This window comes from Palaemon carinicauda, unplaced genomic scaffold, assembly GCF_036898095.1.
Source record: "Palaemon carinicauda isolate YSFRI2023 unplaced genomic scaffold, ASM3689809v2 scaffold30, whole genome shotgun sequence".
Classification (NCBI taxonomy): domain Eukaryota; kingdom Metazoa; phylum Arthropoda; class Malacostraca; order Decapoda; family Palaemonidae; genus Palaemon; species Palaemon carinicauda.
The window spans coordinates 430,976-503,064 of record NW_027170666.1 but is presented as its reverse complement, the minus strand read 5'-3'; the positions used below and the strand labels follow the sequence as shown (position 1 = coordinate 503,064).

The 72,089-nt window shown below is 41.5% G+C and overlaps 1 protein-coding gene across 1 annotated transcript; it reads left to right on the top strand.

Moving 5' to 3' along the window:
* Positions 1 to 20,655: 20,655 nt before the first annotated feature.
* LOC137636448 (uncharacterized) lies at positions 20,656 to 70,365 on the top strand. Its single transcript, XM_068368873.1, has 4 exons — positions 20,656 to 21,659; positions 21,765 to 23,190; positions 63,123 to 63,251; positions 70,261 to 70,365. Exons 1-4 carry the CDS (start codon positions 20,656 to 20,658, stop codon positions 70,363 to 70,365), a joined length of 2,664 nt encoding a protein of 887 aa, XP_068224974.1.
* Positions 70,366 to 72,089: the final 1,724 nt, after the last annotated feature.

Below are 72,089 nucleotides of genomic sequence, written 5' to 3'. Positions count from 1 at the left end.
TATATATATATATATATATATATATATACATATATATATATATATATATATATATATATATATATATATATATATATATATATATATATATATATATATATATATATATATATATAAACAGGTCCTGTACCTCCTGTGGCCTCATACTATCCCCAGAAAAAAGCAGAATCTTCTCTGTGCGGAACCTCCGAGACCTGCCAGTGTTCACTATGGGTGGGAATATTATACCTCACTGCACACAGTATACATATCTAGGTGCACCAGTCAGGATCACCCCTGCTATACCCGCATGACAATGAATCCACCCCATGGTGAAAAACCTTCTTGATCGACTGGAGCCTCACTTCACTCCCATCAAGTGGCTTGCGACCAGGGCCACAGGTATATCTATCCCCGTTGCTAAAATCCTCTATATCCTCTTCTTAAGGTCAGTTGTTGACAATTTATCTCCTGCTTTAATTCAATTACCCAGACAGTCATTACAACCTCTAGAACTGTTCCAAAATAGAGTAATGAGGTTTATCCTTGGATGCCCTCCTTCCACTCGGATAGGCAACATGCAGACCGAACTCATTTTACCTCCATTAATAGAGAGAATTTATGCCAATGTAACTTTGTTTTCTGTTAAATGTCTACACACTCCACAATTTACTTCAACTTCTCTGCTGTCCTCAGAGCATCACTTGACGAAGATGCACCAAGACCTCAACTCCAGCCAGGGGGGCATAACCTAGTTAGGGGAGTATGTGAAAATCTTTGACACCTTGATATGGTGTACCTGAGAAAGCAGTCATCCAAGATTTGCCACCATGGCGGGTTCCTATTCCTGCTGTCACTTTCAAACCAACCTCTAAAGATGCCCATACCAGTCTACAGAAACAGCTGTTTTTGGAAACAATATCCAAAGTGTCAATTTCAGTTCCTGCAGGACACCACATCTAGATTGACGGCTCAATACAGGCAGATGGAAGTGCAGCATGTGCTATGTTCTCCCTAACTTTAAAACCTCCTGAGGGTGGGTGGCATGGTCGCAGGTTGCCAAACTCATCCAGTTCCACTTATTGCGAACTTCAAGGTATATGGGATGCAGTAACTGTACTTGTTAGAAGAAATGTGAATGGATTGGTGATCTGTGACTCCAAATCTGCACTCCAGGCACTGACATCTTCTAGGCCCAGCTGTAGCCCTGTTGTGCGAGACATACTGTGTCAACTCGCTGCTGCTTACAATGCCTCGCTTGTCGTGTCCTTCATGTGGATGCCCTCCCATATTGGGCTTGCTGGGAATGACATGGTGGACAGTCTTGCTAAAGCTGTACGCACGCTGGACCTTGATGACAGAAATGATGAGCCCTCACTTCGCTGCCTTAAACATAGAATATATTCAGCAGCTTTTGCCTGTACAGTACAGCGTAGGCATGCAGAGAGGGGCACTAGTGTTTCCATACAACATCATGATAACTTTCTACAAAGCCGTCACAAGTACCGGCGTCGTGGACTCATGGTGCGTAGGCATAATGTCGTAAGTGACAGGATACGGTTGGGATATCGTCCTGTGTGGCAGGTTGCACAGACACTAGATATACCACACTACACCTCATGTAAACAGTGTAACCTTGCTAATGCCAATAACCTTAAACACTGTTGCCTTCATTGTCCTACTTTCAGGAATCTGTTACCTCAAGGACAAAAATTTACTTCAAACCTGTCAATATTCACTCAAAGATGACCACCTAGACGTAATTTTGAGTCGTCATCCACAGTCTTGTGGCTGCTAAATTGCCAATATGTAACTTGGTTTGACGTCTTTGAGCGTAATAAATTTGATAAATAATAATCTCTCTCTCTTAAACGAGTGTCTCGGAATTGTGTAAAAATATTAGAAAATAATTTATAATATTGTCCAAATTTTAGTATTTTGAATTAGACAAAATTAATGATATCTACATAGCTAAACAGGTTGATGGTTCCATAGCCAGGTTTTGTATAGTCAGCTTCATGAAGTAATGACGCCATATTTTGTTGAGAGAATCAGAACTTTCCTTTGATAAATAACAAATGGTGATTCCTCTTGTGTTCAGAGGCATAAATAAGAACTGTTCTGGACGATCTGTAATGACAGAAATGCTTCATTTAACTGAATGGTAATTCCATTTACGATTATTAGACATAATGAACGATATCTTGCTTGAGTCTTGTCCTGAGTGAATTATTCTTACCAACTGATAAGCTGGCCTTATTAATTAGTCCATGAATTATATATATATATATATATATATATATATATATATATATATATATATATATATATATATATATATATATATATATATATATATATATATATATGTATATATATATATATATATATATATATATATATATATATATGTAGAGCTGAAAAGTCCCTATATTTCTTGCTCATTTACCATAGTTTAAATTTCCCTCCATTTAGAGATATGTCCCTATTGGACTGAGGTGAGTGGTGAGCTGGGTTTCCTTTTCTGATGTTGAACTGCCAAATGCGCCAAAAAAAGCCCTAAATTAATTTCTTTTCTAAGATATAACATTAATTGTGGGAAATAATTCCAGGAAAGCCTCCCCGCTCTGATTCCCTTATCCGGGCCTGGAGGAATAGAGTGCCAACACTCTCCCACTCAACAACCCAGTGAACCCCAATGAACAATGGTTTGGTAATGTCAAAGAAATATATATGTTGGGACTTTACTCTAATATAGTGAGTGTAATCAGGAGCAGATCCCATTCTGAACTCCTCAAAAAGAAAATAACTCTATGTAAGGTTGAAGGACCATCGACTTAGAAAAAGAGAGAGAGAAAAGACCCGATTTTTATGATTTATCAAAATACTAGAGAAAGAAACAAAAATGCAATATATTTAGTATTTCTATTTGTATTCAGTTTTTAAATGCATTTTGTAAGTGGTGTTCATATATATATATATATTTATATATATATATATATATATATATATATATATATATATATATATATATATATATATATATATATATATATATATATATATATATATATGACAGAAGGTTATGGAGGCTGGGTGGTAGCGTCCTTGCCTGGTGATTACCAGACTGGGGTTTGAGTCCTGCTCAAACTCGTTAGCTCCTTTGGTCGCTGCAACCTCACTATCATTATGAGCTAAGGATGGGGAGTTTGGGGGAGCCACTAGCTTTATCTGCTGAGTCATAGGCAGCCATTGCCTGGCCCCCCTTGATCCTAGCTAGGATGAAGATGGGGTTTGGGCGATAATCATATGTATAAATGGTCAGTTTCTAGGGCATTGAGCTGCTTGATTGGGTAATGTCAGTGTGCCTTCCTTTGCCATCCATGAGTGACCTTTAAACCACCAACCCTAACCTTGGCCTTCCTCTTGCAACTTCTATCATCAACTCTTGCATTCATCACCTTCTTCAGCAGACAGCTATTTTCCATTCACTCGAAATGGGCAAACTTAAATAGCTTTTGGGAGTAGTAGGCTGGCCAGGGCAATAGCCACCCGTTGAGATACTACCACTTGAGAGTTATGGGGTCTTTTGACTGGCCAGACAGGACTACATTTGATCCTTCTCTCTGGTTATGGTTCATTTTCTTTTGCTTACACATTCACACACCGAATAGTCTGGCCTATTCGTTACATATTCTCCTCTGTCCTCATACCCCTGACAACACTGAGATTACCAAACAATTCTTCTTACTGCACTGTAATTGTTCAGTGGCCCCTTTCCTCTTGTTAAGAGTAAAAGAGACTCTTAAGCTATGGTAAGCAGCTCTTTTAGGAGAAGTACATTCCAAAATCAAACCATTGTTCTTTAATCTTAGGTAGTGCTTTAGCCTCTGTACCATGGGCTTCCACTGTCATTGGGTTAGAGCTCTCTTGCTTGAGGGTACACTCGGGCACACTGTTCTATCCTATATCTTATTTTTCTTCTTCTTGTTTTGTTAAAGTTTTTATAGTTTATAAAGTGATATTTATTTTAATGTTGCTCTTCTTGAAATATTCATTTATCCTTGTTTCCTTTCCTCACTGAGCTATTTTCCCTATTGGAGCCCCTGGGCTTATAGCATCCTGCTTTTCCAACTAGGGTTGAAGCTTAGCAAGTAATGATAATAATGATAATAATAATCTAACTGAATGGTAATTCCCTTGACGATTACTAGACCTAATAAACGAATTGGTTTTCATCACATCAAAATGTTATGTTAGCCACACGTGGTTGAGATGGTGAAGGATCAAGTGTACATACGCAGAGGTGTAGAGAGGCGTAACAAAGGAGTAGTTGTGTCTGTGGTCGAGAGTTTATGATTGAGAGCACAAGGGAAACAAAGACGTATTTGTGTGAGCCTCGGGTGTAGCTGTGCTAGGTAAGCGCAGAGCGCACTCTTCGAGCCGACAGCGACCAGTGTGGTGGGGAAATCGCGTTGCTGCCCCTTATTACTATGTAAAATTAATACTATGGCTGTCAATGTAACAAATAGGAGTAAAGGAGAGATTTTGGCCATAACAATCAGTTATGTTTGGAGGTAAGAGGTATTGCCTTACAAGGTTTGGATTTGGCTTAAATGTTACCCCACTGGTGATGGAAGCGGTGATTAATAAAGTGTTGGAGCAGAACGCAGTAGTGCATGATTGTACTATGTCCGCTTATGTATATGATGTACTAGTTCGTGAGGATACAAACATAGTGAAATATGTCATTAATCATTTGGAGAAATACGGGTTGTTATCTAAGAAACTTGAAAACATGCAGGAATGCAGGCAAGTATTTGGACTGCAGGTGTAAGGAGAGAATAGCAATTTGCAGTGGCATAGGAAGGGTTATGTGCTAGAGGTATACGATCAAGGGACACGTAGCGATGTGTTTCCTATTTGTGGGTAATAGTTAGTCATTACCCTGTGTGTGGATGGCTGCAAGGAAGTGCGCCATTCATCAAGCACAAAGTGAGTAAGGCAATGTGGAAATGAATAATATAGTGACAGACAGCATGATGGTACAGTACCTGCACGATTCAATAGCGGCTGTGAGGACAAGTGATCCTGCGAGAAGTAGATGGGATTTTGGTAAATGGTCAGCAACCCTCTTAGGTGATGTGAGTTCATTGGCCTTGGGCACTGTGGTAGAGATCGGTGGATGTGTGGTAGAGGATGCTTGCTGGCTGAGAAAGGATGAAACGGGGCATATTAATATGGCAGAGATAGGTGCGTTAATAAAAGGAATGAAACTTTTGCTAGCATTGGAATTGAAGGAAGTGGAAAAAAAGACGGACTCTGCAACTGTGCATCAGAGGTTATCAGACTAATTGAAAGGAAAGATCCGATTAAAATCAAAGACAGCTACTGAAATATTAATTCGGCGAAGGGTTGAAATAGTGACAGCTTTAGTGGAGGAAAAAAAGTTATGAGTATGCATATCACTGGTCCATTCCCATAAGAAGAATGCTGACTCGTTGACTCGGGTACCAGTAGGATGATTGAGAAAGCCAGATGCAATGCCATCGCTCTTTGCTGCTGTGGGAGATACAGTGTATAATTTTGTAATGCGGGTGTACCTTGAGATAGGACAAACAGGGGTGCGGTGAACTCTGTATTTTTATTTTGCACAGAGACAAGATGCTACAGTTACGCGTCGGCAAGTTCATGATGTGGTAAAAGGTTGCGAAGTGTGTAAGTCCATTGATCCTGCAATTTATTTTGTTTTAGCTTATTAGATTATCCAGCCTTGTGCTGGAGATGTGGTCTTGCGTTGGCAGCTCATAGTTTATCATGACAGAAACTGATTAAACTTGTAAAAACATAAACATTATTTCAGTTGTTTCCAATCATTTATGCTAATGAAAAAATATAAAAAAAAAAAACTTTTTAGAATTATTAGCATGTATAGCATTTTTTTCTCTATATTTTATCTTTAAAACAATATTTATTTATGATGTTCATAATATTAGATTTTTATTTAAACTTTTTTTTTTTTTGTCATCAAGGAATATTTTGAACACTTCAGAATTGTAAAATGTTTCAGAAAAGAATAAATGCTACGAGGAATGTCCTGAAAGATATTAAACTTACACGGCAATGGGATTTCCAGGATTACATTGCCTACTTGCTTGTAAAGTTGTAACGTGTTTGCCTTGCTTGGCTTGGAGGCATATCAATCCCCGCCCAGGACGGTAAGTTTAAGCTTTTTATTTTGAGGCCACTGCTGTGGTTGGTCACCACAGTGGTGGGATGGGCTCGCCCGGTTGATGTTCTGATGAAATTCTAAAGGAAATTAGACACCTCTGACCTTCAATACCTATCTTACTTTAATTTTACTTTACTTAAATCTTATTTACGAGTTAATTCTTTTTCCTTATCCCTTTGTCCTCCTGATAATAGAAAACTGAGCAATGGTTGGCCAAGACATCCATTTCTATCTTTGGTTACTTTGATAAACGAACATCCAAAAACTTATAGATTTAATTCTCTAAAACTCAAACCTCCTTCTTTTGAATGATAATATGTTTGTAATATAAGAATCTAGTACAGGATAGTTAAACCGAGATATTGAAGAGGCTAACCTTGGTAAGGGATATTAGCAATTGTAAGGTTCGTTCCTGTCTTTCAAAAATGAAGATTCTTCATTTTTTAACCTTCCTACAATACATCACTCTTCCCATCCATTGCCTTCAGCGAAATTGTCTACACTAACGTAAACTCTTGTCGAATATTTTAGATCCGAGATAGAGCCCTAGAGTGAAATGGCTTTTGTATAGAAAACTAAATTAGGCATAAAAATTATTTAGTCAAATGTGGAGTATCTGAGGTGTGTCAACAGATGATAAAGCTTTTTCCTAGAGTGAATGTTTATGAACTTCATCATCAAAGTTATTGCCAGGGTGTTGTGCCCTTCAGTGATTATTTAGTGCTCCTATCCCCCTCAGCCAATTCTTTGCTGCATGTTGTAAGAAGACATTTCAGGAAGAAAAACTGGTTCCTACTCAGATTCAATGAAATATAAATTTCCCTGAGCAAAATGATCCTATTTTATGTATCTGTAAACCACTGTGAAGCAAGAATGGTATATTATAATATTTTTTTTTTCGTAGGCTTATATACATTTTCGTACGAGATGTAATGTTTTAGTGATTACTAGAATAGTTTTATCTATTGTTAATATGTTCCAAGACATTTTCCCCCCATCATTAGACACGGATAAGCTTAATCTTTCCCATTCCTAGTACCTGCCTCTGAGCTATAAATGGGATAGTATCCAGGGGTATTCTTCCTTTCCCCTTATTCCCCACTTCCCTATTCTTATTATTGTTGTTGTTGTTTTTGTTTAAACCTATTCCATTTTTCTCTGACTGAAGAAAAAAACTTCTCTCCTCTCCCAGTCTCTCCTACTTACTAGGACTCGCTGCTATCAGCACTTTTTCTCTGACTAAAACCATTCATTTCGTAGACCTAAAAAGGAGTCTCCTTTTTCAGGTTACTTCACTCCCTTTCATGTCAAATGTCAAATCCCTCCTAAAGTAATCCATCCTCCACCTTTTCATGTTCCGGTTAGCCCTTTCAAAATTCACCCCTTGCTTTCTAATGTTGCAGTTTTGACCTCCTTTGGGAGACCACCTCTTTCCCGATTATATGCTCCTACGGGATGTCCAGTGACAATAGCCCGTGTCCTGCTACAGGTATGGCAATTTGCAACTTACCAACCAAACAACGTGTTTTTAAACTCAAGCAATATCTTTTATGAAAAATTCTAGGCATATAGTAGGATAAGGGCTAGATTAGCATTTACTACTTTACTCAGTATATAAGGTTCAATACAATTGGAACTTATAGTCCATCACTATGTTCGAGGGCTGTGTTCTCACTCACCCCTTGCAAAAAGCTTTATAAACTATGTATGAGAGATAATGAGACTAATAATAACTAATCCGGTGGAAACGGATTCAACTCATAAAAGTATGAAAATTATCTTGATGGTTTCTGATCATTTATGCTAATGATTGGAAAATTGATTTTAATTCTCTAATTTCCTGAAACATTCAAAAATTTCAATTGTATAATTGTATTTAATTTAGAAATTGAATATTGTTTTGGGAAAATGCATATGTTTATTTTTTCTTTCTTTCTTGTGATCAAAATATATTTGGAAAACTACTGAATTGTAGAGCGATTAACAAAGCAATGGGACTTCCAGAATTATCATAATGTTTTTATTCACTAATTTAACTATATACTATACCACTGGTTCAATCTTCCATCTCAATTTATGCTAATCTTTTTCACGAGGAGGTCCATAATCTTAATTACCTTTATTTTCCTCTTCCTTAACTCTTGGTCCTGGTGATAAGATGAAAGCGAAGCTCTGGTTGGTCAAGTCGTCCATTTTTACTTTTTTGTCTTCTTTAGGGGACTTTGATAAACGGAGAAGGTTAAGATTTATATCATAACTTCCTTATACACCTTTTGATTGTGGACCAAATACGAACAAGAGAACATTAAAAAGTATGCTCTGTCATCCCTTCATCCCCCAAAAACGTTATATTTATTTCAATAATGGTAATCTTCTTGGGTATTATTGTACCGTATTACAGGGTTATGTAACCTAAGGAAAAAACTACTTTTCTATAGAAAAAGGTCCGTTCTCTTCGAAAATGACACTCGTTACTGTCGGAAATGAATAGTTTTGGAAATATATATATATATATATATATATATATATATATATATATATATATATATATATATATATATATATATATATATATATATATATATATATATATATATATATATATATATATATATATATATATATATATATATATATATATATATATATATCCACCGATAATGGGGGACCCCCAGTGGGAACTCAGGGTTTCGGGTGGTGAAAACGGTATATAATGGTAAAACAAGCCTTTTCTTCTCTATACATTACCTTCTTGGATATATAATAAACCAATGAATAAATATGCTAATTATTTATATCCTAAACTAACGGTGTGTTTTTCATTTATTTGTTGACATTCTACGGGCCGGTTGTGGTCGGTCTCGTTCATTCGTTTGTACATAGCAGCTTTCGAACTTCTATGCATAAACTCTTCCCACCAGCACATAAAATCCACCTCTCTTATAACCACTCCTCATTTTCCCCCTTTGTCAATTTACCCGCCACATTCAAGTATTCTACTTCACCCGCTTTATTCAAATATTTCGCTTGATCCAGTACAGCTATACCATTCCTTTTATGTAATATCCATACATACATATTACGTTTGACCCCAGAATTACACGTTTTATTATCTGTCCTCTCATAAAATCCCCTCATTTTATATTCCCATTAAATATTATTTATTATACACTCCATTTTATCTTGCTATTATTCCTTTATACATTTTGATTTTCCTTGTCATGCCCAAATTTCTCATAAATACTTACTCTGGACAAGATTCCCACTCTAGTTTATTCAAGTTTACTCCCTCAGGCCTCAACTCCGTTGTTTTTCCGAAAACTATTGTGCAGTTTTAATGCTGTTATTGTGCAATAGAGTCTTGTGAACATTTAGTTATGATTGTGTAATAGCTGATGTGTATCTATGTGGCATGGAATGTGTATGTAGTTGAGGAGTAGGTTAGGACATTGAAGTACTTAGTATTTTCTAGCGAAGGGTTTCATTCCATAGAATGAAGTTAAACCAGAAGTTAACATTACCATTTAAGAAAACTATATGGATAACTTGTTCTTGATAAATTTCAACCTGCCAAATACTAGTAATCATTATATATCAGTCCTTTATAAAATATTTCCAATTTTTGGAATTCATATATTCTTATAAATGAAAAAAAAATATTTTTTATGTTGCTGCTCTTTTTTTCCAGGTGAACTATGGAGAATATCCTTAGCTTTTAAGTCTTGCAAGGTCACGAATGTGCTGCTCTAATGATGATAAACAGCCTCCTGGAAAGCATGGTTTAGCTTAATGAAGAGGGCATGCTCTAACAGATCTTCGGACAAATGGTCTTTACTCACTTGGTCATACTCTTCCTTGGATAAGGTTAGTGAGGGTCCTCTCGTTCCTTCCCTCTGTCCAAATCCTGTTTCCGAAAATTCGGTGCACTAGACCGTTAAGGCAGTGTAAAAGGATCTTATACCTACCTGATGTGGAGTGCATGTGAGATTCGTGGATGATTTGATGGAACAGGCTCCACCAACCTATCCAACAATCCCTACCACCTTTTAAGATAGGCTCCGGGGCAACATACAAGTAAACAGTCTGATTCTGAGCTGGGTTTGAGTGGCCTTATGAAACACAATGCTGGTGAAGGCCGTTTCAATTTATTTAGCGCAAGTAGCCAGCATGCAGTAATTCGCCACAATGACAGAATGCATGTAATGAGACTTCAAAATCTTCCTGTATTCATTAAATCTGATCCTGATCCTTTCAAAGAGATTGCTAAAGTGATCTAATCTGGGGGACATCATGCACAAAAGATCAACTGGACCTAGGCTGTGAAGGGTTACCAACGATGGGAGCTTGGTAAGATATATTGGGTGGAATGACTGGTTGTGTGAAATTTGCCACTCCAAAGTTAAATAAATCTTCCAAATTTCTGGGTACCACTAAGGAATGAAAATACGCTGTGCTTAACAGGTTCACAAAATCTGCGTTCAAGACTTCACCAATTGGATGGGTTACATTCGCAAAAAGAACACGTAATTAGTGCAAAACGGTAAATTAAACTTCATAAGCTGCCAAATTAGATAAAAATAAGTTAATAGAGAACACGATAATCAGACCTTTATCACTAGACAATTATGCAATTGCAAGAGCATGTACAAACACACACACACAGAGAAGGAACGCACAAATTTTCAAAAGATAATTGATAAGAATCGCTAAAACGAACTATATTGAAACTGTGATTTCCTGTAGCATATTGGCGCTGATGTAATATTCATCATAAAAAGTATTTCGAATAAGTTAAGAAATTATATAAAAAATATGCCATTCGTAGATAGGCTATCTCATGATACGGTAGATAGCGGGACCTTCAGATCAGCTGATCATAACCAAAGAAGAACCAAATATTAAGTAATTCTTGATTGATAAAATGCTTCCAAAGTAAAAAAAAATAGCATACAAAAATGCATTAATAGTGCATATCATACCCCATGATACAAGATAATGGAATAATGATATACAGTAAGAAAATATTGATAAAATATGATCGAGATGATTGCTAAATAAATATGCTTCATAATAAATCTTTAGAAACTTTACTTTTTGAGTTCGATATACTTCTCGGTCCCAGTCTCTGTCGTAAGTGGACCACCACCTGTGTGTATGTTATCACATCAAACTAGTTATGTGAAAGTGAGAAGAATATTAATTAGATAAGAAAAGCAATAAAACTTAACAAAAACCTATGATAACAGAGAGAAGGTAAAAGACACATCACTGGTTGGGAGATACAGGTATAGATTAGCGGGACGAGCCAACGCTCGGATAATAGAGCATTGTTAATTGGCTAATTGCCTGTGAGACAGTAAGGCAGGATCCTATTGGCTGTGGGATATAAACTGTAGATATGTCGACTGTGGTCTCCTGTCTTACAGTTACAGAAAGGCATACGGCGTCATTACATTCCACTTATGACATTTTCCACTATATTAGTGATGTCAGTGATGGGTTTGTGGAGTGTTTTTAGAAACTAGAATGGTTTTGGAATACAATGCTATTCATAACTCAATTTAAACAAAGGTAGCGCTTGAACCCCTCTATCACTAATAGGCCCAAATAAGGAAACCATATGGGAATTTAGAGCATGCAATCTTGAGTAAGCTAAACCCTGCTTTCCAGGAGGCTGTTTATCATCATTAGCACAGCACATTCGTGACCTTGCAAGACTTAAATGATGAACTATACAAGCATGCACGCACGAAGGAGCTAGCTAAAGTGTTGATGGAGCCAAGCAAACCATGGCTTCCCATTAAGCGTTCTAGCACTGAATGAACAGCAATTCAGCAATGAAAGATGCTAAGCCCTTCACTGAAACATTCAGCGGTGATCTTAAGTCAAATGCATAATCCACATCAACTCACGTACCGGCAAAACCTACTCAGAAGCAAGCACTAGTGACTACCAGAGCTGCCCCTCTAGCAGATAACGCTGTTCAGAGCAATTGTCTTTTCTGGGACCATGACAGTCACTCATCCACTACATGCCCAATTCTCTGATTCAAATAGTCGATTGGTGTGGCTGAATCAACTAGGCTGTTGCACTATATATCTTCTGATGCAACATTTTGCCAGCAAGTGTACTGCCTCTGAGGCTTGTTGAAACTCCAGAGCAGATCACAAAGTGCCTCTTTGCCCCAACATATTGACTGTGGGTCACCAACCTGGTGGTCTTAGAGCAGACCCACCTTCAGGCAAACTGCTCATTGTTCATACTACCCTTGAAGACTGGAGTGTTACTGATCCAAGCAACCAGGTTAACAAAATAAACCCTGTCATTCTACCTACCTTCACTGGCGATCTTTTTAACGGGAAACTTGAACACTCAACTCGAGTTTTTCTGAATTATGGTTGTTCCCAACACACATTCGTGAATCCTAACGTAGTGAAGTAATTGAACCTTACCCCTGTCTGAAAAGTCACGTTACAGCTCAACTCATTTAACCAGGATTAATTACCTCAATGTTTAGTTTAATTTGGAAACTGGTCGACATTACCATCGTCTATTTGAACGTGGGCCAGAATAAAAGGATGTTGGCATATACCCGCACTCTAATGGCTAATGACTTACTTCTCGTGGACAGACAGCTAGATGACAATGCGACTGGTATATAGATCATCCTCAGAGCCGATTATCTTTTCTGACTCCTCGAGCATACTCAAAACATAAAGGGTGTCAATTTGTTTAGTATGCCCAGTGGATATGTGTTTTGGGGAGATCTGCGAGACTATTCACAAGAAGGGACAGAGCTCCAGAAGATCAATAGCCTGTTCTTCAAACTAAACCACACCAGTTTAGTAAACACCGTAAGAGTGGAGCCCCATGTCAAGAATCTTTGGAAACTTGAGGCTATGGGCATAGGCAATGAACCCTTCAGCTATCTTCAGGCCCAGGTCATTGATCTCTTAAAGCGCACTACGCAGTACGCAATCAGGAGACACATTGTGCAACCGCCCTTCAAGAGCGGTAGCAGACAGGTAATAAATATTCCTAGGGCTTTTGCCCAACTGATGTCCCTTAAAAATCTAAAGACCCTCAGTTATTGACCAAGTACCAGGTCATCCTTGTCTAGTACATAAAAGAGGGCTTCATCAAGTCGGTCCTTCATACTAACATACAAATGCACTATATGCCACATCATCCTGTCCTTTAAAATTCCACCTCGACGTCGATGAGCATAGTGTTCAATGCTTCTGGTAAATCAGGACCGATTTCAAGGACTCTAAAGGAGTCCTTGTACACAGGACTAAACATAGCCTCAAAAATCCCCACCATGATCCTGACGTTTAGTGAGAAGCCATTTTATTTGATAGTAGATATCTTCATATCTTTCTTGTGGTTAGAAAACACCCAAGAACACTATGATTACCATCGCTTTGTTTACTTTAAGGACTCGTGTATGACGGAAGCTGTTGCGTACCACTTTGTAGGTAGTCCTGTTTGGAGCCACTTTGAGCCTGTATTTACTCAACCAGATAATCCAACACCAGCTTGATACTCAAACAAGTAGTCTTGCTTCACAGCTTAAAACGAGCTTCTAGGTTTATGTATTATTAGTTAAACACTAATAATTATTTTTAAGTATTTTAGTAATGTTCAAGTTTTGTGAAGTTTGCGCATGCTCACTGACGACAGTGTAAAATTGTGACGGTGGGCAGTGGTACTGTCGACTGTCGACGTGGCCAGTGACTGACAGGTGGAGGTTGTGCACGTAACCAACTGTTCGTGCATAGTTGCTGAGGAGTGCAGCTGTGCACTCATGCAAGCAAATGGTGTTATGTAGCTTTTGTTCTTTAAGGTATGCTATTGTTTGTGTATGCTATTGTTTGGGTCAGTCATATGAAGAGAATAAGAAGAAGTTTTGGAAAGAAGTGAAGAGAGTAAGAAAGGCCGGCACAAGAATTGAAGAGACAGTGAAAGATGGAAATGGAAGGTTGTTAAAAGGAGAGGAGGCAAGGAAAAGGTGGGCGGAATATTTTGAAAGTTTGCTGAATGTTGAGGATGATAGGGAGGCAGAGATAATTGCTGTTCCAGGTGTTGAGGTGCCAGTGATGGGAGATGAGAATGAGAGAGAGATTACAATAGAGGAAGTGAGGAGAGCACTAGATGAAACGAGAGTAGGAAAAGCATCTGGTATGGATGGTGTGAAAGCTGAGATGTTGAAGGAAGGGGGTGTGACTGTAATTGAATGGTTGGTGAGATTGTTTAATGTGTGTTTTGTGTTGTCAATGGTACCAGTAGATTAGGTCTGTGCATGTATTGTACCACTATATAAGGGTAAGGGAGATGTGCATGAGTGTTGTAATTCAAGAGGTATTAGTTTGTTGAGTGTAGTTGGAAAAGTGTATGGTAGAGTACTGATTAATAGGATTAAGGATAAAACAGAGAATGCAATCTGGGAAGTACAGGGGGGTTTTAGAAGAGGTAGGGGTTGTATGAATCAGATTTTTACAGTTAGGCAGATATGCGAGAAATATTTAGCAAAAGGTAAGGAGGTGTATGTTGCGTTTATGGATCTGGAGAAAGCATATGATAGAGTTGATAGGGAAGCAATGTGGAATGTGATGAGGTTATATGGAGTTGGTGGAAGGTTGTTGCAAGCAGTGAAAAGTTTCTACAAAGGTAGTAAAGCATGTGTTAGAATAGGAAATGAAGTGAGCGATTGGTTTCCGGTGAGAGTGGGGCTGAGACAGGGATGTGTGATGTCGCCGTGGTTGTTTAACTTGTATGTTGATGGAGTGGTGAGAGAGGTGAATGCTCGAGTGCTTGGACGAGGATTAAAACTGGTAGACGAGAATGATCATGAATGGGAGGTAAATCAGTTGTTGTTTGCGGATGATACTGTACTGGTAGCAGACACAGAAGAGAAGCTTGACCGACTAGTAACAGAATTTGGAAGGGTGTGTGAGAGAAGGAAGTTGAGAGTTAATGTGGGTAAGAGTAAGGTTATGAGATGTACGAGAAGGGAAGGTGGTGCAAGGTTGAATGTCATGTTGAATGGAGAGTTACTTGAGGAGGTGGATCAGTTTAAGTACTTGGGGTCTGTTATTGCAGCAAATGGTGGAGTGGAAGCAGATGTACGTCAGAGAGTGAATGAAGGTTGCAAAGTGTTGGGGGCAGTTAAGGGAGTAGTAAAAAATAGAGGGTTGGGCATGAATGTAAAGAGAGTTCTATATGAGAAAGTGATTGTACCAACTGTGATGTATGGATCAGAGTTGTGGGGAATGAAAGTGATGGAGAGACAGAAATTGAATGTGTTTGAGATGAAGTGTCTGAGGAGTATGGCTGGTGTATCTCGAGTAGATAGGGTCAGGAACGAGGTGGTGAGGGTGAGAACGGGTGTAAGAAATGAGTTAGCGGCTAGAGTGGATATGAATGTGTTGAGGTGGTTTGGCCATGTTGAGAGAATGGAGAATGGCTGTCTGCTAAAGAAGGTGATGAATGCAAGAGTTGATGGGAGAAGTACAAGAGGAAGGCCAAGGCTTGGGTGGATGGATGGTGTGAAGAAAGCTCTGGGTGATAGGAGGATAGATGTGAGAGAGGCAAGAGAGCGTGCTAGAAATAGGAATGAATGGCGAGCGATTGTGACGCAGTTCCGGTAGGCCCTGCTGCTTCCTCCGGTGCCTTAGATGACCGCGGAGGTAGCAGCAGTAGGGGACTCAGCAGTATGAAGCTTCATCTGTGGTGGAAATGTGGGAGGTTGGGCTGTGGCACCCTAGCAGTACCAGCTGAACTCGGCTGAGTCCCTGGTTAGGCTGGAGGAACATAGAGAGTAGAGGTCCCCTTTTTTTTTTTTTTTTTGTTCTTGTTGATGTCGGCTACCCCCCAAAATTGGGGGAAGTGCCTTTGGTATATGGATGGATTGTTTGTGTAATGAGATTTGTAAATTATGGATATGTTTCGGTTGAATAGTCTTATCGGCATTTTGACATTGTTCCTCTACTATATTGTAGTAATGTTGTATTTTAGGATGTGTTAATGTAAGAGCTGATAGAAGAAATTAGCCGATATTTAATGCACGAGAAATCTGCTGGGTATCAGAGAGGAGGCATTCTTTTAAGTGACTTTTTGCAGTTAATTGTTACTTATCTTATAACTTGGTGATAACGGTGATTGTGTGATGACATTATTGTGATGATAACTATTAGTGAGAAATTATATATGTTTGTTCATATGGTTATAAGGATTAACCCTGGATAGGTACGGTGGGTCGTTTGCGACCCCGAGCGTCAAAAAAAAACAGGTTTTTCTCACGTGACTCACCCCTGTGACTGAATTTGTGGGTGATCGACCTGCAGGAGGTGTCTCCCCTACACGCTCTAGTAGTGTCCAGATGTGCATTGCTGTAGCTGTACTCCTTCCCCGATTTCTGAGACGCGTCGGGGTCGTTCGCGTCCGAGTTTACCCTTCTGAGGTAGTTTGCATAATTATCAAAGTTATTACGTATTATGAAATTGTCGTAGAATGGTGCAACTTGTATAGGTTATCAGTTGTGGAAAGTCTTGGTGGATTGTTTGGCTACCATGTGCATGTTTTTTTTTTTAGTTAAAATGTCGTTCATCACCACGAGGACCATTTTACCGCGAGTGCCCCTTTTTCATTTTTTTTTCATTTTTTTGCCAAGTCATTTTTCCGTAAAATATTGCCAAATAGTGTCGTAAAACTTTTGCTTGTTTAGTGTTGGAAAGTGTGTCTAGATGATCTGGCTACCCATGCATGACTTTGTTTTTGTCAGATACGACGTAGTTATTGGTATATTGGGTATTTAACTGCGGTTACCAATTTCTGTTTTTTTTTCAATATTTGTAAAAATTACTACGTAGTAAGGAATTGCCGTATATTATTCATTTTTTTTTCATGTTTATGTGTTAGAAAGTGTGCCTTGATGGTTGGGCTAACACGTGCATGTCTTTTTTTTTATCTGAGATGTCGTATATTAGAATGTCGGGCATTTTACCGCGAGTGTCCCTTTTTAATTTTTTTTAATTTTTTTGCCAAGTCATTTTTCCGTAAGATATTGCGAAATAGTGTCGTAAAACTTTTGCTTTTTTAATGTTGGAAAGTGTGTCTAGATGATCTGGCTACCCATGCGTGATTTTGTTTTTGTCAGATACGACGTAGTTATTGGTATATTGGGTATTTAACTGCGGTTGCCAATTTCTGTTTTTTTTTCAATATTTGTAAAAATTTACTACGTAGTAAGGAATTGCCGTATATTATTGATTTTTTTTTCATGTTTATGTGTTAGAAAGTGTGCCTTGATGGTTGGGCTAACACGTGCATGTCTTTTTTTTTTATCTGAGATGCCGTATATTAGAATGTTGGGCATTTTTCCGCGAGTGCCCCTTCTTATTTGTTTTGCATTTTTTTGCTTAGTCATGTTACCGTAAGGAATTGGCAAGTAGTGTCGCAAAACTTATATTTTTATAGTGTTGGAAAGTGTTTCTAGATGATCTGGCTACCCATGCCTATTTTTTTTTTAGCCAGATATGGCGTATATATAAGTATGTGTTCGATTTTCCTGTGATTGCCATTTTTTCGTTTTTTCCCATTTCTTTCAAAATTACTACGTACTAAGGAACTATCAGAGTAATATTTCATTTATATGTTTATTTGTCGGAAAATATGCCTTGATGGTTTGCCTAGCAAATCTCATTTCAGATCTTCACCTCCATGGGTCTGACTTCATCCAAAATACATCAAGATGTGTCCTAAACATTCAAGAATCAATTCCTAAAAGGATTTGTGTATATATGTATAAACTTTTTTTTTATGAATTTTTATGTCAGGTCTTTTTTTTTTCTACTTAATTTTTTAAAATATTTATAATAAATAGTTTTTCTGCAGATGAGTAGTATTTATCTTTACAGTTGTTTTAAACATTCATTGAAGTTTTTTTTGGCAAAAGAAAAAAGGAGGTTACTGCAAAAACTGATTTTTCAAAAATTTTTTTTGGCGTCGGGGTCGTTCGCGTCCGAGTATACCCTTAAAGGGGTGTCCGAGGACCGTACCTATCCAGGGTTAATGTTTCTGCTAAGGTGATACGTAAAAAGAAAAAAAAAATTGGGTATGTTATACTGACTTTTATAATGTTACAGGTCGAAATTAAACGTTTTACGACAAGCTGAGTTTTTATCTGCTCCTGAGCATACATTTCGACAACACTCATCATGGCAGATAAAGGGAAAAATGGCAGCTCCATGGGGGAAAATGATAGTGCTAGGATGTCACTGGAGGCACAGAAGAAGGCCAAACAGCAGAGGGGAACCGCAAAGGCAAAACTAACACGTAAGCTTGATAAGTTTCATGAGTATATGTTAGATCAAATGGCATTAGAAATTTTAGAAGAAAGATATGAGAGTGTTGTTAAGGCTTATGATGAAGTTGAACTAGCTAATGAACAGTATTGCAATTTATTAGATGAGAACTGTGATGCTCAATTGATAGAGGAGGCTAACGTTTATATCAAAGCATTAGAAAATAGAAAGTGTGCAGGTCATGTGATATTTGTGAAAGTTAAAGACGAAATGCAGGTGAAAAAAGTTTTAAAAGTAAAACAAATTGATGTGCCCAGGTTTCACGGAGATGTGAGAGATTATAGCAATTTCAAGAGAGATTTTTTTTAGACTAATGCAATGAAATTATGGGAAAGATCCCTTTGTGCTAAGACAGTGTCTCTCAGGAGAGGCCTTGGATACAGTTCGTGGTGCAGATCATGACTTTGATAAAATGTTTGAGCGATTAGATGAAACTTTTGGAAACAGCAGAACCATTATTGATGTAGTAGTAGAGGACATAAGGTCAATTAAACCTATTTCCGAAGGGGATAGTGAGAGTTTCATTAAGATGGTTGATAAGATTGAGCAATGCTATCTTTACTTAGACCAAATGAGTTTGGCTTCAGAATTAAATACTGCTAACATGACTAGGCAGATAGAAAAACTATTACCACCTACACAGAAGCGTGAATGGGTTAAGTTAGCAGAGTGTGTAGATAATCGTGACCTATTCGGAAAGTTGTTGGAATACCTTTTGAGTGAAAAGAAATCAATGAAATATCTTAATGCTAATATTAGAAGCAATAATAATATTAAGGCTAAAGTGAATTATACCTGCACTTATGAAGATCAGCGTAGTACAAAGCAAGGAAGAGAGTCAGATGTAATGGAAAGGATAGCAGGACTTGAAAAGGCTATTACAAATATCACTGACCTTTTCACTAAAATTACAGAAGACAATGCTGAACGGAACAGGAATAAGATCAGTGACAACACAAGGCTGCATAGGTGCTGGTATCATGGCTCAGATGGACATGAATTCTTAGACTGTAAAACTTTCCAGAACTTGAGTATCAATGACAGAATGGAGAGTGTAAAGAAGAAAGGTATTTGCTTTAATTGCCTTAAAGGTGTTCACATAGCAAGAAAATGTCTAAAGAAGTCCAGATGTAATACTGTAGATGTTAACAATGAACCTTGTGGGAAACTTCATCATACTATTATACATGAGGGATTCATAACAGGAAATTCCTTTGTAAGTCTGAAAAGAAACGGTGTTTTATTTATGGTACAAAGATCAAGTGTGGTAATCAGGAGTTACAAACTTTATTTGACTCAGGAGCTGATATAACAATGATAAGAAATGATGTGGCTAAGGCATTGGGACTGAAAGGAAAATGTGTCAGATTAGCTGTGACTAAATTGGGCGACAGAACTGTGACATACAGTAGTAAAGAGTATGATCTGGTTTTAACCGACAAGGATGGGAATGATGTCAATGTTACTGCTTATGGAATCGATGACATTACATCTCAAGTCGGTAAGGTAGATTTATCAAAAGTGAAACATTTATTCAAGGGTGTTAGTGTATGTGCATTAGATAGACCTTATGGGAAAATAGATCTCCTAATTGGTTCTGATTATTGCTCTTTAATTCCAACAGTTAAGGAAACTGTGGCTGAAAATTTACAGCTCAGGGAATCACAGTTTGGAATGTGTGTGTATGGCAGTCATCCCGACATTGTTACCTTATCAGTGTTTAGGAGTAATCCAGGCATTAGCATTAATCATGTTTCCAGTACAATATCCGACTATGATATATCTGTAGAACCCGTAATTGATATTACAGCACAGATAAATGATTTCTTCACCATTGAACACTTAGGAACTGATTGTAATCCCAGATGTGGTAGTTGTCGTTGTGGGAAATGTGCAACAGGCAATGGCAATTATAGTATAAAAGAGGAAAAGGAGCTGGCTCTTATTGAAAGTGGGTTGATGTATTACCCGGACAGAAAAGAATAGTCTGCTAAATTTCCATGGACTAAGGATCCCAAACTGTTGCAAAATAATGTATCTGTAGCTGTAGCTAGACTGAAAGGCACAGAGAAAAGATTGATGAAACTGGGTTCAGACTATGCTCAAGCTTATAATCACCAGATACTTGACATGACAAAGCGCAATGTAATTCGGAAGTTATCCGATGAAGAGGTTAAAAACTATGTTGGTCCTGTCACATACATTCAACATCATGAAGTGTTAAAACCAGGATCTGTATCAACCCCATTGAGAATTGTTTTTGATTCATCGGCAAAGTATATGGGCCAGTCTCTAAATAGTTCTTGGGCAAAGGGCCCTAATATTTTGAACTCAATGTTTGGTATATTACTAAGATTTCGTGAAAAGGCTATAGGCATAGCCGGTGACATAAGCAAAATGTATAATTGCATTAAGCTTCCAGAATTAGAACAACATGTACATAGATTTGTTTGGAGAAATTTGCAAAGTAATGGCAAACCTGATCACTATGTAATGACATGCATGGGTTTCGGGGATAGGCCCTCAGGAATGATTGCAATGTTAGCTCTCAGACATACTGCAGAATTGTCGGTAAAAGACTTCCCAGAAGCATCACGTGTGATAATGACTAATTCCTATGTAGATGACATAATCCATTCTGTTGAGAGTAAAGCTGAGGCATTTAGCCTAATTAGAGATATTGAAAATGTACTCTCTAAAGGCAGTTTTAAAATTAAACGATGGACCATTACCGGAGATAATGAGCATTCTGACTTTGAATTGTCCCAGAATAGTAATGAAAGAATACTTGGCCTTAACTGGCAATGCAATAAGGAAGTGTTTTATTTTAAAACTAAGTTAAATTTCTCTCCAAAATATAAGGGTGTAAGAACAGAGCCAGACTTAAACAAGTTGAATTTCTTTGAAAATATACCTTCTGTTTTAACAAAAAGGGTTGTCGTCAGTCAGATGTGTTCTGTTTACGACCCACTGGGGTTTTTGCTTCCATTCACACTGAAAGCAAAGATTTTGCTACGAGACGCTGTGAAATGTGACTTTAAATTGGGATGGGACGATCCCTTGCCTTCCTATTTAAAAGAACAGTAGGTGTCATATTTTTGTGAATTATTTGGTACTGAAACTCTGTATTTTGAAAGGAATGTTAAGCCAACCTCAGCCAAAGGATTGCCTTTACTTGTTATTTTCAGTGATAGTTCAACAAATGCTTATGGTGCTGTTGCATATGCTAGGTGGGAGTTAGAGTCTGGTGCATTTAAGAGCAGGCTCATTGTGGCAAAGAGTAGGATAGCCCCCAGTAGACAGTTATCTATTCCAAGGCTTGAATTGTGTGGAGCTGTTATAGCGTGCAGTATGCGTAAAGCTATTAAAGATGAAATGACATATAAATTTAGTTCGGTAATGCACATAACAGATTCCTCCATTGTTAGAGCACAAATCCAAAAGGAATCTTATGGCTTTGGAACTTTCGTAGCCACTAGAATAGCAGAAGTTCAATCAAAAAGTGACCCAAATGAATGGTGGTGGATTGCTTCTGGATTAAATCCTGCTGATCTATTGACCAGACCCCAGGACCCTTTAAATGTTGCAGTTGTCTATTCATGGAAATATGGTCCAGAGTTTATGGCCCTTCCTTTAGAAGTGTGGCCTATCAATCAATCGGTGAATTGTGAGTTACCTGATAGAATTCATGTTAATCTTGCACAATACTCTGTTCATGAAGAAACCATAATTGATGCGTCGAAATTCAACAACTATAATATGTTAATTGCAGTCACTGCTAGGATATTTAACATTGTTAAGGTGAAATCTTTTAAGGGTGTTCTAAAGAAACTTGAACCTGGATCACTCCAGGAAGCCGAGAGGTTTTGGATTATGCAAGCACAAAAAAGTCTTCCTGAGAACTGGGAAAAATGCTTTCAAAGATTAGGACCATTTCAAGCTGAAGATGGTACAATTATGGTAGGACAAAGAATGGAAAGATGGTTGAAACATAATTGGAACCAAAATAGCTTCATTCTATTACCTGGTAAGCATCCATTTACAGTCTTGTACATTAGTTATTTACACAGGTTGGATCATGCTGGAGTTGATGTTACACTATGTAAGCTTCAGTCTAAATTTTGGGTTCCTTCAGCACGTAAAATTATAAGATCGATAAAGAGAGGTTGTATTCTTTGCAGGAAACTAGATGCCACAGTTGAAGGTCAAAGAATGGGTCAGATTTCTGATGAAAGAATGAGTCCTTGTCCAGCATTCTATCACAGTGCTGTGGATATTTTTGGACATTTTCAAATCAAAGATAATGTAAAGAAAAGGACAACTGGTAAAGCTTATGGTGTTATATTCAATTGTATTGTTACACGTGCCGTGTATATTGATGTTGTAGATGGATATGATACTTCTAGTTTTTTAAAGTGTTTCAGAAGATTTACAGCGGTTCATGGCTATCCTGATACTGTACACTCTGACTTAGGCTCACAATTGGTATCAGCAAGTAAAGAACTTAAGAGTGATATTAACAACTGGAACATACACGAGATCGCTGAATTTGGAGCAAAGGAAGGCTTGAAATGGAAATTTAATCGATCTGCAGATGCTGCATGGCAGAATGGGGTAAGTGAGGCCTTAATTAAGTCCGTAAAAAGGTCTCTGTCAATGCTCATAGGAACTACTATCTTGACATTTAGTGATTTGCAGACAACATTTTTTAAAATAGCAAACTTAATGAATGAAAGGCCTATTGGAATATAATGTTACAGGTCGAAATTAAACGTTTTACGGCAAGCTGAGTTTTTATCTGGTACCTGAGCATACAGTTTACAACTTGAAACATTGCTACGAATTAACCACGGAAATCCTTAGTGTAATACCTTTTATAGGAGCAATCATGCTGGAAGCCAGCATGCCCTTACCTAAATACCACTAATTCGTCTGTCATGACTGGAACACCACTAATGACACATTTGCTGTCAAACTTTCAAATTAACACCAAAAGCAAGGTTGTCTTTCTGTTCTAGTCCTTCATTGACCCTATTGGCCTTATCTCACCGGTCACTGTTCGAGGCAAACTCTTCATTTGAAGACTCTATATGATTGATCAGAGTTGGGATTCAAGACTGAGCACAGGCTTAATTCGCGAGCTTGGTGATTTTCCTAAAAAGTACAACGTTCTTGATAACATCAAGGGGCCTCAAAATGCCCATAATGATTACTAGGCCTTCTTACAAGTGTATGAGTATGCCTCCAAGCAAGTCATTGGAGTGGCAACCTACCTGGTCACAGATGAATGGAAATGCCAGCTCCTCACAGCCAAGGCACAAGTCATTCTCAAATGTATGCCGGAATTGGTTGAAAGTCAGTCCTTTCCCAAGGTTGAGTTAACAGCATTCCTGTATAGATGCCGGATGGCCCAGTAACTGATTGAATTGCGTCCTGAAACCTAGGTCTCCACAAAGGTGTGGTCTGATGCCTTCACAGCCCTAGAGTGAGTTCAGAGCCGGCAGAGCACGGCCCTAAGCATCCTAGATAGGGTCAAGGAAATATGCGGTATCAAGTTGAACTTTCGTCTGTTACTCAATTATGTCCCCACATTGTGCAATCCTGTCGACCTGGCATCACTGGGAGTAGCCAACAGAGTCGTCCCTATGTCCAACTTCTGGCTTCATAAACCATCCTGGCTAACAGACATCTCAGCTTACTCGGACCAAAATAGTTTTATGAATGAATGGGAGATAAAAGCTGGTTCCATCAGAAATTTCTTGCATCAAACTCAAAGGTTTGCACATTTTACTTCTCCTGACAAGACGGTTAAGAGCTATGCAGCTCTGCTTAAACTAACGAGTTGATGGGCCGAGCATGAATTGGCCCACTTTATCTTTAAGTTCCTAGAGAGACTGCTTACTGCCATCATTCATGTCTCATAGGGCGGCGGTTCACCTGACATAATTCAATGAATACAAGGTAAACCCAGCTTCTTGACGTCATAAGAATGCACCTCTATCAGACAAAAGAATCAATATATTGACACCAGAGGTGTGTTAAGAGGTTGTTCCCTCCTCAGAGACAGACCCCCGAAGTCTGGCTACATGGACCTCATTCTCCTATAGTACCATTGTGCTCTCAGTAGAATCATTGTTGAGCACTGGCATGGAGTGCTGCTACACTGTAACACCTCCTCTCTACTTGTTAACTTGTGCAATGAATTTTGGGTTCCCCTAATGTGACAAGTGAAGAACCACATTCAATGGTGCATACACTGTAAAAGAGTACAATGGCTGCCATACTCTACCTCTCTGTTAGCTTCAGTCTACTTCAATTATCTCAACACAGAGGTCCCTTTCAGAGTAAGTGGACTACACTGGCTTCAAGGTACACCGCTCACATGTAAACATGGTTTATGTAATACTGATACCTGCACTGACATGCAAATGGTAGCTCAAGAAACCGCTACATCATTGACAGTTGTGGAACTACTCCTAGCGATACGAAGGTTTGTTGCCCAATTTGTGAAGCAAAAGTGTATTGTTACTAACAATTCCTTGACCTTTAAAGCAAGCCTGATGCTCCTGACAGAGATCATGCAACCCCCTGTTATTGACAGAATCAAATGAGCAATTGATTGAATTTGCCTATCTCAACATGCGCAAAACCACTGACTTTTGTCACCCGACGAATGATTAGTTTTGTAACCTTAGTCCAAAAATCGAATGTGCGGTAAATGATTGGCCCCTAATGTAACTGGATGCAAATTATCTAACTGATATACCCTTCACACAGAGCTACCTACTCTATGGTAGAACCCTCTCTTTGGCAGACTTGATTGATCATGCTTTTCAAGAGAGAAACTTCCTCTGCCATGACTACCTGAAACTAACCAACATGGGAACATTCCTTGAGAGGTGTAATTATGATTACCTCAGTTCCCTTCAAGAATGACACAAGAAACCTTTCGCCTCCACCTAACCATTCCCAAGGTTGGAGATTTATGCTTGGTAATCTGAATGAAGTCAGTCGATAGGAATACCGTTTAAGCCATATATTTAAGGTTTACCAAGGTTAAGACGGACACATCAGAACAGTCCAAATCCCCTCCATGAACAGAGAATATGCGCATCCTCTCAACCGAATAATACTTTTGGAGCTGTAAGAGGACAACCAAATACTCACTGGACTAAGGAAGGAGGAACATCCTAACCCCTTTACACTCGAACATTGAAACCATCCTTTTGGAGACCTGCCGTCGATAAGATATGTTGATGCAACAACCCATGCCATGTTTACTCTAGCCAAAGTGATGCCTAGCCACGGCACACCACACAGTACTCTCCTAAAAAGGCTCGATCCCCATTCCAGGATGTCTTGTAAGGGCTTCTCGGGTAGTCCTCATCACTCTTGTTTGCCCTAACAACTCGGTGAACATTTACTGAAGTTTGTTTTGATTTATCCATCCCTCTACTCTTCATTTGCAGTTATAGTTGCCCTTTTTGTGGTAAGTCACGATTAAGTTTAGTTTGACTTCTGCTTATCATCATACTTTGCACACATCTCATACGCAGTTGAGGTTCAACTTAATAGCCTACTAACTGTCTCCTCATAATTGGCACACCTTAGTTTCTTTCTATTTAATGTTGCTTCTTTGAAAGATGTCAAACCTCATTATTTCTTGTAGGTTCTTCAAGCTAAGGATATTCTCCATAGTTCACTTGGAAAAAAAAGCAGCGAAATAAAAAATCATTTTTTTTTTTCCTTTTATAAGTACCTATCTATTTCAGAAAATTTGAAATATTTCATAGAGAAATAATACAAATGATTACTAGTATTTGGTAGGTTAAAATTTATCAAAAACAACAGTTATCCATATAGTTTTCTTTTATGGTAATGTTCATTTTGGTTTAACTTTATTTTATAGAATGAAATCCTTGGCTAGAAAATAATTTGTACTTCAATGTCCTATCCCACTTTGTAGCTACATACACATTTCATGCTACATATATACACATCAGCTATTACACAATCTTGACTAAACGTTCACAAGACTGTTTTGCACAATAACAGCATTAAAACTGCACAATAGTTTTCCTCTAGACATTGCAAATAATTGCTGCAATTTACTGTCACGAAGAGCACCACTTAAACTATACAAGTTGCAAATTTCTGAAAGTTTAAACACCAACCTGGACCTTCACCCTAGAATGATGTAGTCTGCATGGCATGAAAGAATGTTTTGATTTCCACAGTCTTTGGATCAAATTCATTCCTATCTTTCATCACAATTTCCATATTCAAACTCGCTATTAGAATGAACAGAGTAAGACCAAATAGTATTTATTGATAAATTAGAAAAAAAATTGACAAAAGTGTCCCTAAAATTCAGAATAATGAACAAATGTATAAATTAAATAAAAAGAGGCCACTTGTAGCTTACGTCGTTAATATAAAGACACACTGATTGGGATAATTTTCCCTTATTTCCATAAACTGAAAGAGGCTGCGTGATATTGCATATGACAGGTATCTAAGATCATTTACACAACTGTATTTAGCAGTACATATAAAGTACAATATACTTTTTTATGAAAAAAAATGAAAAACTGCCCTAACTAACCTTTGACCTAAATTTCTGACCTTATAAAGAAATGCGAAAACACCAATACGATTTACTTAATAAGCAAAACTTTCTGATTAAGAATTGTCCATTTATTTGCTTTTCCTCAAAAAGGCCTCACACAGCTTAAACCTTTGGTTGGATTTAATGTCTAGACTAATATAGGGGAAGACACTGAGTCGACTGATCAGATGGTGTGAATGTTAGCATAAATACAAGTTGACGATGAGTAAAGATTACAGACATTATTATGCCTTCCAAAGATAATTTGACTGGATATATACTGAATGGAAAAATAAATGGATTTAGAGTGAACCGAAAAATCTATTTTTGGCTGAGGTAGCCATGTCGTCCTGATGGAAGTTCCTTCATAGTAGCTTCCTAGGTTATATTTAACTACAGTGATATATCCCAGAGAATTTTACTAGAGGTATCCAGAATTCTAACTCCTGGCGCGATTATCCCCTGCATTTGTCTTTAGGTAGGGATATCGCATAAGGTCAGAGGACGTATACATGACACGCCACATAACAATCTACACCTCTAATACCGTTAACGCTTCGAGAGGGGCAAGTGGCTAGAATAGTAGGAGGGCCGTTATTAAGGCAACGCTCCTACTCGTACTGTTGTTGAGCGCCAGCACGATGCCGTTTGGTGCCATCTTGTCATTCTTTGTAGCGTTAGTGAGGTACTACAGATACAGTACATATGGGAGGGATTCATTCATCCTTTGTGAAAAGGAGGGCGGGTCCATCAGGACAACATGGCTACCTCACCCAAAATTAGATTTTTCGCTTTGCTCAAAATCCGTTTTTTGGGCTCAGGCCATGTTGTCCCGATGGAAGTTCTCCAGAGCATAAATGTATCAGTCGATTTTCAATAGCGCCAATAACCACGAGATAAATTTTTCCTTGGTCTTCTAGACCTAGAAACATACGGTGTTACCGTCATACACCTTTCAGCTGAGCATAGACTATGTCAGTGCTTCCTGCCCCTACAGGGAAGAGTCATGGGAGACTCTAGGAAAAAACCCGAGTATTGTGAGTTCAAGGAAAAATCTAGCAAGCAAGTTGTATATTAGTCTCATCTTATACATGTAAAACATAGTTTGTATTCTGGAAGGAAAAAAAATATGTATGATTACTGACACCTCCCTTGGTCTGCTTGTGTGTTGTAGACAAGGTAGACATGTTTTCATTCATGTAGGAAATTTGTACAGTCAGTAGAGTAATTTGGTTGGTGAAGTCAGTCATTACCAGGGACTCAACATAACAAAATAACATATAAATTTGATGTTTGTTTGCTTAGAACAGAAATAGAATTTATTCAGAAATATTTTCCATAAAATATGAGGATAATAATTAGCTCTGACACCTATTTTTTGTATTTTTAGAATTTTTAGGGCGAAATGAGATGCAAAAATTCTTAGCTGTGTTTATTAACAAGGCAGCATATAGAAATCATGGGTTGTAATATATACGATTAAAGAGAATTTTCTTTGAAAATATTGTGTGAAAGCATAATAATTAGTAATAACAGAAAGTAAAGTTTCATCTGAAAAAGAAACACGAAGCCACTCAAAGGGAAATATACTGATATTTCACTATTGTTTCTGTTGTTACAGTACAAAAGGAACACTTGCGTCGAATACGCATGGCACATGTGTAAGTCCTTTTATGCTTTAGTCACCTGTGTACTTAGAACAGTCTATAGTGTCATTTCCTAGAAACTTCACTAAACATGATACACCATAGGAGTAAATCATGTACACCCATCACTAAAAGTCCCAATTAGTGCAATGTTCCTTGCAGAGTTCAAGCGGCAGGTTTTAGTACACTACCTGCTGCCACCACATAATGTTTTATCTCCTGCACTTGTTTCGCATAGTGTTTGAAGAAAACCCTTGATGATTTCCATTCAGTGTAGACTGCGAAGGCTTTAGAAACTCATGTTCTGGAAGAAGTTCAGAGACGAAGCAACCTTTCTCGGATCATGATCTGCGGGTGTACTGTCTGGATCCGCTTTGCGAATGAAATAGGTGATCTTTACCATTAGTTGTTTCAAGGTTAATGTTGAACCTGAGGTTTCTACCGTGAAAAGCTGTCCTCCCTGAAAGTCTGAAGTTCTATGAATATGACGAATTCGTAGATAATTTGTAATTTTCCTAACTATACAAACCTTAGCTATTTACATGGGGTAATTACTTCGGTGTAGCTGAATGACGAGCCATAAAAGTTTTAACGGGGGTTCACTACCCCGCTGCTAGATAGCGGGGGTTAGGGAGGGGTAGCTAGCTACCCCCCCCCCCCCTCACACACACCAGTGAATGCTTCACTTTACTTATAGGTAGGACTTATCTTGGGGGACAGGGCTGGCGGGCACATATGTGTAAATAGCTAGGGTTTGTATAGTTAGGAAAAATACAAATTATCTACGAATTTGTCATTTGTTCCGTAACTGAAATACAAACCACGCTATTTACATGGGGTGACTTAACCCTTAGGAAGGGTGGTAAGTACCCTGCTATACTGGCTTTGGCTTGCCCGGGGACCCCGAACTCGAGTCTGTAGGAACTCAAGGGGTTAGGGGTCCCTGCTCCTCGCTGACAGCTGTGAAACTGCTGCGGCTTACGTAAGCTGTGTGTGAAGGTAAGAAGTGACTCTTCCTAGGAAGTTGAACTAGAGTTCTTCAGATGAAAATCTAGGCTAGGACTTTCCCAATACCACCTCGTCAAGGTATGGGGACATGACAGTATTACATCTTAATACTAGGAACACAAGGGAGCATGGCTTACCTGCAGAGGTTCGAGGTCAGCTGTGCAAGGAACCCAGGAAGCTGCTTTCTCCAAGGGAGGAGAGGATGAAGAAAAGAATATGGGCCAGGCAGAACTTTTCATTCATGCAGACTGAAACCAGGTAACAATGCCCTCAACCTTCTGCTACTTGTCCAATAAGGAGCCTGAAGTTAGACCAGCTGTTGTGCAGCCACCACAGGGCCGATAGAAAACGTATCGAGCCTCCTGTGTGTCAAGTCTTGCAGGTAGTGGGCCGTGAAGGTGGTCTAATGCTTCCACACCTCAGCTTGAAGGACCTGCGTCACTGAAAAGTTCTTCTTGAAGGCCAGGGACGTAGCCACGCTCCTGACGTCATGCGCTCTAGGGCGACGTGACGGAGGAGGGTCAGAATTCAAGGCCAGATGTATTACCTTGCGAATCCAGGCCGAGATGGTATTTCTGGTGACCCTCCTCTTTGTCTCCCCGGAGCTCACAAACAAAGCTCGCACCTGGGGACGAACTGCAGCTGCTCTTTTAACCCTGGATAGGTACGATGGGTCGTTCGCGACCCCGAGCGTAAAAAAAAAACAGGTTTTTCTCACGTGACTCACCCCCGTGACTGAATTTGTGGGTGATCAACCTGCAGAAGGTGTCTCCCCTACACGCTCTAGTAGTGTCCAGATGTGCATTGCTGTAGCTGTACTCCTTCCCCGATTTCTGAGACGCGTCGGGGTCGAGCGCGACCGAGTTTACCCTTCTAAGGTAGTTTGCATAATTATCAAAGTTATTACGTATTATGAAATTGTCGTAGAATGGTGCAACTTGTATAGGTTATCAGTTGTGGAAAGTCTTGGTGGATTGTTTGGCTACCATGTGCATGATTTTTTTTTTAGTTAAAATGTCGTTTATCACCACGAGGACCATTTTACCGCGAGTGCCCCTTTTTCATTTTTTTTCATTTTTTTGCCAAGTCATTTTTCTGTAAGATATTGCCAAATAGTGTCGTAAAACTTTTGCTTGTTTAGTATTGGAAAGTGTGTCTAGATGATCTGGCTACCCATGCATGACTTTGTTTTTGTTAGATACGACGTAGTTATTGGTATATTGGGTATTTAACTGCGGTTACCAATTTCTGTTTTTTTTCAATATTTGTAAAAATTACTACGTAGTAAGGAATTGCCGTATATTATTCATTTTTTTTCATGTTTATGTGTTAAAAAGTGTGCCTTGATGGTTGGGCTAACACGTGCATGTCTTTTTTTTTATCTGAGATGCCGTATATTAGAATGTCGGGCATTTTACCGCGAGTACCCCTTTTTCATTTTATTTTCATTTTTTTGCCAAGTCATTTTTCCGTAAGATATTGCGAAATAGTGTCGTAAAACTTTTGCTTTTTTAGTGTTGGAAAGTGTGTCTAGATGATCTGGCTACCCATGCGTGATTTTGTTTTTGTCAGATACGACGTAGTTATTGGTATATTGGGTATTTAACTGCGGTTGCCAATTTCTGTTTTTTTTTCAATATTTGTAAATATTTACTACGTAGTAAGAAATTGCCGTATATTATTGATTTTTTTTTTCATGTTTATGTGTTAGAAAGTGTGCCTTGATGGTTGGCCTAACACGTGCATGTCTTTTTTTTTATCTGAGATGCCGTATATTAGAATGTTGGGCATTTTTCCGCGAGTGCCCCTTTTTATTTGTTTTGCATTTTTTTGCTTAGTCATGTTACCGTAAGGAATTGGCAAGTAGTGTCGCAAAACTTATATTTTTATAGTGTTGGAAAGTGTTTCTAGATGATCTGGCTACCCATGCCTATTTTTTTTTTAGCCAGATATGGCGTATATATAAGTATGTGTTCGATTTTCCGGTGATTGCCATTTTTTCGTTTTTTCCCATTTCTTTCAATATTACTACGTACTAAGGAACTATCACAGAGTAATGATTCATTTATATGTTTATTTGTCGGAAAATGTGCCTTGATGGTTTGCCTAGCACGTGGCTGAAATTTTTTTTTTCTGAAATGCCGTATATTAGAATGTTAGCCATTTTTCCACGAGTGCCCCTTTTTATTTGTTTCGCATTTTTTTGCTTAGTCATGTTACCGTAAGGAATTGGCAAGTAGTGTCGCAAAACTTATAATTTTATAGTGTTGGAAAGTGTTTCTAGATGATCTGGCTACCCATGCCTATCTTTTTTTTTTTAGCCAGATATGGCGTATATATAGGTATGTGTTCGATTTTCCTGTGATTGCCATTTTTTTGTTTTTTCCCATTTCTTTCAAAATTACTACGTACTAAGGAACTATCACAGAGTAATGATTCATTTAGATGTTTATTTGTCGGAAAATGTGCCTTGATGGTTTACCTAGCACGTGGCTGAATTTTTTTTTTTTCTGAAATGCCGTATATTAGAATATTAGCCATTTTTCCGCGAGTGCCCCTTTTTATTTGTTTTGCATTTTTTTGCTTAGTCATGTTACCGTAAGGAATTGGCAAGTAGTGTCGCAAAACTTATATTTTTATAGTGTTGGAAAGTGTTTCTAGATGATCTGGCTACCCATGCCTATCTTTTTTTTAGCCAGATATGGCGTATATATAGGTATGTGTTCGATTTTCCGGTGATTGCCATTTTTTCGTTTTTTCCCAATTCTTTCAAAATTACTACGTACTAAGGAACTATCACAGAGTAATGATTCCTTTAGATGTTTATTTGTCGGAAAATTTTGTTTACTTTTTTTTTGATTGAATATCATCAAATTTTTTCAGCTAAAATATTATATTGTTTTACATTTTTTTTTTCGATTTTATTTCCCTTCAAAAAATTTTTTTTGGGTCAGAATTTCAATTTTATAGTCGTAAAATAATCGACAATTATCCAGAACCCACCATACAATTTTTATGCATATCCAATAATAATTAGATTAGTAAATAACACCTTGAAATTGACATACCCTTCCTACATTTCAAGTGGCAGATTAGGGAGTCTGAGTCAGTGTGGTTGGCGGCCATTTTGTGGACATATCCGAAGCGTAAGTTGCCCTATCTATATATATTCTTGTTCCCTATAGAATTTGTGATATTTTGGTATATTTTTACCTGCATAAATATCATATTATATATTAAATATATGTATTTTTTTACGAAATTTCTAAGTACTCAAAAAATTACCTTTAGATATGGCCCCTGATATAAATGTAATTTACAAAATAATGAAGATTTTTTTACATATTTCTATTTTAGGATAACATATGTTTATTCCCTAAAAAAATTAGCCACTTCCTATTTCATTTGGGTACCCAAAAAAATTCATGAAATTTGGACAAATTTTTTTGGCCAAAAAAAGTTACTCTTTTTTTCTCATTTCAGATCTTCACCTCCATGGGTCTGACTTCCTCCAAAATACATCAAGATGTGTCCTAAACATTCAAGAATCAATTCCTAAAAGGATTTGTGTATATATGTATAAACTTTTTTTTTATAAATTTTTATGTCAGGTCTTTTTTTTTTCTACTTAATTTTTTAAAATATTTATAATAAATAGTTTTTCTGCAGATGAGTAGTATTTATTTTTACAGTTGTTTTAAGCATTCATTGAAGTTTTTTTTGGCAAAAGAAAAAAGGAGGTTACTGCAAAAACTGATTTTTCAAGAATTTTTTTTGGCGTCGGGGTCGTTCGCGTCCGAGTATACCCTTAAAGGGGTGTCCGAGGAGAGTACCTATCCAGGGTTAAGATACAACCTCAGACTCCTGACTGGGCACAGTAGGAGATGGTCTGGGTCATCTGTTACAGAACGGAGACTCGAAACCCGAAAGGAGTCGAACCTTGGGTCCGGCACTCCCGGGTTCTGAGTCGGCAACAAACTCAGGGACGAAGCTGAACGTTACCTCCCACCATCCCCTTGAATGGGCGACGTCGTATGAGAAACCATGAAGCTCACTGACTCGCTTGGCCAAGGCCAAAGCTAGCAGGAAAACCGTCTTCCAGGTAAGGTGGCGATCAGAAGCCTGGCGTAATGGTTCGTAGGGAGGTCTCTTAACCCTGGATAGGTACGCTCCTCGGACACCCCTTTAAGGGTATACTCGGACGCGAACGACCCCGACGCCAAAAAAAATTCTTGAATAATCAGTTTTTGCAGTAACCTCCTTTTTTCTTTTGCCAAAAAAAACTTCAATGAATGCTTAAAACAACTGTAAAGATAAATACTACTCATCTGCAGAAAAACTATTTATTATAAATATTTTAAAAAATTAAGTAGAAAAAAAAAAAGACCTGACATAAAAATTCATAAAAAAAATGTTAATACATATATACACAAATCATTTTAGGAATTGATTCTTGAATGTTAAGGACACATCTTGATGTATTTTGGATGAAGTCAGACCCATGGAGGTGAAGATCTGAAATGAGAAAAAAAGGATAACTTTTTTTGGCCAAAAAAATTTGTCCAAATTTCATGAATTTTTTTGGGTACCCAAATGAAATAGGAAGTGGCTAATTTTTTTAGGGAATAAACATATGTTATCCTAAAATAGAAATATGTAAAAAAATCTTCATTATTTTGTAAATTACATTTATATCAGGGGCCATATCTAAAGGTAATTTTTTGAGTACTTAGAAATTTCGTAAAAAAATACATATATTTAATATATAATATGATATTTATGCAGGTAAAAATATACCAAAATATCACAAATTCTATAGGGAACAAGAATATATATAGATAGGGCAACTTACGCTTCGGATATGTCCACAAAATGGCCGCCAACCACACTGACTCAGACTCCCTAATCTGCCACTTGAAATGTAGGAAGGGTATGTCAATTTCAAGGTGTTATTTACTAATCTAATTATTCTTGGATATGCATAAAAATTGTATGGTGGGTTGCTGGATAATTGTCGATTATTTTACGACTATAAAATTGAAATTCTGACCCCAAAAAAATTTTTTTGAAGGGAAATAAAAAAAAATATGTAAAACAATATAATATTTTAGCTAAAAATATTTGATGATATTCAATAAAAAAAGAAGTAAACAAAATTTTCCGACAAATAAACATATAGAGGAATCATTACTCTGTGATAGTTCTTTAGTACGTAGTAATTTTGAAAGAAATGGGAAAAAACGAAAAAGTGGCAATCGCAGGAAAATCGAACACATACCTATATATACGCCATATCTGGCTAAAAATAAAGATAGGCATGGGTAGCCAGATCATCTAGAAACACTTTCCAACACTATAAAAATACAAGTTTTGCGACACTACTTGCCAATTCCTTACGGAAACATGACTAAGCAAAAAAATGCAAAACAAATAAAAAGGGGCACTCGCGGAAAAATGGCCAACATTCTAATATACGGCATTTCAGAAAAAAAAAATTTCAGCCATGTACTAGGCGAACCATCAAGGCACATTTTCCGACAAATAAACATATAAATGAATCATTACTCTGTGATAGTTCCTTAGTACGTAGTAATTTTGAAAGAAATGGGAAAAAACGAAAAAGTGGCAATCGCAGGAAAATCGAACACATACCTATATATACGCCATATCTGGCTAAAAAAAAGATAGGCATGGGTAGCCAGATCATCTAGAAACACTTTCCAACACTATAAAAATATAAGTTTTGCGACACTACTTGCCAATTCCTTACGGTAACATGACTAAGCAAAAAAATGCAAAACAAATAAAAAGGGGCACTCGCGGAAAAATGGCTAACATTCTAATATACGGCATTTCAGAAAAAAGAAATTCAGCCACGTGCTAGGCAAACAATCAAGGCACATTTTCCGACAAATAAACATCTAAATGAATAATTACTCTGTGATAGTTCCTTAGTACGTAGTAATTTTGAAAGAAATGGGAAAAAACGAAAAAATGGCAATCACAGGAAAATCGAACACATACCTATATATACGCCATATCTGGCTAAAAAAAAAGATAGGCATGGGTAGCCAGATCATCTAGAAACACTTTCCAACACTATAAAATTATAAGTTTTGCGACACTACTTGCCAATTCCTTACGGTAACATGACTAAGCAAAAAAATGCAAAACAAATAAAAAGGGGCACTCGCGGTAAAATGGCCATTCTAATATACGGCATTTCAGAAAAAAAAAATTTCAGCCACGTGCTAGGCAAACCTTCAAGGCACATTTTCCGACAAATAAACATATAAATGAATCATTACTCTGTGATAGTTCCTTAGTACGTAGTAATTTTGAAAGAAATGGGAAAAAACGAAAAAATGGCAATCACAGGAAAATCAAACACATACCTATATATACGCCATATCTGGCTAAAAAAAAAGATAGGCATGGGTAGCCAGATCATCTACAAACACTTTCCAACACTATAAAATTATAAGTTTTGCGACACTTCTTGCCAGTTCCTTACGGTAACATGACTAAGTGAAAAAATGAAAAACAAATAAAAAGGGGCACTCGCGGAAAAATGGCCAACATTTTATTATACGCATTTCAGAAAAATTAATTTCAGCCACGTGCTAGGCAAACCATCAAGGCACATTTTCCGACAAATAAACATCTAAATGAATCATTACTCTGTGATAGTTCCTTAGTACGTAGTAATTTTGAAAGAATTGGGAAAAAACGAAAAAATGGTAATCACAGGAAAATCGAACACATACCTATATATATGCTATGTCTGGCTAAAAAAAAATAGGCATTGGTAGCCAGATCATCTAGAAACACTTTCCAACACTATAAAAACATAAGTTTTGCGACACTACTTGCCAATTCCTTACGGTAACATGACTAAGCAAAAAAAGGCAAAACAAATAAAAATATACGGCATCTCAGATAAAAAAAAAGACATGCACGTGTTAGCCCAACCATCAAGGCACACTTTCTAACACATAAACATGAAAAAAAATCAATAATATACGGCAATTCCTTACTACATAGTAAATTTTTACAAATATTGAAAAAAAACAGAAATTGGCAACCGCAGTTAAATACCCAATATACCAATAACTACGTCGTATCTGACAAAAACAAAGTCACGCATGGGTAGCCAGATCATCTAGACACACTTTCCAACACTAAAAAAGCAAAAGTTTTACGACACTATTTGGCAATATCTTACGGAAAAATGACTTGGCAAAAAAATGAAAAAAAATGAAAAAGGGGCACTCGCGGTAAAATGCCCAACATTCTAATATACGGCATCTCAGATAAAAAAAAAGACATGCACGTGTTAGCCCAACCATCAAGGCACACTTTCTAACAAATAAACATGAAAAAAAAATCAATAATATACGGCAATTCCTTACTACGTAGTAAATTTTTACAAATATTGAAAAAAAACAGAAATTGTCAACCGCAGTTAAATACCCAATATACCAATAACTACGTCGTATCTGACAAAAACCAAGTCACGCATGGGTAGCCAGATCATCTAGACACACTTTCCAACACTAAAAAAGCAAAAGTTTTATGACACTATTTGGCAATATCTTACGGAAAAATGACTTGGCAAAAAAATGAAAAAAAAATGAAAAAGGGGCACTCGCGGTAAAATGGTCCTCGTGGTGATGAACGACATTTTAACTAAAAAAAAAATCATGCACATGGTAGCCAAACAATCCACCAAGATTTTCCACAACTGATAACCTATACACGTTGCACCATTCTACGACAATTTCATAATACGTAATAACTTTGATAATTATGCAAATTACCTTAGAAGGGTAAACTCGGTCGCGCTCGACCCCGACGCGTCTCAGAAATCGGGGAAGGAGTACAGCTACAGCAATGCACATCTGGACACTACTAGAGCGTGTAGGCGAGACACCTACTGCAGGTCGATCACCCACAAATTCAGTCACGGGGGTGAGTCACGTGAGAAAAACCAGTTTTTTTTTGACGCTCGGGGTCGCGGACGACCCACCGTACCGTTCCAGGGTTAAGAGACCTGAGAACTCGAACCACGTTCCATGGAGGAGGTCTCACTTCCGACTGACGGCAGGTAAGTTCATAACTCCGTATGAGAAAAGAAAGTTCCAGCGAGGAAGAAATGTCCATTCCTTTAAGCTTGAAGGCAAGACTTAAGGCTGAGCGATAGCCTTTCACTGCCGAGACTGAAAGTCGCATTTCCTCCCTCAGATAAACGAGGAACTCCGCTATTGCTGGTAAAGTGGCATCGAGGGGAGAGATACCCCTTCCACGACACCAACCACAGAAAACTCGCCACTTCACCTGGTAGACTCCTGCGGATGACTTGCGCAGGTGGCCAGACATCCTGTTCAAGTTGCGAAAATCCTCTCTCTGTGAGGAGATGCTGGATAGTCTCCAGGAGTGAAGTCGAAGCGAAGCCACGGCTTTGTGGTAGATGTTGGAGTGTGGTTGTTTGAGTAGCTCGTGAGGTGGAGCGAGCTCCCTCGGAATCTCCGTGAGGAGTTGCAGAAGGTCCGGGAACCACTCTGCATGATGCCATAGTGGAGCTATCAGGGTCATTGAGAGATTGACCGATGTTCAGGTCTTGTTTAGTACCCTCCTCATCGTACAGAACGGGGGAAAGGCTTACACATCGACGTTGTCCCACCGTTGTTGGAAGGCATCCTGCCAGAGAGCCTTTGGGTCCGGGACTGGGGAGCAGTACAGCGGGAGCTTGGTGTTCAGTGCCATAGCGAACAGATCTACCGTCGGGGAACCCCACAAAGTCAGGACTTTGTTGGCTATCTGAGGATCCAAAGACCATTCGGTACTCACTATTTGCGTTGCCCTGCTCAGACTGTCGGCGAGCACATTCCTTTTGGCCCGGAATGAAGTGAGCCGCTAGTGAAATCGAGTGGACTTCGGACCATCTCAGGATCTCTACTGCAAGATGGGATAGCTGTTCCGAAAAGGTACCTCCCTGCTTGTTGATATAAGCCACCACCGTGGTGTTGTCGCTCATCACCACCACAGAGTGGCCCGACAGGATTTGGTGGAACTTCTGAAGTGCCAGGAACACTGCCTTCATTTCTAGTAGGTTTATGTGAAGGTACTTTTCTGATTCTGACCACAGGCCTGAGGTCCTGTGGCTCAAACGTGGGCCCCCCCACCCTTTGTTTGATGCGTCCGAGAGCAGCATCAATTCTGGGGGAGGGACGAGAAGATCCACTCCCTTTCATAGATTCTCGTCTGCCACCTACCACGGGAGGTCCGCCCGTTCCGCAGGTCCCATAGGGATCAAGGTGTCCGGGGAGTCGTGATCTTGACTCCACTGGGACTTGAGTCGCCACAAGAGGGATCTCATCCTGAGGTGACTGTTGGGACAGGGAGGAGAGGTGGCCGAGGAGACGAAGCCACGATTGGCCTGGGAGTTCTTCTCCATTGAGGAAAGGTCTCGCGACCTTCCTCAGCCTTGCTATCCTTTCGTCTGATGGGAAGGCTTTGTGGAGATTGGTGTCTATGACCATGCCTAGATATACCAGTATCTGATAGGGCTGCAGGGAGGACTTCTCGAGATTTACCACGATCCCTAGATCCTGGCAAACTTCGAGGAGTTTGTCTCGGTGGCGAAGAAGGGTTGCCTCCAAGTCTGCTAGGATCAGCCAGTCGTCCAGATAACGAAGGAGACGGATACCAATCTTGTGGGCCCACGAAGAGATGATGGTGAATACTCTGGTGAACACCTGAGGGGCTGTGGAGAGACCGAAACACAGCAACTTGAACTGGTAGATCTTGTTGTCTAGGCGGAATCTTAGGTACTTCCTTGAAGACGGATGGATAGGGATCTGGAAGTACGCGTCCTTCAGGTCCAGTGTACACATGAAGTCTAGTGGTCTCACCGCAAGTCTGACCATGTCTGCCGTCTCCATGCTGTACGGAGTCTGCTTGACAAACCCGGTCAGGGTCGAGAGGTCAATGACTGGTCTCCAGCCTCCAGACGCCTTTCTCACAAGAAAGAGTTGACTCTAGAAGCCTGGGGACCTGTCTGCAACATGGTCTGGACTTCTGCCGGAAGGGCCTGCCCTTTTGCCCATCCCATGGAAAAAGAGCTCAACGACACTGGATTCGCTGGTAGGGGAAGTAGAGAGGCTGTGAACGGGACGTGATACCCTAGAGTGATCACGGAGATCGTCCAGTCATCCGCCCCGAGTTGCTGCCACCTTGTCGCGCAACTCTGTAGGCATCCCCCCACTGGTGGACATGCAGGGGGATTGCCAACCCTAGCGTTTCCGGCCTCGGCTGTTACCTCTAGGGTTTTTGCCTCCCCAGGAGGACTTCTTGCTCCTTCTGCTCTTGGCAGGAAAGGGCTTAGACACCTTGGGCTTCGCTGTAATCGTCTTCGTTGTGTCCTTAGCTGGACGGGGCTGCTGAACCGCTGGTGGTTTGTAGGGCCTCGATGTCAGGGCCCTGTGGATGAGGGAGTCCTGGTTGGATTTCCTCCACCTCTCAGAGGTGAGCTCCATGTCCTTAGGCTCAAACAGGCTCTTACCAAGGACGGAAGAGTGTCTGAGCCTGCTAACCTCTGCACTGGGGACCTTCTGATGGAACTTCTCAGCCACAGCGTCCCGACGCTTGAGGATCGTATTGGCACACAAGCTTGAGACTTGGTGGGCCAGAAACTCAATGGTCCGTGTGCCCGAGAGTAGGAAAGTCTCCAGCGCTTTTCTGTTGCTTTCTTTGGAGAGGTCCTCAGACCGCACCAGGATGCCCAGAGACCCCAGCCAGATGTCGAGCCACGAAGTTGCCTGCATGGCACCCTTGGTGACCTTCTCCTGGCTTAGGATCTCAGTGGCTGAGAAGGACACGTGCCAGTTGGAGAGTCTCTCAAGAGGGACTCCCCCTGTGAGTTCTTCCACAGAGTGGTGTAACGGAAGACTCAGACAAGACTCCTCAAGGATCTCAAAGTACCTCCTCTGATGGACTCGAGGAGGAGGAAGGAGCTTGTTACCGGCACTCGATCTGCTGGAGGAGGCAAGCTTAGAGAGCTGGCCCTCGACCTTGTCCCTGGTACTCTTCATCCCCTGAACCCAGGGCAAAGCTGCACTGGCCCTAGAGGGTTTCTGGGTGCCATAGACGCGGTCCAGGACCGTGTCCTTACCTTCGCGAGGGGGAATCTCAGGGACTGGGATCCCATTGAGGTTCCTCATGCGTGTCAGGACTTGCCAGAAAGCGTGTTCTAACTCCTGGTGCTCTCCTCCCGAAGGACTGGCAGCGAAGTCTCCCGTCTCCAGTGGCTCTTCCTGGGGGGACACGTGGACATCCTCGATGTCTCTAGACGGTTCCTGCCTGATCCTCGCTGACAACTTGGGAATCGTCTTAGAGTACTTAGGCTCCCTCCTGGATGGGATACAGGACTCGAGCAGCGAAGGGGGCAGGCTCTTTTCCACCCTGGTTGAGACGACTTCTCAGGGAGAGGCGGAGCTTCTCCCATTGGTGCGATGGGGGAATGGTCCGGCTCATCCGACTCTCCTGAGGAAGGGTAGTCCTCATCCGCAGGGGAGAGAGAGAAGGTCTGGGGGGGAGAAGGAGCCTTGCACAAGGATCTGGGAGGAGACAGTATAGGCCTCGGAGGAGTTTCCACAAGAGAGACTGCTCTCTTCCTCTTCAGGGGGGAGGAAGCTGCCGCTGGTTTGTGACCCGAGTAAGAGAGGGCGGGCTTGATCGCCTGCACAAGAGCTCTGACTAGGGTGCCGAACCAGGGCTGCTTGAGGGAAGGGGATTGAGGGATCCCTATTAGGAGTCGACAAACGAGGGTTCGCCTGTGGGGCTGAAAGGAATGAGTCCCTAGACCTTTCCGGGAACAGCCCCTCCTCCGGCGAGTGCGCTGGTCTGCTCTTGCGGGGAGGGGAACGAGATGAAGAACTGTCTGCCTGACGGCGCTCGCGCTGGGGCTCGTGTGCCGGGCCCTGATCAGGGTCACGCATGAAGGGCTCGTGCGATATCGGAATCTCACTTGCGCGCCCGCTCGTGCGCGGGGGCGGGCGCGGGCGCGAGGGCGTGATAGTGCGCAGGTGAGGATACAGGATCGAGGGAGCGATGGCGCGATGGCGCGCAGGCGAGGATACAGGAGCGAGGGAGCGAGGGTGCAATGGCGCGCTGGCGATAGAGCGGGCACGTGGGCGCGTGGGCGCACAGCAGCTGGAGCAGGCGCGTGGGCGCGTGAGCGCACAGCAGCTGGAGCAGGCGCGTGGGCGCGTGGTCACGAGAGCGCACAGGCGATGGCGAGGAAGCGTGGCGCGCAGGAGCCGGCACGGGAGGCGACCGAACGCGCGGGCGCGCAGCGACCTGATGCAGCCTCGGAGTGCGCGATATAACGTGGGCGCATGAGCGCGTGTCCGGAAGAATCGGGCGAGGGCGTGTGATCACTGGAGCAGGGTCGCGCGCGTTGCCGTGTGATCGCTGGAGCTGGAACGCGCGCGTTGGCGCGAAGGTTCGCGCTGGTTCGATAGGACCAGCATGCTCGCGCATCAGGATGTGGTCGCACCAGGGTGCGTTGCTGCGGCGGCTGCGCAGGGCGCGCGGTTGGATGAGGGCGCTCAGGTGTGCGCTGGATGGTTACCTTGGGCGCCTTGAAGACAGGAACGAGGCGCGTGGCAGGAACAAGGCGTGTAACCGGGGCGTCGTGGGCGGTTGTAGCATATGCAAGCTCGTGCAGTCTCAAGGGAGAGCCCAGAGTCGGCAGTGAGAGCCCGTGCGCTAACTTGGGAGCCTCCTGGGATGTCGTAGCGCGTTGGTGAGCGCGTTGGTGAGCGAGCGTGTGAGCACTGGAGCTGGAACCGGGCGTGGGAGCGTATAGCGCGTCTCCCCAGACGGGCGCGACGAGTCCGGAGGAGCCTGTGGGTGGCCGCTGGGGAACCGGAGGGCGCATATGCGCAGGTGAGCGCTGGAGCGCCGTATCAGGAAATGCTGGTGGGCGCGTGAGCGCAGGTGGCCACTGGGGCACCGGTGGGTGCGTATGCACAGGTGAGTGTTGGCGCGCTATATCAGGAACTGCCGGAGGGCGCCGGGGCGCCAAAGGGCGTGGGCGCGCAGGGGGACCCTGGCGCGTAACAGGAACGGTGGTGTGAACGAGTGAGGATGAGCGCCGTGGCGCTAAGTCAGGAACAGCGGCAGGCACAGCAGCGTCAGCCACAGGAGAACGCGCAGGAGGAACCTTGCACTTGAGGGCAAGAGGCGGGGTTTTGCGCTCAAGACCCTTCAGCCCCGAAGGGCCCGGAGACTGCACAGCGGCAGTATCGGGTGGCGCGTCATGGGCATCAGGAATGTTAGATGTGGATGGTCTGGGAGACTGGTCACTATGTCCCGAAGGACGACTATCATCCGAAGGTGATTGCGAACGATCCCCGGAGAGGTCTAGGTTGGTAGCTGGCAGGACTGGTGAACGGCGAGTCGTGTCCTCCACAGAGGACTGTGGTGACGACTAGCCGAAGAGGCGCCTCTTAACCCCCTTGTAAGGGGAAAGAAGGCCTTTACGGCGAAGGGGAGGACGAGCCTTCCACCTTATACGCCCACGAGGGGCCGTGGGATCAGCAAGCAGACCATTGATGGGCCTCCGAAGAGGAGTCTCTGTAAGTGAACTCCACCGAGGGGGAGAATCACCGGCAGGAGAGACCGTGGGACTTAGATCCTCCCTCGAAGGATGTTCAGAGGGAGAATCTAAGCCTTCAGCTACCTCAGCCACAGGAACGGGGGTTTGGCTAGACCCACGGGATGTCTCTGTCACAACAACATCAACCACAGAGAGAGGATCTATCTCCGCTGTAGTTGGTGATTGTTTGACGGCTGCTCCCAGTTTGATCATGTCAAACAGGGCTTCCTTGGAGGGCGAACCCTGCAGCCCCGAGGAAGCCCAAAGCTGAAACAAATCATTGTTAGACATAAAACCCTCCTCTGGGGGAAGAGGGGCAGCTGCCTCGTTATGGGAGGCAACTACTTCTCCCGCACCCCGGGATCGGTCAACAGCACAGTGGTCTACGCTACCACTCGCCGGCCTCTCTGAAGAGACCGCTCAAGGGGGAACTTCGGAGGAGGAAAGGGCAACGTAAGAAGAACTCCTGGAATTTTCTCTCTTCAGAGAAGCCTCTGAAGGAGAAAGATCCCTTTTGGCCTTCTTCTTACGGCGCCGGGCAAACCTCTCCCACTGGGAGGTAGACCACTCCCTACATTCAATACATATATTGTCGCTATCACACCGCTTGCCCCTACAGTGAGGACACAAGGTGTGGGGATCAGTGTCGACCGCCGACATAAGGGTCCCACAAGGGCGGCCGGGAAGTCCAGGGCAAGTACGCACTATCAATAGAGGCCAACTTCAAACACACTGCGAAAGAGAAAAAGCTAAAAACAGATTGATTATGGCAGTCAAAGCGAGGGAGAGCGCAGCCAGGTCTGTTCTCTTCCCAAGCCAAAAGTAAAGAGGAGCATTCACCGATGTGTGAGGGGGGGGGGGGTTAGCTAGCTACCCCTCCCTACTCCCCGCTAACTAGCGGCGGGGTAGTAAACTCTCATTGAAACTTTTATGGCTCGTCATTCAGCTACGCCGAAGTAATTACCCCATTTAAATAACGTGGTTCGTATTTCAGTTACGGAACAAATAGACCTTTAGGCATTCTACTGGACATAGAGATGCTTCTTCCTTCAGAGGGCAGATTCTCCAGGGACCCCACCTCTCGGTGGGCAGCTCATTCTTGGCGAGAAATGCTGGGTCAGGAAATTGGTTCAGTTCTCCGCAGTCTGTGAACGGAATGTGGCTTGCCCGGCTGACGTTCTGGTGAGCATCTATTCTGATGGAACCAGAACTGAAACCAGTCACCGTTAACCTTTAACCTTTAAGTCTCGCTCCTGAGGCTACTGCAAATAAGAATATCACCTTTTGAGTCAAATCTTTTAGAGAGCAATTTTCGTTGTTCAAGGTAGATGCTAGATGAAGAACCTTACCCAAGGACCAGGAAATGGGCCTCGGAGGGGCTGCGGGCCGATGTTTAGCAAAGGCTTTTGGAATCTTGTTGAAGATTTCATTGGAGAAATCCACCTGGAAGGCATATAGTAAATGTCTAGTCAGGGCAGATTTACACGTAGAGATCGTGTTGGCTGCTAAACCTTGTTCATGGAGATGAATAAAGATGGATAAACAAAAATGTGTTGATATCTCTTTTGGTTCCTTTGCCATGAAAAAGTCAACACACTTCTTCCAGGAAGACTCGTATTGTCTTCTCATTAATTTCGACTTGTATTCTTCTCAAAAGTTAATACTGTCCTTTGAAATCCCGAACCTTTTCTTGACTGCTAACGTGAGAAAATCATGAGATGAAGGTTCTGGGTTTTCTGTGATGAAGCCGAGACAGTCGACTTCTGCACTTGCTGATCCAGAACTGGATCTGGCAACGCAATCAATTTCAGTCGTAGTTCCGTTATCAGGGGGAACCAGATGCTGTTGGGCCACTTGTGAGCCACTATTGCTGGTGTTCCTTGAAAGCATCTCTGTTTGTTGAAGACCTTCAGCAGAAGGTTGGTTGGAGGGAACAGGTAAATACTGGACATTCTGTTCCAGTCTATGGACATCGCATCCATTGCTTCTGCTAGAGGATCCTCGTATGGGGCTACATACCGGGGTAGCTTCTTGTTGTCGTTCGTTGCGAAGAGGTCTATCTGCAGTCCTGGGACTTTGCGTAAGATGAAGGAGAATGATCTTGCGTCTAGGGACCATTCTGACTCTATCGGGGTGAGCCTGGATAGAGCGGCCGTCATCACATTGCGGAACCCATGAAGGTGAACTGCTGATAAGTGCCATCTCTTCTCCGCCAGGCGGAAGATGGCCAAAATCACTTAGTTGATTTGAGGCTATCTCGAGCCTTTTCGATTCAGGCATCTCATTACTACCCCTGTGTCTAGTACCAGTCGGATGTGGGTTGAGCAGCGAAGTTTCAGTTTTTCCAGTGAGAGGAAAACTGCCATGGCTTCCTGAATGTTGATGTGGAAGGTCTTGAAGAGGTAGGACCAGGTTCCTTGTACTTTCCGATGGTGAGAGGGGCCTCCCCACCCTTCCTTTGAAGCATCCGTGTGAACGGTGACTGAAGGTGGAGGCAGTTGTAGGGGTACCTTCTTTTTTAGGTACTTAGCTTCTGACCATGGCTTGAGGAGTGATCACAGACGAGTTGGTATCGGTCTTTTCAGATCTCTTCGAGCGTTTGATGCGTATTTTCTCCAAGCTCCTGATGCATCCTTTAATTTTGCTCTCAACACTCTGTCTGTCATTGAAGCAAACTGGAGAGACCCCAACACTCTCTCTTGTTGCCTTCTTTTTATCCTAACGGATTGAAGGAGTCTCTTGACAAATCCCGCTATCTCTTTCCTCTTCTTTAATGAAATGGAGAGGCATTGTGACTGTAAGTTCCAGTGGACACGCAGCCATTGGAACTTTTGAGCTGGAGATAGTCAAGACTTTACCAAGTTGATCTTGAATCCCAGATGTTCCAGGAACTGGATCACTTCCTTGGAGGCTTACGTGCATTCTTCTTCAGATGCTGCCCATACCAGTCAGTCGTCGAGACAGGCAATCATCTGAACTCCCTTTAGGCATAGTTGACGAATGACTGGATTCACAAGCTTTGTGAATACCCTTGGGGCTATGTTTAGTCCGAAGGGCATGGCTCTGAAGACGTATTGTCTCTCTTGTAGCTTGAATCCTAGATAGGAGGAAACTTGTCGATTGATCGGAACATGCCAATATGCGTCCACCATGTCTATGGAGACTGTGTATGCCTGTTTGTGCAGTAGGGTCCTTATGTGTTGAACAGTCAGCATTCTGAACTTTTGGCTCACTATGAACTTGTTGAGTGGTGACAGGTCCAGAGTGACTCTGAGCTTTTCCGTATCCTTCTTCGGAACACAAAACAGCATTCCTTGGAATTTGATGGACTTTGCCCTCCTTACAACTCTATTGTCTAAGAGTTCTTGGACATATTCTTCCAGAATGGGTGTTGAGTGTTGGAAGAACTGAGGGAAAATTGGTGGAGTTGCATCCCAACTCCACCCCAGTCCGTTCATGATTAGGCTGTGGGCCCAGGGATCGAAGGTCCAACGATCCCGGAAGAGGACAAGTCTCCCTCCTAACGGAAGAATCTCACTTGGAGTGCTGGTTGGAGGACTTGCCTCCTTGGCCACATCCGCATTTGTTGCCCCTGCCTCTGGAGGGCGTCTAGAGGAACCTCAAAAGGAACCTTGAGACTTTGGCCGAAAGGTTATAGATTGCCTTTCAAAGGCTGGGGTAAAGACAAGTGACTGAGTCGCCACTTGTTGGGGCACCAGCTGGTATGTGGTAGGTGGTTGTGCCACCGTGGTCATGGGAAGCTGTTGTTGTTGTCATGGAAGGCGAGAGGGCACTCTAGGTCATTTGGTCTTCCGTTTGGGTTGGGGACCCTCCTCACTTGAAGACTTCCTCTTGGATGACAAGCCCCACTTGTGGAGGAGATTCCTATTCTCCGTAGCGACTTTGTCGACGACATCTTTGACCACTTCACTTGGGAAGAGGTCTTTTCCCCAGATGTTGGAAGCTATCAGCTTCCTTGGTTCGTGCCTCACTGCAGCAGAGGCGAACACAAACTCTCTGCAAGCCCGTTCTGGCTTTAATGAAGTTGTACAGGTCCTTGGTGACCGTTGCCAAATGAGCTTTGGCAAAGACCATGTACATGTCTAGGGTGTCTGGGACGCTTGCCATCGTCTCTAATCCAGTCTGCAAGGACATAGAGGCGGCAAGTCTCTCCTTCGTCTCCTGCTCCCTGCGCAGGTGGAAGTCCGACAACTTCGGGAGGTCTTCTCCGAACTGACGTCCGGCAATGGCAGCCTCCAGCTTCCCGACTGAGAAGGTGTTATAAACGTCCTTCCAGTCTGCATCGTCAGAAGGTAGGGCAAAGGAAAAGGGTCTACACTCTTTGAGTGTAGGGCAAGGTTTCCCTGCCGTAACTGCTTTTAAGGCTGCCTTGAACCCTTTCTCCATAAAGGGGAAGGCACGGGAAGAAGCAGCAATGAAGGATGGGTGCTTCTTGCTGAGAGCCGGTACCTTGGAACTAGAGAAGGCCCTTTCCTTCAAGGTCTTAATGAACAAGGCCTGGGCCTTGGGGAGGTCCAGTATGATGACCTCTTATGGCTCCGTTTCCTCTTTTGAGGGAGGTTCTGTCCTTAAGCGAACATAACAATCTGGATAGGCCCATTTGCTGGGCCAAAACTCGACATCCTCTACTGGGACTGTGTCCAGTTTGTTGGAGAGGAAGATCTTCCCTCCTGACATAGGATGTGTTCAGCATACCTCCAAGGATTGACGTTTGAAAAAGAGGGAAGTTCCTTCACGTTTAGCTTTTTGGGGGCTAAACGGGTAGACACAAGTTGATGCATCTCTGAACGAAGCGAAGCTTCCTTCTCGGATGACTGCTTCTTCATGTCCTGAAACATGGACAGAAGTGAAGTTAGCGTATGGCTAATCGTATCCAATTAGGGTGCGGGAGAGGTCGACGGGACAGGCTCAGCAATCTCAGCCGATGAAACCCTAAATAGTTACCGCACAGACCGCACAGTGGTATATCTATTACGGGATATTCAATATCGCAATGATTACTGACCACTCCACGGCCAATACTGTAGTGGCTGCCGGCATACGCCGGCATTTCCTTGTGCTTTTTTTAAGGTAAACTGCCTTCAGTAGGGAGTGGGCGGCAGACCGGCGGCTCTAGGTCACCGGCAGCTGGGCCCAAGGTAGATGGTAAAAGAGAGAGAAAGCATGGATGGGAGGGGGAAGCAAAGGCTCAGCCTTGCAGACCGACATCCAGAATGAGGGTACATATGGAAGGGGGAATTATATTCGGGCTTCCATCCAACCATAGCCCCACCAGTACCAGCTGGTGGTGCTATGGAAGGCAGTCCAAGGGAGGACTGAAGAACACTTGATAGGTTAGGGGAATCTCTGCCGGCAGCCAACTCAGTCGACGACCGACAGAGAACCCGAGCCAATCCCACAATCTACCTGTTGGTTGATTTTAGAATGATGGCCAAGGTGTGTAAAGGCTAGGCTAACACCAAAGGACAGCAGGGGAGGGTAAGGGTCCTGTAGGTGAGGTAGCACCCGGTAGGTCCTACCTAACCTAAAAGTTTCTGATCCAGAGTAAAGACAACCTTTATTGGCCAGGGAATTCAATTCCATAGACTGGGGTAGACTGATAGGATGAGATGGCGGCACCCAGGTCGCTGTCTCAGGTGGATAAGAACAGAATGTAGTGTCGGAGACCTTAAGCAAGGGAAGAATTCAATTCTTCAGCTTTAGGATCTGCCGGCACAGGACTCTTTGCTAGGCCACAGGAAGGAGGCATTATCATATAAGGCCTTCAGGTGACGCCTAAGGAGGTCTACCCTCCTGCATTGGTAGCCTAACCTGACTTAGGAATTAAATTCTCCATGACAGACAGCCACTGATTACAGACGAATACTCTGATGTTTCATCCTAAACTCAAAACCGACCTCTGCGGTTGATGGAAAGGAACAGAAACACCTTAGTCTAGATTTGCCTGGATAAAATTCATGGTACAGCCGACTAGGGTTAGCCTAGGCTAGTCAGAGGAAAGAGGAATTGCTCTTAAATCTCCCAAGGAGATTGGTATCGACTTAAAAAGGAATAGGAGGTGTCAGTCTCCCCTTCAAAGACGATACAAGGGCAATTGGGGACATGTATGAAAGTATACCAAAGCCCCTGGGCTAGTAGCCTAGGCGCGGTGAGAATTGGTCACCCTAACTCTCTCGTATACTATCTTGGAAGAGGAAATTTATATTCAGTAATATCTTAAATGTATAAAATATTGCCTGAGCTTTAATAAAATCACACTAGAAGGCTATATCATCCATGAAGTGTGTGGGTGCCTTGGCTAGGAAGCCTAGCACTCGTGGGGCTCGATAAATAAATTGCCAAATCCACAAAACAATCGGCATCATATAGAAATTCCTAGCTAAATTGCTAGATAGCTACATTTATTAAAGCGAATATATACCGGGAATGTCGTTCTGGCTAACTAAATGCACATGCATACAGAACGACCGCGTACAAGACGCCATCCGGTTAGGCAACAACTCTTGTTACGTTAATTACGAACTAAATCGAGGATAAAAACTGGCAAGAGCTTACATTTATACAAATTAAGATAATACTCAACTTTCCAGAGGCAGATGAAGCTGGTGAAGGCATCATAGCAATATGTATAATCCAAAATAGCGATAGCAACGAGGAATAACACCTAGCTAGGAACGCTACTTGAGAAAGAATGGCAAGATGGCACCACACGGCGGCGTGCCGGAGCTCAACAACAGTACGAGTAGGAGCGTTGCCTTAATGATGGCCCTCCCACTATTCTAAACACTTTCCCCTCTCGAAGCATTAACGCTATCAGGGGTGTAGATATCTATGTGGCATGTCGGGAATACAACCTCTGATCTTATGCGATATCCCTGAAGACAAATGCAGGGGATATTCGTGCCAGGAGTTAGAATTCTGGATACCTTTAGTAAAATTCTGTGGGATATATCACTGTAGTTAAATATAACCTAGGAAGCTACTATGAAGGAACTTCCATCAAGACGACATGGCCTGAGCCCCAAAAAACAGTATAACGGCAAAGTCCACAGCCTTCGACTCTCAAAATTTGTACTGATATTGTAATTTTATTAGAAAAAAAAATCTAATTATTAATATTAGATATAATCTTCAAATATTTTTTTTTAACATTCATTCTATGAGATCTTTATAATTATGTTTTAAACAAAACTGCCTCTTATTTTTTAGAATCTTGTAAGAGGTTTGAAAAAACCAAGTGGTTTGTGATGTTTTGTTTTTTTTAAATTGGTCCAGCTGTCCTCTTTCATACTAAAATTCTTATTATTCATAGATTTTGTGTTATAAGAACGGGTAATGGGGATAAAACTCATTTTATGATATAAAATAATGGATTTTGAGCAAAGCGAGAAATCTATTTTTGGGTGATATGGCCATGTCGTCCTGATGGAAGGTTCCTTTAGGCAGCTTTTAAGGGATATCTGGCTACAGTGATACTCCAAGAGAATTGACCACAGGTCTCTAGAATTCTAACTCCTGGCACGAGTATCCTTAATATAACTCTTAAGGATATCGCATATCAGGGGACATATTTCTTCATACGACACATAGCAATTTTCCCCAAGAATAGAGTTTTCGGTTTGAGCGGAAAGAGTGGTGAAATTGAAGTTGAGCCGTTATCAAGGTTACCCGGTAGATCCCCTCCTAGTACCACCACGGCGAACTATTCCTTGTTGCAATTAAGCATGAATAGCCGCAGATAGAGTAGTATCTGGTGGGGACTTTGTTACATAGATGTACTGTATACCCCTTTTTAGAAAGGAGGGAGGGTCCATCAGGACGACATGGCCATAACCCAAAAATAGATTTTAGCCTTCATTCAAAATCCATTCTTTGGGCTCAGCCATGTCGTCCTGATAGAAGTGTACCAGAGAATTACTTGAAGGTACTATATCTGTGGGCTTGTATAAGTGCCTTTACCTTGACTTAGATTCTTATATGGTCTCCCAGACCAAATGTATATATGACATTACCGTTATTTGTTATATCCACTAAGTTTAGAACTAACTTAGGGCTTCCTGCCCCCTAAAGGGAATATGTCGTTACTGACTATAAAGCGTCAAGGTTGTATTCGTCGGAACAAGGTGGAACTTTACCTATTACCAGGTTGTTCTTACAGAGCTATATTATCAAGTATTTTTATTTTTAAGAAAATAAAAGACTCTGGAAACTTTATTGGATTTAATGTAGGGCGAATAAGATGCAAATACATTTCATGTATTTATTTGTATAGACAAAAATAAATACAACAACGAATGTATTTTAAATAGAATCTTCTACATAATCAACATCCTTAAGGTATATATATATATATATATATATATATATATATATATATATATATATATATATATATATATATATATATATATATATATATATATATATATACTTGTAACCTGTAAGGGAAAAAATATATATTAGTAAATCACAGGTGCCACCTGGTATTGTGAAATTATTAGATTAATTTCACTTAGATGTTAGATAAGTCTTAACAATGTGTACGAATGTTCACACGGCACTGGTGTTATTGGTTAGATTATACACCTAACTACAACAGTCCAAGAATCACCATAGTGGTTTTCATTAAAATGTATTACACTCAAATATACTAATACCTGTTCACCCTTTACACTGTTAAGTCCCAAAACAGTCCACTGCTCATCGCAGCACTAGACGACACGTTTTATAACATTACCTATCGCCACCACAAAGTGTTTTATTTCATGCACTCGCTCTGCGTAATGTTTATAAAAGACTCTAGAGGATTTGCAATCAGTATTTGAGCGGAGTCTGTCAAAGTCCATATGCTGAAAGAAGTTCAGCGAGGAAGCCATTTTTCTAGGATCGTGACCTGTGGGTGTACTGTCAGGATCCGCTCTGCGAATAAAGTAGGTGAGTTTTGCCCTGAGTTGTTTTAGGGATAAGTTTGATCCTGAGGTTTTGCCTATGAAGAGCTGTCCTTCCTTGAAGTCTGAAGTTCTTCGAAGATACAGCTTAAGACTCTACTGGACATAGAGAGACATCTTCCTTCAGGGGGCAGATTCTCCAAGGATCCCACATCTTGGTGAGAAGCTTGTTTTTGGCAAGAAACGTAGGATCGGAAAAAAGATTTAGTTCTCCCTTTTATGTGAACTGAATATGGCCCTCGTTTCTAGATTGGGCCACTATTTCACTAACTCTAGCCCCTGAGACTATAGCGGACAAGAATATCACTTTCTGTGTTAGATTCTTTTGGGAACAATCTTCGTTGTTCAAGTTTGAAGCGTAGTGCAAGACTTTATCCAAAGACCATGATATGGGCTTTGGAGGGGTTACTGGTTTAAGTCTAACGCATACTTTCTGAATCTTATTGAAGATTTCGTTCGACTTATCCACCTGGAAGACGTAGAGAAGAGGTCTAGTCAAAGCTGACTTACGCATAGTTATCGTGGTGGAAGCCAGGCCTTGCTTGTGAAGGTGGATGAAGAAGGACAAGCAGAAGTCTATTGAGATTTCTGTCGGCCTGTTTGCTTTGACAAAGGAGACCCACTTCTTCCAAAACGATTCATATTGTCTTCTGATTAACTTTAACTAGTATTCTTCTATTAAGTCGATGTTGACTTTTGAGATCCCGAACCTTGTCTTGGCTGCTAAGGCGAGAAAATCATGAGATGTAGGTTTTGGGTTCTCAATGATGAAGCGTAGACAGTCGACTTCTGAACCAGTTGGGATAGAACTGGGTTCGGTAGAGGAAACAGCCTCAGCCTCAGTTCTATCATTAGAGGGAACCAATTGCTCTTGGTCCATTTGGGGGCCACTACTGCTGCTGTCCCCTTGAAGGATCTCAGCTTGTTGAGGATCTTCAGCAGGAGATTTGTTGGAGGGAGCAGATAGATATGATTTCATCTGTTCCAATCGAGGGACATGGCGTCCATCGCTTCTGCCCGAGGGTCCTCGTATGGGGCTACTTATCAAGGTAGTTTCTTGTTGTCGCTCGTTGCAAAGAGGTCGATCTGCAATTCTGGGACTTTTTCCAAGATGAAGGAGAATGAGTCTGCGTCTAGGGACCATTCTGACTCTATCGGCTTTTGCCTGGATAGAGCGTCCGCTGACACACTGCCGTTGTATATGAGCTGCTGATAAGTGCCATTTTTCTTTCTTGCCAAGCGAAAGATGGCCAACATCACGTGATTGTTGTAAGGCAATCTCAAGCCTTGTTGGTTCAGACATTTCACTATCACCTCGCTGTCCAAGACCAACTTGACGTGGGCTGATCTGTGAAGGGATAGTTTCTTCAATGTCAGGGAGACTGCCATGGCCTCCAGAATGTTGATGTGAAAGGTCTTGAACTGGTGTGACCAGTCCCCTTGTACTTTCCTTTGATGGGAATGACCTAACCATCCTTCCGGTGAGTCATCCATGTGGATGACTACTGACGGCTGAGGTGGTTGTAAGGGAATTGTCCGTGCTAAGCTCTTGACCTTCGACCGTAGCCTCAGAAGCGATCGTAGTAAGGTCGGTGTCGATCTCTGTTGATCTCTTCGAGCGTTTGATGCGTATCTTCTACAGACTCCTGACGCATCCTTTAGTTGTGCTCTCAGCACTGGGTCTGTTACTGCTGCGAACTGGAGAGAGTCCAGTACCCTTTTCTGTTGGCGTCTTGAAATCTTGTTGGATTTCTGTAGTCTCTTGACAGAGCCTGCAATCTCTCTCCTATTCTTTGGTGGAATGGTGAGGCAGTGTGACTGCTAGTTCCAATGGATTCCCAACCATTGAAACTCTTGAGCTGGAGAGAGGCGACACTTCTTGTAGTTGATCTTGAACCCCAGATGGTCCAGGAACTAATTCACCTTTGTGGCTGCCTGCAGACAAGCAGTCTTGGATGCTGCCCACACAAGACAGTCGTCCAGGTATGCTGCTACCTGAATGCCTTCTAAGCGTAGCTGTTGTACGACTGTGTCCGCGAGTTTTGTGAATAACCTTGGGGCTATGTTTAGTCCGAAGGGCATGGCTGTGAAGACATACTTTGTCTTCTGTAACTTGAATCCTAGGTAGGAGGAGAGGGGGCGGCTGACTGGATGGTACCAGTAAGCATCTGCTCGATCTATTGAGACTGTGTACGCCCCTTTCGGTAACCGGGTCCTTATGTGTTGTAAAGGTTAACATCCGGAACTTGTTGTTCTCGATGAACTTGTTGAGTGGAGACAAGTCTAGAATGACTGAGTTTGTCCGAATCTTTCTTTGGAACACAAAAAGCCTTCCCTGGAATTTGGTAGACTTTGCTTTCCTTATGACCTTTTTGTTCATGAGTTCTATGGTTTATTCTTCCAATAAGCGGGTAGAGTGTTGGAAGAACTGAGGAAAGGAAGGTGGAGTTCTGTTCCATTTCCACCCTAGTCCATTCTTGATTAGGCTGTGGGCCCAAGGATCGAAGGTCCAACTATCCTGAAAGTGGATGAGTCTTCCTCTTACATGGAGCATCTCATTGCTTAGATGATCCGAAGGGTTTGTTACCCTGACCACGTCCTCCTCTACCCCTTGAGGGGTTCCAAGAGGAGCCTCTTCTAGATCCTCTAGCTTTTGGGCGAAAGGTAGTGGTGTGCATTTCAAAGCCTGGGTTAAAGGCTGGTGACTGGGCTACTAACTGCTGAGGCACCATCTGGGAAGTGGTTTGCGGCTGGGCAACCATTTGCAGCGCTGTGGTCATGGAAACAGTGGGATGTTGCGCAGATTTATGAGACACTCGTGGCTTCATCATCTTCTTGTTCTTGGGTTGGGGACCAGCGTCAGAGGATTTCATTTTTGAAGACATCTCTCACTTTTGAAAAAGGTTCCTATTCACCATGACGGCTTTAGCAACTACTTCTTGGACTGCTTCCTTTGGGAAGAGGTCCTTGCCCGAAATACATGAAGTTATCAACTTTCTGGGCTCGTTCTTGACAGTTACATTGGCAAACACGTACTCTCTACAGACCCTCCTAGCCTTCACGAAAGCGTATATGTCCTTTCCTAGTGTAGCCATGTGCATATTGGCTAGGACCGTGTACATATCTGGGGTATTTGAAATGCCTGCACACATCTCCATGCAGTTCTGCAGAGACAGAGAGGTAGCTAGTCTCTCTTTTGTGTCCTGTTCTCTTCGCAGAAGAAAGTCTGACAACTTCGGAAGGTTCTCGTTAAACTGCTACTCTGCGATATCTGGATCTAGTTTCGGGATCGAGAAGGTTAGATGGACCTCGTTCCAGTCCTTTTCGCCCGTAGGCAGGGCTAGAGACGATGGTCTACACTCCTCTAGCGTAGGGCATGGTTAGTTCGCATCAACTGCTCTTAGTACACAGTGGGGAGCTTTATTCCTAAAGGGAAAAGCTCTTAATGAAGGAGTAAGGAAGGTAGGGTGCCTCTTGCTAAAAGCAAAAACCTTTGAGTTCATATATCCTGCTTTCTTCAGGCTACTCGTCAATATAGCCTGTGCCTTGTCATGATCAAAGACCATAACCTTCTCAGGTTCTGTCTCTTCTTTAGACGCAGGTTCGTTGTTCTCCAACCTGACGAAGCAATCCGGGTAAGCCGCAAAGTTCGGCCAAAATTGGGGATCGTCGAGGGGTATGGCCCCCATCCTCTCCGAGACGTAGAGTTTCCAATTCATCATGGGCATGAACTCCGCATACCTCCAGGGGTTGGTTTCGGAGCATTAGGGTAAGTCAGAGACTCTGGGCCACTTTAGGGAGCCGCGAGAAGCGGCTGCGCGGTGTGTTTCCCTGACTCCCTTTCTCATCTCTTGCTGTTCCTTGCACATAGTTTCCATCATCGTCTGAATTTGCGCCATGAACGCTTCGCCCTTGAGAAACAGCGGTTCTGGTTGAGGGGTTGGGGCCGAAGAGGTTGACGGCACAGGTTGATATGCCGTCACAGACAGTAGATGGTCTTCTGTCTTTGTCGATCCGGATTCTTCTTCATCCTTGGGAGGCTGGGCAATCTCTTCTTCAGGGTTTTCTTGAAGGAGATCCTTTTCTGTATCCTAGGACATATCTGACATCCTTTCCTGATGGATGTCCAAGCCATCCAAAGCCTTATTAATGTCAGCTTCTATCGTCAGAGCTGTATGCAGGGAGGCTTGACCAGTACCTGAGGCCCAACCACGCCGGATGTTGTCTTAGGGAACAGAAGGCTTCTGATTGTTTCGCTTGGTAGGTACGGTCCCGGAGAGTCCTTCTGGAACCGTTTTACCCACTTTCGAAGTGTTTCCCTCGCAGTATCCCTTGACACCGCCGTCTTGAGATCACCGAAACCCTCAGACATCAAGGCTGAGCAGACGGTGCAACCCTTTGGGTCCCAATACCTGAGTGTTTCAGTTGCGATGGAGCAGGGGGCATGAGACCTGCACATCATGGGTCTACAAAAGCTCCTACTGTTGTGGTTGCAGTACATAACTACACACTTCATATTGGGCTGTAAGGAATGAAAGAGTGAAATGAGTATGGGGTATTTTATCAAACTGATATATATATATATATATATATATATATATATATATATATATATATATATATATATATATATATATATATATATATATATATATATATATATATATATATATATATATATATATATATATCACATGCATTAGTACTAATTCTTACTATTATATTCATAGCTTACGATCGTAAGATAGAAAGGAAATAGGAAAGACACATATCTGTGTTTCCTGTCCAGGCAATTGCTATGACCTCCCTCAATATTAATGTTTTTTTAAGATTTCCTTATTAGGGAAATATAGGCTGGAATAGCCCTAGTACATAGAGCTGGAGTCAGTATATACTAACACTAAATCCCCCACAAGTGAAATATTAATACCGTAGGGTAAAGATTTTTATATCCTGATGATCTAGGATACATCAAAATGTTGAAGGAATACTTCACTTCAACATTTGCTTAGCATTCTCAACAATGGACTGTGAAAGGATACACAGAATATGTTGGAAAATCATACTACTGTATGTTATAAACTGTAGTTTTCTAACTGCTGTATTTGCTATACTGCAGGAATACTGGCTACTGTATAATCGTATACAGTAGTTCTACCGGTATACTACCGGGCTAGGCTAGTACCTAGCGTCACTAGCCGACAGAGAGAGAGGGAGAATGGAGAGAAGGACTAACGTATTATAGTTTAGTACAATAATTAGGGTTATAGGGACTACTGTCTATACTTCCTTCTTTCCAGTATGAGGATTCAAATGGAAGGGGAGAGAATGTATTAATTCTAGCTTCCATCCAGCCACCATATCTGTTCCCGGCTGCACTGCGGGTTACAGGGTTTGTGGATGGCAGCCCAAGAGAGGACTGAAGAATACTCAAAGTTTTAATGGGTCTCCCACCGGCAGCCATCATGGCCGGCACAACCTTTCCCGGAGCCTTGCTTCCATTAGGGGGAAGGTTGAAGCGACAATCTAACAGGCTTTGTAGGAGCCCGGCCGACAGCTTAGTCAGCCCGGCAATCATGGAAATTGTTGAATACCGGCATTAGGGGTTGTGACGGCTAGGCCGTCACTAAAGGACATAAGGGGATGGGAAAGGGTCATATATTTTGCAGAGAAAGGTGGCAGCAGGTATGCCTCCTGCTTTCGGCTGCAACTCAAGAAACATATTGTTATGCATTATTGTAATAATGTACTGTATTGTTACAAGTGTTACATGTATTGCACAGCATTGCATCATATTGCATGAATAAAACATGTTATGCTTTGTATATAAGTGAAATGATTTATTTTGATATTAGAATTCAAGCATTTATTGATTACCTCAAAGATATGATGTAATTCTTTATAGTTTTGTACTGGAGAAGGATTTAAGTCTTTTGAAAGCGATGCTCTTTTGTTGTTTAGCTATGTTTTGGTTTTGTCAGATTGTTTAGGACGCTCCACACACACTTGAGAGTTGGGTGTCATAGAGCAATGTAGCCACAAGATTCATTAAGGTTGTATTTGAAGAATATCAATGTATCATTAAATCCCACCGAAAAAAAATGCCAAGAGATGGGATAAGCTGAGGAATAATTGCTAACAATTCATCATCTAACTACTCTATTATTATTTCCAGGTAAACCTAATGGTTGTTATGTAGACATCCTATCATCATATTAATTGGCTACGCTCAGAAGGACAAACACACGCAGAAGAAACATTGGGGCTGTTGTAGATTGATGGCCATCAGAAGAAAAGGAGCCTTTGTAGATCAGCGGCCAGGACCTAGAGAAAAAGCCCAATGAAGATTTTCCAAACAGCAGAGCGGAGGAATTTCATCAGAAAAAAAAACAAGAAAAAGTATATTTTAAGGTTGATTAGGATACAAAAAAAGGTAGGATACAAAGTGACTTCAGAACAGTAACCTATTGTGGGTAATAAGGTAAGCACACCAAAGGCCTTTTTGGGCTCAGGCCATGTCGTCCTGATGGAAGTTCCTTCTTAGTAGCTTCCTAGGTTATATTTAACTACAGTGATATATCCCAGAGAATTTTACTAAAGGTATCCAGAATTCTAACTCCTGGAGCGAGTATTCCTTGTAATATCTTATAGGTATATCGCATAAGATCAGAGGAAGTATTCTTGACACGCCACATAGCTATCTACACCCCTAATAGCATTTACGCTTTGAAAGGGGAAAGTGGCTAGAATTGTAGGAGAGCCGTTACTAAAGGCAACACTCCTACTCGTACTGTGATTTAGCGCCAGCACGCCGCCGTGTGGCGCCATCTAGTCATTCTTTCATGTATAGCATTCCTGACCAGTGTTCATCCTGTGTTATCTCTCACTATTTTGGATTGTCTTGCTTCGATGATGTCTTCCCCAGCCTCATCTGCTTCTGGAAAGTTAAGTACTATTTTTGAATTGTATAAATGTAAGCTCTTGCCAGTTTTTTCCTCGATATAAATTCGTATTTAACGTAACAAGAGCTGTTTCCAGCCAGATGGCATCTTGGACACGGTCGTTCTTTGAATGTAGGCCTACATTTAGTTAGACAGAACAACTTTACCGGCATTAATCGCTTTAATAATTTTAGCTAATTAGCAATTTAGCTAGGAATTCTTGTATTATGCCCTTGTTTTTGTGGAGTGCTAGGCTTCCTAGCCTAGGCACCTACACACTTCATGCATGATATAACCTTCCTGGTAAAGTTTTATTGAAGCTCAGGCAATATTTTATACAATTAACCTGTCAAGCGTCACCCACGTGATAAACCGTTCACCACGATCTACTCGGTACCGCCTTCAACTGCATATTCCGTTCATGACTTTAATTGCCTTTTTCAAGCCGTCAGTCTCGTGATATTACGTTTACTAGTATAGTAAGTATAGGATCACCACTTGGTAACACTCTCAGCATATGGGGGCTGTAAATAGAAACTTATATGATGTCTGACAACTATTTTTTCTGAAGGTAGCTTGATGTTAGAAAACTGGTTTCCTATAAGTGCGCTTCGGGCGTTCATGCGGAAATGGGCACAGTGTAAAATCCGGACGTCGGATGCCGTCCGGGAGAATAGAAAACCCCTTGTATCACCGGTAAATGCGCCATAATACACCACTTTTTTGACACTGGTAATTTTCACTGATACTTTCTGTTATTTCCTGAATAAATGTTCGAAAAATATTGATTTATTTTCATTTTATTGAGAATAATCTCAATCGGACGTCAACATTACACTATGTACTAAGTGATATTCTCATTAACATGAAAATAAACCAATATTTTTTCGAGCATTTATTCAGAAAATAACAGAAAGTATCAGTGAACATTACCAGTCACAAAAAAGAGGTGTATTTTCGCGTCTTTCCCGGTGATACAAGCGATTTTCTATTCTCCCGGACGGCATCCGACGTCCGGATTTTACACTGTGCCGCGGAAATGGTTGTTTGTTGTTCCTTTTGTAATGAACGGTCTAAAGAGGAAGGTTATTTCTTTAGATGAAATAAATGATATTCTTGTTGAGGAATTTATTAATGATAACCTGTTTGATAATGAGAGCACTAGTTCTGAATCTTCCAGTGATGAGTATATTGAAGAAACAAAGTTTTCTTTCGATGCCGAAAGCAAAAATGACTTCTCATTACTGAATGACTGGACAACGAGATTTCACAAAACTATATAGGAAAGGAAATGCCAAGAGAGAGAGAGAGAGAGAGAGAGAGAGAGAGAGAGAGAGAGAGAGAGAGAGAGAGAGAGAGAGAGAGAGAATAAAGTGGATAAATAATGTACAAATTTATGACGAACATATTTGAAAACTATACAGGAAACGATATGGAGAGAGAGAGAGAGAGAGAGAGAGAGAGAGAGAGAGAGAGAGAGAGAGAGAGAGAGAGAGAGAGGAGGGGGGAGGGAGAGACTTATCCCTTTGCTTTTGTTGCTTATCCAGGCATAAGATTTACAATTGAAGATAAAAAGAACCCATTAGAATATTTAGTATTATGTAGCCATTTGAAATGAAATAATAGTAATATTAATTGGTTTTTATTACCCTACCATTTAATTAATATCCCCACTTTTAACTATAAATACGAATTATAAGCATAAAGAAATTATATTACCTTTGGAAAATTATCATTAGTGAAATGACCGCTCACGGCAAAAAAAGCTTGACGGTACGTTAGCGGCAACCTGGTCCAGGGGGGACGCTTAACAGGTTAAGATATTACTGCATAAAAAATTTCCTCTTCCAAGATAGTATACGAAAGAGTTTCGGTGACCGATTCTCACTGCGCCTAGGCTACCAGCCTAGGGGCTTTAGTATACTTTCATACATGTCCCCAATTCCCCTTTTATCATCTTTTAAGTGGAGACTGATACCTCCTATACCTTTTAAGTCAATACCAATCTCCTTGCGAGATTTAGAGCAATTCCTCATCCCTCTGACTAGCCTAGGCTAACCCTAATTAGCTTTGCCTTGAATTGTATTCTGGCAAATCTTTACTGGGGTGTTCCCGCTTCTTTTTCTCAACCACTGAGCTGGTTTTGAGTTTAGGACGGAACATCAGAGTAACTTGTCTGTGATCGACAGCCGCCTGTCTTGGTGAACTGATTTCCCAAGCCAGGTTAGGTTGCCAGTCCAGGAGGCAAAACCTCCCTAGGCCATACCTTGGAGGCATTATATGATAATTCCTCCTCTCCATGGCCTAGCAGACAGTCCTGTGCCGGCAGGTCCTAAGCTGAAGAATTGAATTCTTCCCTTGCTTAGGGTCTCCAACACTAGATTTTGTTTCTCAGTTGAGACAGCGACCTTTGTGCCGCCTTCTCACCTAATTAGACTAACCCAACCTAGGGAATTGAATTCCCTGGCCCCTAAGGTTGCCTTTTCTATGGATCAGAATCTTTTAGGTTGGGTAGTGCCTTTTAGGTACTACCTCACCTAATGGACCCTTGTCCCTCCCCTGCTGTCCTTTAGTGTTGGCATAGCCTTCACACACTCTGGCCATCATTCTACAATCGACCCTATGGGTAGTTGGTGGGGTTGGCTTGGGGTTCCCTGTCTGCCGCCGGCCGAGCCAGCTGCTGGTAGGGATCACACCCACCCCCCTATCTTTAGAGTGTTCTTCAGTCCTCCCTTGGACTGCCTTCCATAGCCCTACTATCAATTTGGATGGACTATGGTTGGATGGAAGCCTGAATATAATTCCTCCTTCCATATGAACCCTCATTCCTGATGAAGGTCTGCAAAGCTGTGCCTTTGCTTCCCCCCCCCCCCCCATCCATGCTTTCTCCTTATCTTTCCATCAACCCTGGCCCGGCTGCCGGCATCTTACAGCTGCCGGCGGCCAAATCGGACAACTGTCTGCTGTCAGATTGCTCTGCCGCCGCTTGCCATGGGGTACCATTCATGGGCGACCCAACGGCAACCGGCACACACTGGACGACTGCCGGCAACTATGTTGACTGCCGGCAGCCGGTCATCCAAGTCTGTAGACATTCTTTACGCCGTCTGCCAGCGGGTCCACCTTGATAGAGGGAACCCCCGGCGGCCGGCAGCGGAGCAACTGCCGGCGACCTACCGTCCTTTATCTATGAAGGCAGTATATACCTTTAATAGCCCAGGGTAATGCCGGCGTACACCGGCAGGCACTACAGTACTGACTGCGATGGTCGTACTCACTGCCATATTGATTATTCCGCATGACACATACTGCTGTATGGTCTGTGCTGCGGCCCATGCAAAAATTTTTCCAACCTACAAGGAGCTTCATGGGCAGCCTATTGTGAGACCACCACTCCTAGAGAGTGATTCTCCCTGTTAAATTAATTGCCGATACCCATTTATTAAAAATCCCCAATATTGAACCTTGAAAGAAGGTGTTAAAATTACACTTCATATCCAAGGATATTATCTTCCCATCTAATTCGTTAAGAAATTAGTGTTCAATATTGAAGGGAGTCATAGCAATGGGCTGGACAGGAAGCATATGTGGGTGTCTTCCCTTTTTTCCCTAGCTTACACTATCCTAAGCTAATTAAATGACTTTTATTACACTGAATGATGAAATTCAGAGATTTTCACCGAATACTTATATGCTTTTCTTTCTTTACAGGAGGAGGATCCCGAGTGCGGGAACCACTTCTGCAAGGTCCGCAGTAAGAACTTCTGCGGTCATGACATGTGCAGAACCCATGCGCGCTGCGCAATTACGAAGAGATCTCTAAAATGCTGGGACCCACAGGTATGTACCGTTTATGACAAACTGGTAAAAGAGGCTTTTGATGATCAAAAGTCCACAGAGTCAAGGGATGCAGCAAGAGAGATGCTGCGAAAATGGGTCAGAGGTTTCCAGAAGAACACCACTGGCCCATACCTTCCTAATAAGAAGATGAGGGCCTGTCTGTTCCCTGGGGCATCTTAGGATGCAGTTGTTCCCCAAGCTCAACCTTAGATTCCACTCATCCAGATTCCGATAGAGTCTGATGTATCCGATGCCTTGAAGGACATCCAACAAGAAGATAACATGTCAGTTGTCTCCGAGGAGATGGAGCTAAGTTTCCTAGCAGAGGAGCAGGAGCAGGAGACTTTTGTACCTCTGAAGGCGACATTGAGAAATCCGAAACTATTTCGATTTCATCGGCTACGGTGGCCGAGCCTGTCCCATCAACTTCTTCTGCCCCCAGCTAGACATGATCAGTCATACGCTGCATTCGCTTTTGTCCATGTTCCAAGACATGAAAAAGCAGTCGTCCGAGAAGGAGGGTTCTCTACGGACCAAAATGCATCAGCTCGTGTCCTCACGTTTAGCCCCCAAGAATCTAAACGTCAAAAAACTTCCTGCCCTTTCTGACATCAATCCTTGCAGGTGTGCTGTGCATATGCCTATGTCAGGGGGGAAGATATTCCTCTCCGAAAAATTGGGCACTGTCCCAGTAGATGACTTAGAGTTCTAACCAAGTAAGGGGGCCTATCCGGATTATTACGTACGCTTGAGGACAGAACCCCCTTCCAAAGAAGAAACTGAGACGAAAGAGCTCATCATTCTAGACCTCCCCAAGGCACAGGACTTGTTTACCAAAACCTTGAAGGAGAGGGCCTTCACTAGCTCCAAGGTGCCGGCTCTCAGCAAGAAGCACCCGTCCTTCATTGCTGCTTCTTCCCGTGCCTTCCCCTTTATGGAGAAAGGGTTCAAGGCAGCATTAAAGGCAGTCGAGGCAGGGAAACCATGCCCTACACTCGAAGAGTGTAGACCCTTTTTTCTCGCCCTACCATCCGATGATGCGGACTGGAAGGACGTTTACATCACCTTCTCAGTTGAGAAGCTGGAGGCGGACATTGCCGGACGTTAGTTCGGAGAAGAACTCCCAAAGTTGCAGACTTTCACCTGCGCAGGGAGCAGGAAACGAAAGAGCGACTAGCCTCTATGTCTCTACAGACCGGACTAGAGATGATGGCAAGTGTCCCAGATACCCCGGATATGTACTTGGTCTTTGCCAAAGCTCATTTGGCAATGGTCACCAAGGACCTGTACATCTTCATTGCAGAGAGTTCGTTTTCGCCTTGGCTGCAGTGAGACTGGTTCCGAGGAAGCTGATAGCCTCCAACATCTGGGGAAAAGACCTCTTCCCGATTGAAGTGGTCAAAGAGGTTGTAGACAAAGCCGCAACGGAGAACAGGAATCTCCACTCCAAATGGGGCTTGTCCTCCATGAGAAAGTCTTCCGTTAAAGAGGGTCCCCAGCCGAAAAGGAAGACAAAACGACCCAGAGTGCCCTCTCGCCCTCCAAGACAACAACAGCTTCCCGTGGCCACGGTGCCACAGACAGTGGCACAATCACCCACCACTTTTCAGCTGGTGCCCCAACAAGTGACAACTCAGTCGCCCATTTTCACCCCAGAGGTGGGTGTGGCCAAGGAGGCAAGTCCTCCACCCAGCACTCCAAGTGAGATGCTACCAGTAGGAGGAAAACTTCTCCTCTTTCGGAATCGCTGGACCTTCGATCCCTGGGCCCACAGCCTAATCAAGAACGGACTGGGGTGGAGTTGGAATGCAACTCCACCGAATTTCCCTCAATTCTTCCAACACTCAATCCTCATATTGGAAGAATATGTTCAGGAACTCTTAGACAAAAGAGTTGTAAGGAGGGCAAAGTCCATCAAATTCCAAGGAAGGCTATTCTGTGTTCCGAAGAAAGACTCGGAAAAGCTCAGAGTCATTCTGGACTTATCACCACTCAACAAGTTCATAGTGAACAACAAGTTCAGAATGCTGACGCTCCAACACATAAGGACCCAACTGCCCAAACAGGCAAAGACTGTCTTCATAGACATAGCGGATGCGTACTGGCATGTTCCGATCAACCGCCAAGTTTCCCCCTACCTGGTATTCAAGCTGCAAAAAATACAGTACGTCTTCAGAGCCATGCCCTTCGGACTAAACATAGCCCCAAGAGTATTCACAAAGCTCGCGAATGCAGTCATTCGTCAACTTTGCCTAAAGGGAGTTCAGGTGATGGCCTACCTGGACAACTGGCTGGTGTGGGCAGCATCCAAAGAAGAATGCTAGCAAGCCTCTAAGGAAGTGATCCAGCTCCTAGAACAGCTTGGATTCAAGATCAACTTGGAAAAGTCTTGACTATCTCCATCTCAGACATTCCAGTGGCTGGGTGTCCACTGGAACTTACAGTCACACTGCCTCTACATTCCATCAAAAGAGAAGAAGAGAGAGATAGCGGGATCTATCAAGAGACTCCTTCAATCTGCCAGGATATACAGAAGGCAACAGGAGAGAGTGTTGGGGTCCTTCCAGTTCGCTTCAGTGACAGACCCAGTATTGATAGCTCAATTAAAAGATGCATCAGGAGTTTGGAGAAAATACGCATCAAACGCTTGAAGAGATCTGAGAACACCGATACCAACTCGTCTGCAATCCCTCCTCAAGCCATGGTTGGAGGCCAAGTACCTAAAGAAGAAGGTACCCTTACAACCGCCTCCACCGTCAGTCACCGTTCACATGGATGCCTCAGAAGAAGGGTGGGGAGGCCACTCTCACCATCGGAAAGTCCAAGGAACCTGGTCCTCCCTCTTCAAGACCTTCCACATCAACATTCTGGAAGCCATGGCAGTTTTTCTCTCACTGAAAAAACTGAAACTTTGCTGCTCAATCCACATCTGACTGGTACTAGAAAGGGAGGCTGTAATGAGATGCCCAAATCAACAAGGCTCGAGATCGTCTCAAATCAATCAAGTTATATTGGCCATCCTCCGGCTAGCGGAGAAGAAGAGATGGCACTTGTCAGCAGTTCACCTTCAAGGGTTCCGCAATGTGACGGCGGACGCTCTATCCGGGCTCAACCCGATAGAGTCAGAATGGTCCCTAGACGCAAGATCATTCTCCTTTATCTTACACAAAGACCCAGGACTGCAGATAGACCTCTTTGCAATGAGCGACAACAAGAAGCTACCCCGGTATGTACCCCCTTACGAGGATCCTCTAGCGGAAGCAACGGACGCGATGTCTCTAGACTGGAACAAATGGTCCAAAATCTACCTGTTTTCTCCAACCAACCTTCTGCTGAAAGTCCTCAACAAACTGAGATCCTTTCACGGAACAGCAGCAATAGTAGCCCACAAATGGCCCAACAGCGTATGGTTCCCCCTGATAACGGAACTACGCCTAAAGCTGATCCCGTTGCCGGATCCAGTTCTGACTCAACAAGTGCAGAAGTCGACTGTCTCAGCTGCATCACAGAAAACCCAGAACCTTCATCTCATGATTTTCTCACCTTAGCAGTCAAGAAAAGGTTTGGGATTTCAAGGGAAAGTATTAACTTTCTAGAAGAATACAAGTCAAAATCAACGAGAAGACAGTACGAGTCTTCCTGGAAGAAATGGGTCACCTTTGTCAAGGCAAAGAAACCAAAGGAGATGTCAACGGATTTCTGTTTATCCTTCTTCATCCATCTCCATGAACAAGGTTTAGCAGCCAACACGATTGCCACATGCAAATCTGCCCTGACAAGACCCTTGCTGTACTCCTTCCAGGTGGACTTCTCCAATGATATCTTCAACAAGATTCCAAAAACCTGCGGTAACCTTAGGCCCGCAGCTCCACCGAGGCCCATTGCATGGTCCTTGGATAAGGTTCTTCACTTGGCATCAACCTTGGACAACGAAGACTGCTCTCTAAAAGACTTAACTAAAAAAGTGATATTCTTATTTGCACTAGCCTCAGGAGCCAGAGTTAGCAAAATAGTGGCCCTCTCGAGGGATGATGGCCACATTCAGTTCACAGACTGCGGAGAACTGAACCTTTTTCCGGACCCAGCGTTTCTCGCCAAGAACGAGCTGCCCACTAAAATGTGGGGTCCCTGGAGAACCTGCCCTCTGAAGGAAGAAGCATCCCTATGCCCAGTGGAATGGCTAAAGGTCTATCTTCGTAGAACTTCAGACTTTAACCCTGGATAGGTACGCTCCTCGGACACCCCTTTAAGGGTATACTCGGTCGCGAACGACCCCGACTCCAAAAAAATTCAGGAAAAATTTAGTTATGCATCAATCTGTATTGTTTGACTTGCTAAAAATACTTCAAAGAATGCTAAAATCTAATGAAAATATAAATGATACCCATCTACAAAATAACTATTTATTGGAAATATATTAAAAATTTAAGTATACATAAAAAAAAGACTTGACGTAAATATTCACAAAAAATAGAAATATACATATACACATAAATCCCTTTAGGGACACCTTCTTAGATGGCAAAGCAACAGCGTGTAATTGCTGGAAATGAGTTGGACCCATAGAAGTCAAGATCTGAAATGAGAAAAAAAGGGTAACTTTTTTTGGCCAAAAAAATTTGTCCAAATTTCATGAATTTATTTGGGTACCCAAATGAAATAGGAAGAGGCTAATTTTTTTATAGAATAAACTCATATTATCCTAGAACAGAAATACATAATAAAATGTGCACTAAGATGTAATTTACTGTTATATCAGGGGCGAAATCTAAAGGTAATTTTTTGACGGCCTAGTTTCACAATGTAAATTTCTTATGAAAATCATTGTATCTCCTATAAAATATGATATTTATGCATTAGAATATACCAAAATATCACAAATTCTATACAGAACAAGAATGTATAGAGATATGCCAACTTACCTTTCGGGTATGTCAACAAAATGGCCGCAGACCGCAACAACTCTTACAGCCCAATCTACCACTTGAAATGAAGAATGGGGTTGCAAACTCCATATTATCATCAACATCTCTTTTTAACTCCATTAGAAGTGTGTTGATGACATCCATGCCGAGGGAATACTGCCTGCTGGCCATTATTGAAGATAAATTCAAAATAAATAGAAAAAAATCAAATTTGCTAAAAATAAAAGAAATTCAGAAATTAGTATTTGAGGGAAAATGGACCTCATGGCAATATATGGCATCTAAGCCAAAACCAATGTCATGCAAGTGGTAGACACACCATTCACCCACACTTTCCAACTATAAAGAACTAAACAAGTATCAACACTGTTCGACAATTTATAATTATGTAATAACTTTTCTATTTGATCACTTACCCCTATAAAGGTATGTCAGAGTCGAGGTCGACCCCTGGGGGGGGGGGGGGTAAAAAAACGGGGAAGGAGGGAAGTTAGACGGAAATCAGTGCTAAAGCAGACAATGGCATGTAGACTAGTCACCCCTTGCAGGTCGATCACTTCCATATTCGAGACAGCTGATGATTTATGGGGAAAAAAACAGGTTTTGAAAATGCTGTAGGGGTCGCATACGACCCATCATACCTTTCCAGGGAATTAAGGGAGGTCAGCTTTTCAGGGGAGAAACATTAGGTTCAACATTAACCCTAATAAAGCCTTAGAACACGAACTAGTTACAACTCAAAAAGCTTTGGAAAGACTAGTGATAGGAATAAGACTAAGAGACACTAAAAGAGCAACATGGATACTATGAGAACAAACTAAAGTAGAGGGTATTCAAACAACAAGATGAAGAAATGGACATGGAGAGGACATATAATGAGAATGACAAACAATAGATGGACATAAGAATAACAGAAGGGTCCCTAGAGATAGCAAAAGAAGCAGGGGAAGGAAGAGAAGACGAACTAAGAGAATCTATTAGCACACGCTAGACCTACTGCTTTTTTACTCCAGTTAATCTATTTGTGAAGGATGATATGATTTTAAGTGAGTAAGGAACAAGGTTTAAACTTTTAAGGTAATTACCTTAGTTTGAGGTAATTTTCATGGTTTCAAGGTAATCTCGGTTTTACTAGCCTAAAATTTAAGGAAATAGGAAAAAGTTTTAAGGTAATCTAAGTGAAAAAGCCGCAGCATTCAAGGTGATAGTCATATCACATATGCATGAGTTTAAGCCCTGGTAAGATAGCACATAAGTCGTTCTGGTACGTTTTACTTAAGGAGTGCTAAAGGAGGATCACAGATTCACAGTGAATGCGAGTGTGTAGATTGCCTTACCTTGTGTAAGAGACAGGTTCTAGTGTAGACAGCCAGTAAAAATTGATCAGTGAAGTGATGCTGCAATAGGTATTATTAGGAGCAGATGTTAATCTGTACTCCATAAAAAGTGTATATGTAAATTTACGTTATTTGTTTGTTATTCAGGAAAGTGGAATAGTAATCACAAAGATATATTTAAATATTAAAGAATGAATCAAGAATGGATTTTATTCAGAATTTTTTTATTAAATATAATCATAAAAGCATTAAATAGGCAGAATTTTAGATATATTTTAATTTTAGTCATATGAAAAATTTAATAAATATGAGAAATGAAATAAATATTGCATTGTCATTTATAATACAATACATATATCTTGAGGATACTCTCGGGCACAGCATTTTATCTTATTACTTTTATTTAAAGTTTTATAGTTTATATATGAAAGATCTATTTTAAGGTTGCTACTGTTCTCACAATATGTTATCTTAATTGTTTATTTCTTCTTCTCTCAATAATGGTAGATTGAGATCCTCTATCAGTTGCAGAAAGGATACGACCAGAACTTCTCTCGGTAATGGGAGACGAGGGGATCCTCTAACAGTTTTGATATAAAAATATTATTATTTCTAATATAATTAACATTATAACTACTGATTTCCCTTAAACTTTTTGCTTAAAGTACAAAGTAGGGAGATATTAAAGGCTATAATAGGATAAATGCATATATTGATATCTATATGTTGAATGCTTTTAACCTATAGGTTACACATGGAAAGTTAACTGTCCTTTTTAATGTGTTAAAAGCAGCCAAACAAGATGAATTGGCAGTAATAGAGACAATGCATGATAATATGTCTCATCATTAAGCCAGATGCAGTTTCCTCTTTTAGAGGGTTTCTTTTTTAAAGGGTTTCTGGGAGGGACTAATTTGTCTCATGTTGGTCAAGTCATCCAACTGAAGCCGATCTTTTAATAATCTAGATTATTCTGTTCAATGATTAAGATAAATTCTGGAAAAATACTAGTGTTTTCAGTAAAGCCCACAAGGTGTACTGTAAGCGTTATTTTACTTTATTTTAGATTTAGAACTAATTCCGCTTGTTGCGTCAGTGTTATAGTTCCCTTCACTACGCAGCTAAAGTTATTCAAAATAAGATTCCTAAATCTCCAAAGAAGAAAATAAGAGGTGTTCCTGATGTGAATGGAATGCTCTTAGTTATGGTATTTTACTGAAACTATATTCTTTAACTTGTAAAGACGTTTGAAACACAAGTAATTCCATATGAAAAACCTCATTTCATTAGGAAATAAAGCACAGGAACAACTCCCAGAATGCCTAAATTAAATAACCCCTTCTAACATACCTGGAATAGTAATACAGTAGTTAAGCTTATTCCTATCCCAGCATCTTCGCCGACTTGTCTTCTGGTTGGATGGGATAAAATCAGAGACTTCTTATTGAAATACGTTTAATGTTTGAAGCTTAGATTACAGCTCTACTCTGTGACTTGTCTAAGAACTTGTGACTCTCGAGTGAAAGTATGTAAACAAAACTCGCACACATGCATACAAAAAACAGAAATGACCATCACTCTCAAAACTCGGGATCCTACTGCAATGCAAAAGTAAGAAGAATCACATCCTAACTTTAGGACAACTAATTAATGATTAAATCCTTTACAACATACGCTGCTACACTTTTGAACTATGTTGAAACACGTTCTATCAATGCAATACCATGCAACATTACTCTTAATACTCATAGTGCATATAGTATTGTACAAAATACATAACAAATACACCCTGGCAATAATCTTGGCCATGAAGTTCACAAACCTTAAATGAAGGCAAATAAAAAAGCTCCATCATCTCTCCAGAGACTTATAAAACTCCACACATAAATAATTAATTTTGTCATTACAAAAGTCATCTCACTCTCGAGAACCATTTTAGCGATCCCAGTGAAATACTGAACAGGAATTTACGTTAATCAAGACAATTTTGCTGAAGGCGATTGATGGGAGCAGGAATCTATTATAAGGAAGTTATGATATAAATCTTCACTTTCAAAGGAAAAGATAAAAGCTTTATGCTGTAAATTGATTTACTCTCTTCATTCTCTCGGGTATAACTGTCCCGTACCAAGGGGATTATGTTACCAACACATAATCCCTCAAATAGAAGGTTTGAATTTTAGAGAAATGAATATATACGTTCTCAGATGTCCGTTTATCAAAGTAACCTAAATAAGACAAAAGGTAAAAAATGGACGACTTGACCAACCAGAGCTTTTCTTTTATCATAATATCTCGAGGACTAAGAGGTAAGGAAGAGGAAAATAAAGGTGATCAAGATTACGGACCTCCTCGTGAAAAGATTAAGATAAATCGAGATTGAAGATTGAACAGGTGATATAGTATATAGTTAAAATAATATATCATAAATATGATAATTCTTGAAGTCCTATTGCTTTGTTAATTGCTCTACAGTTCTGAAGTTTCCAACTATTTTTTTTATGACTAGAAAGAAAGAATAAACAGTTGAAAAATAAAAATCAAATTATTTAAATTTTCGAAAACAAAATTATACA

What these genes read in the sequence shown, in the direction of transcription:
- LOC137636448 (XM_068368873.1), top strand. Translation starts at nt 20,656, where the DNA reads ATGAAACTGGGTTCAGACTATGCTCAAGCTTATAATCACCAGATACTT. An exon ending in CCTTCCTATTTAAAAGAACA is followed by an intron (nt 21,660 to 21,764) that starts GTAGGTGTCATA and finishes TGTTATTTTCAG; the next exon opens with TGATAGTTCAACAAATGCTT. An exon ending in TAAAATGCTGGGACCCACAG is followed by an intron (nt 63,252 to 70,260) that starts GTATGTACCGTT and finishes TTTAACCTATAG; the next exon opens with GTTACACATGGAAAGTTAAC.